Raw genomic sequence first — 70,328 nt, 5'->3', positions numbered from 1 at the left:
TCAGATATACTCTAGTGAAACTGAATACATCAAAAATAAGGACAAATCTTAAAGCTTTCAGAAAAAAAGGGTTAACAATAAATGATTGACAGTCAGCTTCCTCAGATTACTCATCATGAGGGTCAACAGCAAAGGACAGTGTGGTGTATCTACAGACAGCTACAGAAAAAAATGCTTACTTAGAAGTTTTAATTTAGTCACACTGTCATTTAGAAAAGAAAAAAATAGACATTTAAGACAAAGGCAGAGAGGGCATTTACTTCTCACAGATTCCCATTGAAGTAGCCACTGAAGAACCTACTCCAGGGAAAAGAAAATGGAAGACAGAAGATTATGATACCAGAAGGAACTCAGTTATTAATAACATATATCTGAAAGTGTAATTAGCTATTGATTTACAAAAGTTAAACAAAATTTTGAGTTTAAGAAAGCATAAAACAGAATCCCCAAACAGTAGCAATTCCTGGCACAGTCAAGAAGATGAAAAATGCTGATTGAAGTCAAAAGTCGTACATGCTCTTGGTTCCCCACCCCTAGGCTCTGGACCACCGTGGCTCTGCTGCACAACACATTTCACTACAAATGCCCATGCCTCTCTACCTCAGTGTTTTCTCTGGCAGGGGTGTGGGCTCATCCTCATGCTGGGAAGGCCAGGGTGCTGGGCAGCTGATGCCCTCAAGAGCAGCCTTCAACCCCTCTACCTGAAAATCAGTGGAGAGATGCCCCAACTCCTCGCCCCTTGGGTTGGTGTCTGTGAATAACTTACTAGCATGCTCTGCACTTTCCCTGAGGTCCCTGCAGGACTGGGCCCCAGCTTCTGTCAGCCTCTTCCCTTCCCCTGTAACTTCCTCACCTTCTTCCAGGTGCTTTCTGGGATCACCTCCCAAAATGCTAGTTGCCTCTCATATTACTCCCAAGCCTGCCATCTTAAAATAAATGGTAATGGTTGGGATGTGTAGGACTGTCTTCCCTTCTATTGATCTCAGTAACCTAGTAAATATTAAAAGAATTTGGAAAGAAAAGTACAAATAATAAAAAAAACTAAAAATGAAAAAAATTAATTTCAAAAAAAGGGAGGGGGCCTTTTTCATAGCAAATGGAGAGAGAAAAAGCAGAAATGCATGTCTTATATAAATCTTTGTACTTCCCTGGATGCAAATGATATAAGAGATAACAGGGTTGCGAAGGAACAACCAATGAATGCTGGCATTTTATATCTTGACTCCCACAGGCCAGCTGAATCCTACCAAATCCCCCAAGTTCAAGATAAGGCTTCAGGTGTCTAGGCCCCACTGCAGGTGAGCCTGGAATGTTTTCCACCTTCTTTGTTTAGATTTTACCTATGAGTTAGTTGATCCATCAGATGGACTTGATGTTGAATGAGACAATCCTTTTTGAGCTGGATCCTCATCCACTGGAATTAGAAATGAGCAGAGAAGGCAACATAACCATTGAATTATACATGTCAACTTGAGACCTTGGAGCAGGGCAAGACACTTGAGAAGCTATTTGCTCATTTCCTAAGGAATGTGGGTAAAGTGGACAGTCCATCAGGGAGATTCTTCTCAAGCAGGAGTTCTGAGGAAATGGTACCCACTATGGTAGGCTAAATAACAGTCCCAGGAGATACCCACATTCTAATCCCCAGAATCTATGAATGTTACTTTATATGATATTATAGGTATAACTATGTGCCTTCCAAAAAGGTATGTTGCACTCCCCTAAAATCTGTGAGTGTGACCTCATTTGGAAATAATGCCTTTGTAAATAAATGATCAATTTAAGATGAGGTCATTAACAAAATAGACTTAAAGCCAGAAATGTTAAGAAGAGACAAAGGTCATTACTTAATGATAAAGGGGTCAACCCTAAAGAAGATATAACAATCATAAATGTATATGCACCCGATGACATGATATTATACATAGAAAACCCTAAAAACTCCACCAAAAAACTTATCAAACTAATAACTGAATTCAGCAATGTTTCAGAATACAAAATTAATACACAGAAATCTGCTGCATTCCTATATATTAACAATGAACTAATAGAAAGAGAAATCAGGAAAGCAATTCCACTTACAATTGCATCAAAAAGAATAAAATACCTAGGAATAAACCTAACCAAAGAGGTGAAAGACCTGTACTCTGAAAACTGTAAGACACTCATGACAGAAATTAAAGAAGACACAAGTCAATGGAAATCTATCCCATGCTCATGGATAGGTAGAATTAATATTGTCAAAATAGCCATCCTGCCCAAAGCAATTTACAGATTCAATGTAATCCCTATCAAAATACCAACAGCATTCTTCAATGAACTAGAACAAATCATTCTAAAATTCATATGGAACTACTAAAGATCCTGAATAGCCAAAGCAATCCTGAGAAGGAAGAATAAAGCAAGGGGGAATTATGCTCCCTGACCTCAAGCTCTTCTACAAAGCCACAGTAATCAAAACAATTTGGTACTGGCACAAGAACATACCCATAGATCAATGGAACAGAATAGAGAGCACAGCTATAAACACAAGCATATATGGTCAATTGATATATGATAAAGGAACCATGAATATGCAGTGGGGAAAAGACAGCCTCTTCAACAACTGGTGTTGGAAAAACTGAACAACTACATGTAAGAGAATGAAACTGGATTATTGTCTAACTCCATACACAAAAGTAAGTTTGAAATGGATCAAAGACCTGAATATAAGTCATGAAACCATAGAAATCTTAGAAGAAAACATAGGCAAAAATCTCTTGAATATAAACATGAGCAACTTTTTCTGGGACACATCTCAGGCAAGGGAAATAAAATAAAAAATGAACAAGTGAGACTACATTGGTATTTTGATAGGGATTGCATTGAATCTGGTAATTGCTTTGGGCAGGATGGCCATTTTGACAGTATAAATTCTTCCTATCCATGAGCACGGGATAGATTTCCATGGATTTGTGTCTTCTTCAATTTCTGTCATGAGTGTCTTATAGTTTTCAGAGTACAGGTCTTTCACCTCCTTGGTAAGGTTTATTCCTAGGTATTTTATTCTTTTTGATGCAATTGTAAATGGAGTTGTTTTTCTAATTTCTTTTCCTGCTAATTCATTGTTAGTATATAGGAATGCAACAAGTTTCTGTGTATTCATTTTGTATCCCACAACTTTGTTGAATTCAGTTATTAGTACTAGTAGGTTTTTGGTGGAGTTTTTAGGGTTTTCTATGTATAATACCACGTCATCTACAAACAGTGAGAGTTTAACTTCTTCCTTACCAATTTGGATGCCTTTTATCTCTTTGTGTTATATGATTGTTGTGGCTAGGACTCCAGGGCTCTGTTGAATAAAAGTGAGGGTAAACAGCCTTGTATTGTTCCTGATCTTAGAGGAAAAGCTTTCAGATTTTCACCATTGAGTATAATGTTGGCTGTGGGTTTATCATATATGGCCTTTATTATGTTGAGACACGTACCCTCTATACCCATTTTGTTGAGAGTTTTTATCATGAATGGATGTTGATTTTTGTCAGACTTTCTCAGCATCTATTGAGATGACCATGTGGTTTTTATGTTTCTTTTGTTAGTGTGGTAATGATATTGATTGATCTACTAATATACTATCCTTGCATCCCTGGAATAAATCTCACTTGGTTATGATAGATGACCTTTTGATGTATTTTTGAATTTGGTTTGCTAGTATTTTGTGGAAGATTTTGCTTCTATGTTTATAAGGGATATTGGTCTGTAATTTTCTTTTTTGTGGTATCTTTGTCTAGTTTTGATATTAGAGTGATGTTGGCCTCATAGAATGTATTTGGGATTTTCTGTTCTAATCTTCATCCACTGAAATGAATATAGTTTTACTGCTGCAGAATTTGAAGCACTGAAGTGAATCCCATTGCTACAACAAATTTGGCATGTGTATAGTGTTTCTAAAATTCCTATGTATATTACCTCACTTGGTGCTTTGTTCCTGCATCTGTTCAATAATGTTTATTGACTAGCTGCTTTTTATAAGGCACAGGGTCAGACATTCATAATACACAAATAAATGAAACATTACTCATGTGGTAATAACTTTGAAATGGCAGGGATATATTTTTATTTCTTAAAGAAGGCTTTGTAAAACCTTTATTGGAATATGGGAGAAGGCTAAGACTTACCCAAGAAGAATTATAAAGACTCAGCTTCTACCACCTAGAAAGTTCTCACTTAAGATATCTATATTTACCACGCTGAATCATCAATTAAGTAACATAGAAGCTATGTAAAGGGCATAGGACAGTGCTCAGCACTTAGCAAACCCTCAATAAAACACAGTTTTAACCAAGAAGAATTAAGAAATAGAGTGAATTTACTTCAAGGTCTTTATAAATAATAATTAATGACAATAATAGCAATGTACTGTTTCTTCATAGGGGTTTAGATTTACATGTAGTGATCCTGGTGAGGTAGGGTCAGTCACACGATACTCATTTATTGATGAGGAGACAGACACTCACAAAGGGTGACTTACCAATGTTATATGAACAAAAGATGGCAGAGCCAGTCACCAGTTGCCCACACCCTTCAGTGCTGGCTGCCAATCCTGTAGAGGTCCAGCCCCTTCCTCAGGGCTCCCATCACCTCCCGGTTCCTCAAGCTGTAAATGAGGGGGTTGAGCATAGGGGTAAGGACTGTGTAGAAGACAGAGACCACCTTGTCATGGCCTGGGGCCCGGTAGCGCCTGGGCCTCAGGTAGATGAACATGGCTGCCCCGTAGAAGAGACAGACGGCTGTCAGGTGGGAGGAACAGGTGGCCAGAGCCTTTTTACGGGTCTGAGCAAAACGCATACGAAGCACAGCTCCCAGGATGCGAGCATAGGAGGACACGATGATGGAGAAGGGCAGAAGCAGCATGAAGACACAGCAAGCAAAAAGCAGGCTGTCAAAAAGGGAAGTGTCTGCACACGCTAGTTTCAGTAAAGCTGGCACCTCACAGAAGAAGTGGTCCACACTCCTTGAGCCACAGTAGGGCAAGCTCATGGCCGCCACCATCTGGATCATCCCATCTAGGATCCCAAATGACCAGGAACTACCAGCAATCTGGAGACAGACCCTCGGGCTCATGAGGATGGGATAGTGAAGTGGGCGGCTGATGGCCACATAGCGGTCATAAGCCATGAGTCCCAGCAGGAGCCCCTCAGATCCCACAAGAGAGACAAAAAATCCAATTTGTACGCCACAGCCCACAAAGGAGATGGACTTCGTCCCAGACAGGAAGTTGGCCGCCATCTTTGGCACAATGTTACAAACCAGCATGAGGTCCATGAGGGAGAGCTGGCTGAGGAAGAAGTACATGGGGGTGTGAAGGCGAGGGTCTGTGTAGATGAGGACGATGAGGAGCACATTCCCACAGAGGGCCACTGTGGAGACCACCATAACCACAGAGAAGAGGACAAGGTGAGCCTGGCTATGAGAAAAGATGCCCAACAGGATGAAGCCATCTATGGATGATTGGTTCAACCATATACCCATGGCTCAGTTGTTCACGATCACCTGAGAATATGGACAGAGAAATTCTGGGATTGAGTGACATGTCTTTATCACTGAATTATTCTTCTTCAGTCAGCTATAGCTTTTGTAATTCATGAAAACTCAACAATATATGCTTAGGGATATGATGATGCTCTTCATATTCTCATGACACAGACGGTTGGATTTTTTCCAACTCATACAATTGGACCACAGATATATATCTGTATGTATCCAATTATTTTATGTGTCATGGACTATTGTACAATCCTTCGTCAGGTAAAATATTGGCTTTTCCATATGACACTGGCTGTTTTTCACTGGGATTACATGGACTCAGTAAATGATCTCTAACAGGACTTGGACCATTTCATGCCCACAAGATAATTTATGTGTTACAATAAGGGCAGCCAATAGAGACTTGAGATATTCTTTATTTTGCTCAGGCCAAATATCTTGAAATCATTTCTAACTGTCTTTCGGTTAATGTCTTTCATTCTCCAGATCTACACTTTAGATTAGAAAAGCCTCTTGATTCTACGTTCAGAGCATTTCAGAATCCAGGGAACTCTTATCATCTTCCTGCAGCTGCCCTGGTTCAAGCCACCATCCTCTCCAATGGATTATTACAGGTCCCCACCCAGTATTTGGGGTCTCTCCTTGACTCTATTCTCATAGGAGTTCAAATGATTCTGCTAAAATATGAGCCATATGATGTAACTATGCTGAAAGTATGTCAATGACTTCACAAATTACTCCAAATAAGGCCTAAATCCTTTTAGTGGCAGACAAAGTCTTATGTGACACACACACAACACACACACACACACACACACAAATGCCAGTTTCTCTGACATCGTTTCCTACCATGCTCCCCTGGATCACTCTGCTTCTTTGAATTTTCATGAACAAACAGACACACTTCCACCTTTAGGTCTTTGCATTTTCTTCTCTTTAGAATGCTCTTTCCCCAAATTTCCATCTCTTACCTGCTTCATTTCTTTACTCAAATGCCAACCTCTTTAGAGTTGTGTTCTGTGAAAGTCGTTAAAACCACAAATGTCTTGCCCTCTCAGCCCCATCTCTGATCTTTTTTCCACACAATACTTATACTGATTAACAAACACATGCTTACATTTGTTTACTTTTATTGTCTGTCTCATCCCACCAGAACGTAAATACCATTTATTGTTCTCCATTCATTGGCAGACCTTAGAATGGCTGCCTGACATTGTATGACCTTAATATACGTGTGTTACTGAATAAAATAATACACAGTAAAGTGGTCTATGGTGCAACTTCAATTTCTGAAAGCAGAAAGGCTGCCCCTTCGATTGCAGAAAACCCTGTTCCGAACCTGAATAAACTAATCCACTGTTGAATGTTTTCTCTGAGAGACAATGAGTGATATACTAAGAAATATCCTCAGGTATTTACAAATGACAAGAATGTTCTCCACAAATGGAAGATAGTGATATGTATGAGGCATTTTTGTGGAGTGTATTCATGTCTACCTTATCGCCCTGCAAAGAGAAAATGAGGTGACCTCAGAGGACATGCTCTCTGTGTGAAGACTCAGGGTGATTTCCTGAACTAGGATGGGTCAGATCCACCATCAGGGAGGTGGACCATGCCAGCTGGATCCTTACAGGAGGGAGAATATCCTGACTTGTGCCCAAGAATATGTGCCCAAGTGACCGGATACCAACACCAGGTGTGATGTGGGACAGTGTGTGTCTTGCGTGAGTAAATCACTATTCCTACAGCCTTCAAATACCATCTTGGCCATATTAGCTCCAGACTGAACCAACCAGCTGATCAAGCCAGGTAACAGACCTCATTACATGTCCCCCTGTGCTGAGGACGCCCAGCCTCCCAACTGTGCACAGAGGCCCTTGGCCACATGCATGTTCAAGGAGGTGCACTCCACACCCTCCCTTTCCCCCCAATCCCTTATACTACAATACTATATGGTACTCTAATGACATTTCTCTCCTGATCCTGGACAGCCCTGAACTCTGATCCTTATAGCCACTGTGTACTCAACACCTCCTCTTGGATGTCCAGTGGATTTGTCCTTCTTAAAGTGGCCAGACAGAGCCCTTGATATCGCTGAAGAAACACCCTTTCTCCCCTCTTCCCAGCTCAGTTAATGGCGGGTCTGTCCAGCTGCCCTGGACAGAACACATGCTATATTCTTGACTCCTCGTCCCACACACATCCCGTCAGATACTCCTGCTCCCTCTTCCTCCAAAAAGCATCTGCCCCTGACCACTTCTCACCCCTGCCCATCCCACAGTTGTACCGTCATCACTGCTCCCCTGGATGATGACAGTGGCCCCTGAGTGGACTGGCTTCCCCATCCGACCTTACCCCAACCCCAGTCTATTTGCACATAGCACTGGATCTCCATAAAAATAAAAGACAAATGCTTCAAGAATAAATGAAGACTTTCATCTGGCTGGCCCTCTATCACCATCCAATACCCCTTTTCTTCCACTTTCCTCAGAATTCCTTTGACTCTGGTCTCAGTTACCTTCCTGTGCTTCCTCTCACACAGCAGGCAGATGCCAGCCTTGTTGTTTGCTTTCACCTCTTCGCAGAAGGCTCTACCCAGCTGTGTCCCACATTGTTCCCTCACCAGGAAATATTCTTGAATGATTAATCATAATATGCAAACAACTCAAGAAATGATCCTAGCATCTCATATGTACCTTTCCTGCTCTCTAAATTCATTCCCTTCTTTGGGTGTTTAGTTCATGTCTTCATTAACTTCCTAAGCACAACTGTAAAAGAAGCCACCTTGTCTCTACAACATTCTTTTGGGGACAGGGTGACTCCATGCCCCAAATCAGCCCTCTCCTTCCTGCCCTGCACCTGCGCTTTCCCCACTTCATCTTCCTGCATAGACCTCCCTTCAACCCCAGAACCCACCCAGACAGGGCAAAGGCAAGGGAAGGTTTCTTTTAAGACATGAAGGAAAAAAAAAGTAGTAGATAGAAGGCAGAGGACAAGAAGAAAGAGTAAGGAGAGATATGACACAGATGGTATATGCCCACCCCACCCCACCCCCAAAAAAGGAAAAAACTGAGAAAGGAAAACAATAGGAGGAAGAGGAAATGCTGATAAACATTAGAAATGGAGAGATGAATCAGCACTGTAAAAGGACTACAAGGAAGAGAGAAAGTGTCAGGACAAAGGCCCTCACTCACCTTTGTGTGGGTTCCCTGGAGGTAAATAGATTCAACATGTACCCTGTGTAGGAGTTTCTAGCCTCAGAATCATTTCATTATCCTTACTGGGTTGCACTTAGTGGCTCACGGGGTCAGGGAGGAGCCCCCAGATCCGATCTCCTTCCTCAGCCCCCAACAACTTCTCAGCCAGGCTGTGGGTGTCCAAGTCACCTTCAGCTCCCTGTGACTCTCTAGCTCAGACAGACAAGAGCTTCTGCTGAGGAACAGGGGAGAGGGAGAAAGGGGACTTAGTCAAGGGGATGGTGGTGGGCAGATGGGGTCAGAACCAGGCCCCATGTGTCCACACCACCCACTGAAGCCCGTCCACCTTCCATGAGCTGCCTGTCGGCCCAGGTTGCAGAATTGTGTCCCACTGTCCACACTGGTACTTAACACTGAGACTGAGTGAGGAAGGTGAAGTTGTTGAATCCTAAGGGAGCCCACAGCCTCCAGCCCTGGAGCAGGAGCTCCCCAGCTGACAATTAAAGATGCTCAAACTGGGAGCCTGGGGAAAGAACTAGAAGAAAGGCCAGTGGAGACAGTGTGCGGAAAGCTGGTAGAGCAGGGTTACAGGGCAGCCAGGGCACAGGAAGGGGGCAAGTTTCTTAGTGTGACACATAGGATCTCCACCAGTGTCTGCCCTGGTGGGCTCTCCCTGCACCCTGCCATCCACACCTATCCTCTACCTGCCCTGTGAAATCAGCCTTCATCTCCTGAGGGCCAGTGACGTGCAGAGTTCTGGGTGACATGTACTTAAGTCAAAGGTGGGGACTGAACACAACATTAGGCTTATCCCTTAATATATGATGAATTTTAAACATTCATTAAGGATAATTTCAAATGTATTGAAATGAAAAAACAGTGATAGATAGAAATATTTTACTATCTCTAGCTTGCTATGAGTGATCATAAATGGTTGAGTTTCACTGAAATTTCTGTGGCTCTTGAAATGATCATATTTTCCCCTTTTATATTAGTTATGTTGTTTAGTGTCTTAATAATGCCTCTTTATTTTTCATATTTTTGATGCTTTGATATCCTGGGGTCTTGCTGACCTTGGAGGGACTACCCCTGCTAGAGCTGGCTAACTCCTAGAGATAATGAAGGACTCTCCTGAAAGCAGAGAAAGCACTGCCTACTGTTCATACGCAAACCAACCAATCCAGAGTTCATCTCCAACTGCCTCCTCTCATAGGTCTGTCATACTTGAGGGCTATCCACCTACTCTAATCACCAGAGCCAGTTACCAAATGACTAAGGACAGCCTCTAAACACCAGATCCCACTGAAATTATTCACACTAGCCAATCCAAACCTATTTACGTGGATTTGCCAACTCCTTCCTGCAGAAACCACAATTAAAACTCTTGTCCATATTTTTCCCTTGCTCCCTCTGACTCTTCTATATTTTCAAATACATTTGTACTGCTTTTCAGAGTATCTCTATTATATTTTAATGTCCTTAGTATCCTTTGTGATGTCTCATTTTCTTTCCAGATATTTATTAATTTTGGCCTCTTCTTTGTTTATTGATTTATTCTTTCCAAGGGTTAGTTAATTTCAGTAATATTCCCAAAGAACCAAGTTTTGGTTTACTGATTTTCTCTCTCATATGTTTGTTTTTTACTTCACAAACCTCTGTTCTCCCCACTCCAGTTTTATTGAGATATATTGACATATAACATTGTGTAAGTTTAAGGTGTACAACATGATGACTTGGTATATGTATATGTTGCTAAATGATTGCAGTAGGGTTAGTAAATACCTCCATCACCTCACAGAATCACAATTTTTTTTGTGTGTGGTGAGAACACTTAAGATTTACTTTTTAAGCAACTTTCAAGTATATAATATGGAACTGTTTTGTTATTTTTATGTTTTTATTGAAGTATAGTTTATGCACAATATATTGTATTGGTTTCAGGTGTACAGCACAGTGATTTGACAATTTTTTCTCTGTGTTTATGAGTATATTTCTATTTTTTATTGTTTTATTTATTAAGTTCCACACGTAAGTGAAATCAAATGGTATTTGTCTTTCTCTGTCTTACTTCACTTAGCATAATATCCTTTATGTCTATTATGTTGCAAATAGCAATATTTCATTATTTTTTATGGCTGAGTAATATTCCATTGCATATATGTACCACTTCTTTTTTATCCCTTCATTTATTCATTGACACTTAGGTTGCTGCCATACCTTGGCTATTGTAAATAATGTGACAATAAACATAGGGGTGCATATATCTTTTTGAATTAGGGATTTTGTCTCCTTCAGGTAAATTCTTAGAAGTAGAATTACTGAATCAATGATATTTCTGTTTTTAATTTTTTGAGGAACCTCCATACTGCTTTCCACAGTTGGCTACACCAACTGACATTCCCACCAACATTATAGGAAGATTCCCATTTCTCCACATCCTTGCCGACACTTTCTATAACTCTTCTGCAGAGGTAACCACTGTTATCATGTTCTGTGTCCCTCAGTACAGTGTACTTCTTCACATCCTTTCCTGGCCACACTTAATATAGCCACATTTTATGCCACATTGGTAATTTTTTACCTGTTTTTATTTGAATTTCTCTAGTTACTGGTGAAATAAGGCAGTCTTTTAAAATGTCTATTTGCATTTTCTTTCACAGAAGGGAGTGGCATGAAATATTTATTATATTGAAAGAGAAAAACCTACAACCAAGAATCCTCTCCCCAGCAAGGTTATCTATTCAGAATTGAAGGGGTGATTCAAAGTTTTCCAGATAAATGAAGGTTAAAAGAATTCACCACCATTAAACTGGCATACCAGAAAATGTTAAAGGGGATACTGTAGACAGTGTTCATGTTAAGCCTACATATTTTCATCAGTGAAAATAAACCTACAGTTAAGGCATTAGGCCAATTTCTCATTAAGAAAGTATGAAGTTAAAAAAAAGTAGTAAAATTAATTACAGACAGAATCAGTCAAGGGGTAAGCAAAACATACAGATTATGACATACATAAAGTGTGGAGGAGGAAGAATAAAAAAGTAGTGCTTTTTTGTATATGAAATAGAGCAACCATCAAATTAATATAGATTGTTGTATATTTAAGAAACTATCTATGAGCCTTATGGTAACCACAAAACTAAAGCCCATAACAGATATACAAAAAATTTTGAATAAAGAAATCCAAGCATAACACTAAAGAAAACCAATGGGAGAAAAACTTGAGCAACAGTGTGGAGGTGGGAAAACTTCGGGCGCCTGTGGGGAGCCAGTGACCAGCGACTGTGGAGGGTGAGCAGAGGGCCAGGCTGGAACCGGGGTGTGCGGGGGCTGCAGGGAGTTTCTCCATGAGCCAGCTGCTGCACCTGGAACCAATGTGGTGGCAGGAGTGCCCTCCTGCGTCCCTCCACTGCCACCTCCCTGCATCTTCCCACTTCTCCCTTCAAGCCCCGTCTCTCAACCTGTGATATAACATCTCTCCTCCATCTGTCAGCCTCCAACTACGCCCTCGAGGGCAGGTTTCTTGATACTCTACCACCACACACACATAGACCTCCCTTTCTTTAAGTGGCAGGTAAAACATATTTCATTGCTGTTGCAAAAATAAAATGATTACCGATCAAATAATCTAAAGAGTTAAAAGGGAAATTGGTGACTTGGCCATTTGCTTTCCAATGAATTGGCCATTTTGAAAGCTAACCTGCTTTCTCATGGGACATAAAGCCAAAAGTAGAGTGCCATAAAATTCATGATGTAGCCTGGGACACGCGTGAGAGTGAAAGGGAGTGCTGCCCATGCTCACACAGGGAAGATGGGCAGGATCACTAAACCATAGGACTGTCCACGGCAAACAGTGAGGGGCGCTGCACTTACAGGAACGTCTGACAGTGCTCGGGGTGACCTGCAGCTCCCATGCCACCATTTGACTCTCCTGGGTGTGGGTGCCCTTCTTTCCCTCCCACTGGCTTATGGTCAGTCCCCGCCTTGGATTCAAGCATATGTCACCCAGAGCTCTTCATACCGTGGGCCCTCAGGAGCTGTAGGCTGATTTCACGGGCTGGTAGGGGACAGGTGTGGATGGCAGGGTGCAGGGAGAACCCACCGGGGCTGACATGGGTGGAGAGCCCCTGAGGGGCTGGGGGTCACTGGGGGTGTGTGAAATGTGTGTGGTGAGGGGCAGAGCACCAAGAAACAGCCCCCCTTCCTGTGCCTTGGCTGCCCTGTAACCCTCCCCTACCAGGTTTCCTCACACTGTCCCCACTGGCTCTGCTTCTGGTTATGTCTCAGGCTCCCTCCTCAGGTCTCTTTAATTGTGAACTTGGGAGCTCCTGTCTAAGTCTTGAGTTTGTGGGCTCCCCTAGGGTTCTGCCTTCATCTTCCACCCTCAAGCTCAGTGTTAAGTACCTGCATGGACATGGGGGCACAATTCTGCAACCTGGGCTGACAGGCAGCCCATGGAAGGTGGACGGGCATCAGTGGGTGGTGTGGATACATGGGGCCTGGTTCTGACCCCATATGCCCACCACCATCCCCTTGACTAAGTCCCCATTCATCCTGTCCCCTTTCGCTGAGAGGGGAGTGTTGTCTATCTGAGCCCCACTGTCTGAACCACAGTCCACAGCCTGCCTGCAAGCTTGGTGGGGGCTGAGGAAGGAGGCCATGGCGGGGGTTTCCCCCTCTTCCATCTGAGCCAGGAAATGCAAACTCAGGAGAGAGAAGATGAAATGGTTTTGACAATAGAAACTTATCCACAGGGTACCTGCCCAATCTGCTTACCTGCAGGGAGCCCATGCAAAGGTGAGTGAGGACCTTTTTCCTGTCACCTCTCTTCCTTGTAGCCCTGTTACATAGCTGGTTCATCTCTCCATTTCTAGGATTTATCTACCAGCATTTCCTCTTGCTCCTATTGTCTCCCTTTCTCAGTTTTTTTTTTTTTCGCCCTTCTTGAGGGGTGGGCATATATCTTCTGTGTCATGTGTCTCCTCACTCTTTCTTCTTGTGTTCTGCCTTTCATCGACTCCTCCCTTCTTTCCTTAATGTCTTAAAAGAAACCTTCCCTTGCCTTTGCCCTGTCTGGATTGGGGGATCAATGATGGGTTCTGGGGTTGAAGGGATGTCCAAAGCAGGAAGATGAAGGATGAGTGGAGAGAGGCGCAGGTGCAGGGCAGGAAGGAGAGGGCTGATTTGGGACATGGAATCACCCTGTCCCTGAAAGAATGTTGTAGAGACAAGGTGGCTTCTTGTACAGGGTTGTTTTAGGAAGAAAATGAAGCCATTAACTAAACACTCAGAGAAAGCAATGAATTTAGAGAGCAGGAAAGGAGCATGTGAGATGCTAGAATCATTTCTTGAGTTTGCATATTGTGATTAATCATTCAACAGTATTTACTGAGAATATGACATATGCCAGGCATTGTCCTAGGAGCCAGAGATCCTGCCATGAGCAGAAATGGCATCAGGGAACTCAGGTACTCGTTGGGAAAGAGGAAAAATCAAATAAATCCATATTTATAAAATGTAGCGTGTCCACTGGGGTTGGGGCAAGGGTGGGATGAGGAGGTAAGGTAGTTGGAGGCCAGTGCCACCATCCAGGGGAGCAGTGATGATGTGGGCAGGTGGTATGAGCAGGAGGAGAAGTGTTGGGGTGAATATATGTGGGATGAAGCATGTGCAGGAGTTTCAGTGGGAGGATATGTAATAGAGAAGATCAAAGACACACCATGCACTGTTTCCTGGGCCACCTGATATACCAGCCATCGGTGATTGGAAGGGGGTGAGGAGAGCATTTATCCATTGAGATCAAAGCTGCATTTGGCCACATTAAGTGGAACAGGTCTGTTGGACATCCAAGTTGATATGCTGAACACATAGTGGGTACAGGAATCATGGTTCCATTGATGGATGAATGGATAGAGTCGTGGTATATACATTGACAATGGCATATTTTTCAGCCATGAAAAAAATGAGGAAATCCTACTATTTACAACAACATAGACCTTGAAGGCATCTTGTGAAGTGAAATATGTTAAAGACAAATATTATATAATATCACTTATATGTAGAATATTTTTTCAGTGTAGAATATGTAGAATATTTTTCACATGGAAAAAAGATCAGACTAGTGGTCACAGAGGGAAAGAATGAGGGAAGGGGAATCGGAGGTAGGTGGTCAAAATACAAACTTCCAGTTATAATTAAATAAATACTAGGGGTGTAATTAATGTACATCATGGTGACTATAGCTAACACTGCTGTGCGATATATAGGGAAGTTGTTAGAGTAAATCCTGAGCTCCCATCACAAGAAGAAGCTTTTTATTCGTTTTTTTCTTTCTTTTCTTTTTATTGTACCTATGTGAGGTGATGGATGTTAGCTGAACCTTGTAGTAATCATTTCACATCTATGTAAGTCTAACCATTGTGCTGTGCACCTTAAACTTATGCAATTATTTCTAACAACTGTTCTTAGTGAAACCAGGAGGCAAAGAGAATCAGAGTTCAAGGGAGCTGTCCAGGTTGGGGAGAGAAATGTCATTAGTGATCCACATTAATGCATTTGCAAAATTCTTTCCTGGAAGGCTCCAGATAAACTCTCTCACTGAGGCTCACAGGGAAGCTGTGATGAATGAGGCATGATTACCCATCTCTATAAAATGCCCCAGGGCTATACCAGGTCCTGAGTGAGCTGTGACAGAGCTGGATCTTGGACTCAGGGTTCCAATGTCCTTTCTGGCTTTCTGCTGTCATAGTGGCTGTTTGTCAGGGATGGGGTGGCTTTTCTAAGAAGATACACTCTGGCAAAAAAGTGCTATGAGTGTTTCTGATGACATAAACAAGTGTGAAAATTGTCAGAGGAAATGAGAGAGCAAGAGAGCGAGGGACTGAGAGAGCGAAATGCACGTGGCCAAGGGCCTCCGCATGCAGCTGGGAGGCTGGGTGTCCTCAGCACAAGAGAAGGAAGTTTTGTTATGGGGTCCAGGATCTGGTTTCTTCAGTTGTTTGGTTCCATCTGTGGCTGAGATGGCCAAGGTGATATTGGAAGTCTGTAGCAACAGTGATTTGCTCCTGTAGGACCTCCACTCTGGTCCCCACCACATCACACCTGGGTGCAGTTGGGATCAACACACCTGAGTCATCTTCCTGGACATGAGTCAGGATGCTGCCTCCCACAGGGACTCGGCCCACCTCCCTGGTCATCGATCTGGGCAGGACGGTCCCAGTTCAGCAGATCACCCTGAGTCTTCACACAGAGAGTGAGTCTCTGGGGTCCCCTCCTTTCCTCTGTGCAGGGAGGTAAGGTAGATCTAGATGTGACCATCAATTTGTGGAGAACATCCATGCCATTTTTAAATACCTGGGGATATTTCTCTGGTTATCACTCATTGTCCCTCATAGGAAGGAATCCAGCAGGGAACTCCTAGTACTTTTGGGCAGAAGCAAGGGCTCCTGCAATGAAAGGTCCAGCATCTCTGCTCTCAGAAATTGGAGGTTGCAGTTCTATTGTTGACAGATAGTAACCACACAAGTTGGGGTGAGCATTTAATAATGTCAATAACTGTCAAATCACTTTGTCATACACTTGAAACCAACACAATCTTGTATATCAACTATATTTCAATTTAAAAAAAAGAGTAAGAGAAGAAGAAAGAAAAAAGAAGCTGGAGGTTGCATCTGCAGGTCACTTACTCACATCATGTCCATTCAGTCAGTAAACCACATACAGGAGTGTGGGGCGCTTTGCACAGTTCTCGAGGACATCTGTTGAAGTGAGGGTGAGCCAGAAGGATAACTGGGGGGCGGGGGATGCTACATGGAGGGGGAAGGGGAGGGGTCCTAAGCTAGGAGAGTGTCTGGGTTGCTCCAGGAAAAAATCAAGAGGTTCCTGTAAAGAAGCACCCTGAGTAAGGGGAGAAGGTTAAGTCCAGGTTGGAGCACTGAGTGTGGGGAGGGAGCCACAAGGGTGGGCTTTGTAGGGCTTGGGGGCCTGGCGAGTGTTGGCCTTCTCCAACTGCACTGGGAGCCAATGGCACATCTTGAGCACAAGAGTGACATCCTCTGGCTTGAGTTTTAGTTGATGGCTTAACCCTCCACCTGCTGGGTGGAGATGCAGAGATGCCAGTCAGGAGGCTGCTGTGAACAACAACTACAGCCCAAGGAAGACATTCTGGACCCAAACAAACATGATGTGGGAGACCACAGGTGAAAGCATCACCAGGGGTGGGGTCAGGTGGGGCCTCTTCAGCAGCAGAAGCAGGTCTGAGCTGAGCTCTGGAAGACAACAGCATTTGACAACAGGAGCTCGGAGGCAGACAAGTCACAGGAAAGAAAAACACGGGCAAAACTGAAAGAGGTAAAGCAGAAGTCATCCGTGGCAAGCTGCCGGTGTCAGCTCAGATGGAATAAAGGGCTCAAAAGAGGGAGCTAGGGACAAAAGCTGCAAAGGGAGAGCAGAGCTGCATGGAGAATTCAGTTGGTGGGCGTGTAGCTCTGCTCACAGCCTTGAGCATGAAAGGGCCCCCACAGAGCTGCTCTGGGAGGTACCTGCACAAGGAGGGGCTGAGGCCAGGGCTCTGCATGATTGCAGGCAAAATGGCGATGCTCTGAATACAGTGGTGACATGTGGGACAAAACAGAGGGCCAGTTGTATTAAGGGCAAATCAACAGGGCCCAGAGAGTGATTCAACACGGAGCCCATGAGGCACCGGATGGGTCATTTTCAGCTTCAATAATTGGACAGTGGGTATCATTTTAAATAAATGGAATAAGAAGAGGAGCTATTGATTTTCTGGGGCATGCATGTGAGAATTAATGCTTCATTGTTTTCTGTTTGAGGTGTGAGCAAGAAATTCAGGGAATTGGAAGTTCGCACCTCCAACTAGGGCTGGACTTGGGATGGGTGTCTGGGGCCCATTTGCAGAGACAGGCGGCAGTGGGTTCTCTGGCTCCTACCCCTCAGTCTCACGGTCATCACCCCAGGTCCTTTCTTGAGTTTTGCAGGGTCACAAAAGCAACTGTAATTTTCATGTGGGTTTAGGGAATTCCATTCATAGTAAACAACACATAACACAGGAACTTAGCTGTAAGAGATCAGACATTCATCTTTGATAAGAGCCATATCTGTCAGGAAACCAGAGCTTCTTTTTAGCAGATGATCTCCAAATTTTAAGAGTCCAGGTTATGGGTCAGAAGGCTGCTGGGTAAGCCAAAAATTACAGAGATGGAGTTGGATGTTCCTAACTGAGAATCTCTCAAAGGTAACTTAGCTTGCCCTCCTAAAGATATTTCTGCCCAGACACAGCCTGACAGGGTGTAAAATACCCTGTTTGGGGGTCTCAGGTCCCCTTCTCAAGTCTTGGTCCTCCATTTACTCATCATGTAACCATTGGCAATCCAGTCAAACTCCTCAGAATCTCCTCATTTGTAAAAGAGGGTTAATTTTAACAATCTCACTGTACCTTCACCAAAAATGACTATGAGTTCAAAAAAATGCTGTAGGATTCAAGAGATGAATCTTCCTGACTGTGTACTGACTGGCACTAGAACCAGGCAGAGCTCGGCCTCATCCTAGCAGGTGAGACAGACACTGACAAACTCAGTATCTTTCGTTCATCGTTCCTAAGCAACTTGCAAATCACTGTTCTTGTTATCTGACAAGATGATGTGTTAAAATCATGAGACCAGTTTATCTATATCAGTAACAGGATTTGAGATAGAACATGAAAGCTCTGGCAGACAGCTCCTACGATGGTCCCCGATTCCTGGTGGTCACGCCCTCGTGTGCTCCCCTCCTAGTGAGCATGGGCTGGGTCTGCCAACTCACTTCTAAAGAACAGAATTCAGAGGAGCTCATGGTGTCACTTAGGCTGGAGGGCTGCAGCTCCTGGCACTCTCCCTCCCTCTAGCCCCACATGCTCTGGGAGACGCCTGTGGCTGTGCAGTGAAGCAGCCCCGTGAAGGAGGAGCAAGACCCGCAAACAGCCACATGAGTGATCTTGAGATGGGCTCTCCTCCAGACAAGCCTTGAGAGGACTGCAGCCAGGCCGACAGGTTCACGGCGACCTCCAGGGAGACCCTGTGCCCCAGGTACCCAGCTACACCACACCCCCGTCCCTGGCCCACAGAAACTGCGAGGTGACTGATGTTTCCTATTTAATCTCAAGGTGCTAAATTTGGGAGCTATTTGTTACATGGCACCAGATAGCTCATAAGAATTCAAGGAAAAAAGACTGCACTGCTGGGCTCCTTAGAGAACCATGCACGTGCCAGGTGCTGCAGCCCTGGGAGGATAAAGAGAAGATGACATAGGAAGGAGGCTGTTGAGAGAAGGAAGAGGGAGAAGCTTACAAATTGGGAAAGCCTTTGAAAGTGAGGGCAAGGCTCAGCTGGGTGACAGTGTGAGGACATAAATAAAGACTTGTGGTCAGATAATGGGAATGTTTTCCACTGTGTTGTTTATAATTATTTATTCTTTCATTTTTCTTGGGTTCAGATATTGTGATGATCATCAGGGGAGTGTTGTCATTTTGAATATGCATGATGTTAATTCATGGATATTTATGTGTCCTATGGCCTTTCTGTAAGTGATGTTTTGGCCTTATCACATGATGCTGAGTCTTTTCTGATATCACACAGACTTGGTAAACTATTTCCAATAGAGACAGACCATTTAAATCCATGGTCCATTGAGTATACATGGAAAATCAGGCCATGTTTCTAGTTCCCTTCCATACATCATATTTAGAAAGAAGACTTAACCAAAGATCTTGAGAAATTCCTTTCCACTGACATTCTCCAAGTAACCTAATTGGAACATTTATAAGACAGTGAGCAAATGGATCAGAAAGCTAGGTGTAAGAGATTAGCTAGAAAGATTTAATATAGAATGCTCTTTAACTTCCACTAAAGATACTTTTTATCAGTCAGTTTCTACTGAGGACTTGATCCTGTGTCAGCACAACTGAAGATGTCATTGTACTTAAGAGGTTTGGGCACCAAATCTCCACAGTGGCCATGTGACTTTCCTGTCAACCCCAATATAATTGACAGCAGTGGCACCCAATTATACTCTTCCTTCTCATGTGAGGTGCTAGCAAGCACTTCCGTTAACTATAGCATAGATATACCAGGGTGGCTGGCATGATAACACTCCCAGAACATAAAGATACACAGACTAAAAAGCAATTCTTACTTCCTACCCTCCCCTTTTGACTGCACATATAAATGGGCTCTTGAATGGAAATGGTCCAGCCCTGTTAGAAATAGTTTACAAAGTCTCTGTGATATGACCAAAGACTCAATATCGTATGATAAAGCCAAGACTTCACTTGCAGAGAGGCCCTGTGACATATAGAATAACTCAGTTTCTACACATTTTGATTACTATATACACCAATACAGAAACATGGTCCTATTCTATGAGCTCAGAGGGCTCCTCTTGCTGTGTTTGGCACATGAAGTAGTGCCCCTTTCTATGTCCCAAAGCTTTTCTGTGCAGGTCTTGTGAGTTACAGACCAGCTGGCTGAAGATGTGCACTGCAGAAGTCTATAAAGAAATGTCAGTCAATACAGTACTTTTGTCCGTGTTCTCAGGTGACCAAGGACATTGCTGAGCCATGGAGATACAGTGGAACCAATCATCCACATACGACTTTGTCCTCCTGGGCATCTTTTCTCACAGTCCAGCTGACCTTGTCCTCTTCTCTGTGGTTATGGTGGTCTCCACAGTGGCCCTCTGTGGGAATGTGCTCCTCATCGTCCTCATCTACACAGACCCTCGCCTTCACACCCCCATGTACTTCTTCCTCAGCCAGCTCTCCCTCATGGACCTCATGCTGGTTTGTAACATTGTGCCAAAGATGGCGGCCAACTTCCTGTCTGGGACGAAGTCCATCTCCTTTGTGGGCTGTGGCGTACAAATTGGATTTTTTGTCTCTCTTGTGGGATCTGAGGGGCTCCTGCTGGGACTCATAGCTTATGACCGCTATGTGGCCATCAGCCGCCCACTTCACTATCCCATCCTCATGAGCCCGAGGGTCTGTCTCCAGATTGCTGGTAGTTCCTGGTCATTTGGGATCCTAGATGGGATGATCCAGATGGTGGCGGCCATGAGCTTGCCCTACTGTGGCTCAAGGAGTGTGGACCACTTCTTCTGTGAGGTGTCAGCTTTACTGAAACTAGCGTGTGCAGACACTTCCCTTTTTGACAGCCTGCTTTTTGCTTGCTGTGTCTTCATGCTGCTTCTGCCCTTCTCCATCATCGTGTCCTCCTATGCTCGCATCCTGGGAGCTGTGCTTCGTATGCGTTTTGCTCAGACCCGTAAAAAGGCTCTGGCCACCTGTTCCTCCCACCTGACAGCCGTCTGTCTCTTCTACGGGGCAGCCATGTTCATCTACCTGAGGCCCAGGCGCTACCGGGCCCCAGGCCATGACAAGGTGGTCTCTGTCTTCTACACAGTCCTTACCCCTATGCTCAACCCCCTCATTTACAGCTTGAGGAACCGGGAGGTGATGGGAGCCCTGAGGAAGGGGCTGGACCTCTGCAGGATTGGCAGCCAGCACTGAATCCCAGGGCCTCTGGTTCCTGGTGATGGCCCCTGCTTGCTTTTGATGTCAGGCAAATTATCCACTGTGTCTCTGTATCATTGTTAATAATGAGGTTCTGTGGTGTGAGGAATGGATGAAATAGATGAAGGAGATAAACAGGCACAGAATTGCAATTATAAGTAGTCATGGGGATGAACATACAGCATTGGGAATATAGTCAATAATATTGTAATATCTTTGTATATTGACAGATAATAACTCACTTATTGTGAGCAATTAATAATGTAGATGACTATCAAATCACTTTGTTGGACACCTGAAACCAATATAAAATTGTATATTCTCTATACTTCAACTTAAATAAGTGAAATTTTTTAACATTAAATAAATAATAATAATAAAGATCATGACACCAGGAGACTCAGGGATGTCTTCTCAAACCCTGAATCAATATTCTCCATACCTGATGAAAACCAGCATCCCCCACCCCAATATTCTGTGGACTAATTCATTTGTAAAATATACTAAAATGGAGTGTAGGCCTTGGAAATTCAAGAACTGTGCAGAAGTAACTACTTGGATATTATCACTTATCAATAAAAATGGGAATTACTTGTACTATCACAGGATGCTCTGAGCTTCATTTACTAAGTCCTATTGCTGACGTCAACCATTAATTCAGAGCCTACTATGTGCCAGGCACCAGGCTGTATTCCTTATGTGTACATAGGATATCACTTGTCTTCTATTGATATAAGGTTTCACACTACTGTCTTAGATAAAAAGCTTCCAGTTGCCAAAACAAGGTTAAAAAATTCTCTTTAGAGAGTGCTCACTCTTTGCCCTGTGTAACTGGGAAGGTTATAAGGACTTCTGGAAGTTTTATATTCTTCTAAGAGTCAAGTGCAGAGTCTTTGCGATTCATAAGGAGAGGGGTAAAGACTTGTTTAGTGGTACATTAACAGTGTCTGGTAAATAAGAAATATACATTAAAGTGCTGTATATATACAATTCTCAACAAAATTGGCCACTTTTTATCACTTTGGTTTCTGTAATAGGAAAATTGACTATACTGTTTCCTCTTGGGGGACTAAGTTTGGAACACAAATGGAAGAATATGCTCTGTTATTTGAAAACTTATTTTCAAATATTTGTATTTAAACTATTGGTATTATTTGTATCCATCCATCCAAGCTCTGTACCACCTTATGTACACATGTGCAATAAAAGTATCATTTCTTGGGAGAAAATAATCTTGGTTGCATGCTGAAAGAACAGAGAGAACAGCACCAGATTCTGGGAGCTGGACTGAACTATGGAAGGCATTTGCTCCATTCTGAGGCTTGGGGAGAATCAGGGCAGTGGCACAAACAGTAACCAGGATAACCAGGATCCTTAGGGCCTACCATGGGGAGATGACTTCAGGTCGTTCATTAAATTTAATTTCACTGCCGACATTCTGTGCTGAATGTCATTATTACCCTAGTTGGAGGAGAGCTGTCTTGCCTGAGGGTTTCAAACCCAGGCAAGTTCGCTCTTGATTTGGTGAGACCATAAAATGACAATGGAACATTCTTGGGGTGAAAGATTTTACACCCAATTTTATCCCCACAGTGGTGTTGGGGAGAGAGGTCAGTTTGGAGATGCAGGGAGGTCAGAGTAGAGTACCAGGTAAGGAAGGAATTCATTAAAGCAAGAGTGACAGGGAATGACAGATTAGAACAGTAAAGGAAGGTCATTGAACTGCAACTCAGCATGGGACACATCCCCTGCCAACTACTTAAGCCAGGGTCACATGGCATCCAGTGTCTGCTTGGATCTGCATGGTGTGGGAACTGAGTCACTACCACCCCAGGATTTGGGGGAGCTACAGAGCACTGGGTGGAGTGAGATTATGTTCTGAGAACTTCCCAAAGGCAAAGAAAAGTGATTTTCTGACAGGTTACCAAAGAGCATGATTGTACAGCTGCAGTCCTGTCTGGGCCACCCAGATGACAGGAACTTTCAAGCCCAAGTCAGAGCTCTCAGTAGCCCCTCCTGACTTAGCTGGAGTAGAACAGAGAGAGCAAAGACTTGTGCTTAAGTCTAGGAAATAGAATGAAATAGCAAGGAAACAAAGACACCACTGGAAGAGCACAGGGACAAAGTGCAGTAAGCTGAGCATTGGGAAGGCTTTCTTTAAAAAGCACACACTTGAAGGAAGGGGAGTGTGGGCAACCTCAGAGAGGAGGCACATATAAGGGCTTAGGATTCTGGTTTTTAAGGCTTTCAAGAATGGGGCAAAGGGTGGGGATGGGAGTTGTTGGGTGTAGGCTTGACTGTGGTGTCATGATGTCTCTCTCTGACGACACAGTCAGTCCTCTGGATAATTCTGTAGGATATACTTCCTGTTCTTCTCCAAGATAGTGGTTTCCCTCAAGCACTGGGAATGTATATCAGTTAGGACTGCTTGTCCTGACTTAAGATAGGGTGGGTTATTGTCTGATTACCAAAGAATATGTTAAGAATCTTAGATCCTAACTCCCTAGTTTTTAAAATGAAATCCTAGCCTTAAGATGGAGTCCTTCCTGTTCTTATTATACTGTTTACATCTTGACATTTTTCATCATAGGCAGGAAAAGTTCATTACCATGCTTGTCCCATGTCCCTGCCCTACTTCACTACAGGGTAATTAATTAAATCCCCAGGGTTATTTTTCCCATCAGGCAGAAATATACAAGTTAATGGAATAACTTCACAGTGTGTGAGCTCTAATCAAATAGTAAATAACAAAGCCAAACATTGGTGTACTCTCCTAAAGTATTTATAATCCTTAGATTATCATGTGAAATAATGACACTGAGAAGGTGTACATTCATCCCCCAGCTTTATTTACAAATTTGGGGTACTTGTTCTTAACTCAGAGTATAGGTGATATTTAATGCACAAGACAGGATGAGATAGCTCATGAGACTTGCATTGCCTGAAAACAGGAAAAGTTAGAAATACTCCCATCCTTTTGTGTTCCTAGAAATGGCAAAGGGGCTAACCACAGAAGATCACACTGTTCTGGAACAGTCTAAGATTAAGACCTGCTCCACCCTTCCTCAATGACTCCTTTGTTTATAACACCCCAAGACTCCCTTCTCTTCTTTGAGATTCTTATTACAATAATGTCTCCTTACTACAATAGCCTGAATAAAATCATCTCTTTAACTGTCTGGTGCATTTTATCTTTGACAATCATGTAGGAAATAGTTGTAGGGAAATAAAAGTATTTGCTTTGTCTATGAAACACTCCATTCTTTGCCTTCATTGCTCCAAAATAATTACTAATATCAGTCAATGTACATATCTTTAATGTAGAAAAGGATATTTAGAGAAAAGTACACCTCCTTTTCAACTGCTCCACCTCCTGCTATCTAGTCCACCTCTGAACGCAACCACTATCACAAGTTTCCCTCATTCTTTTCAAGAACTGCAGTGTTTTCCATTGTGTGGATGGACCATAATTTATTTTACTGACCCCTTACGGACAGCCACTTAGATAGTGTCCAATCTATCAAATTAATTTTAAGCTATATAATATCACATCTCTTTCTAGATATCCTCCTCATTCTCATCCCCTCTTTTGGCCTTGCCCAAATTTCACTTTGGTCCAAAGTCACCTCTTCCAGGAAGCATTCCCTAATTAAACCCATGTCTGTTTAGATATCTTCAGGATTTTGCACCCCTTCAATCCACAACTATCTTGATGTGTCAACCAGAACTGTTCATCTATAACCACTGAACCATTGAACTGGAAGAAAATTCACAGGAAATGTAATCCAGCCAAATTCCAGGGGGAGGCAGGAATTTGCATAACAATCACTCAAACACAGGTTTTACCAGTCTTTGCCTTAACTAACCCAGTGATGGGGGGAATTCCTGTTTCATTTTATCTGCATAGACTTTGTATTCTTAGTTCGTTTCCTTGGACAAGGACCAGGTTCTCAATAGACAAATATCTACTGATCACCTCCTAGTACCCAGAAATGTAGTAAGTGCTAAGTCAAAAAGACTCCCACAAACTTGCCATAATGCCCAGGCACACAATTCAGTTAACTAATGGACACTCCTTTATGAAACAAGAGTTGTAATAATCTTATAACTTGTCTAATCGTGCACAACTCCAAACTTAGAAATTTGTTAAAATAAGGAAATGAGAGACAGAGAGGGAAGACATGAGAGAGTAAGAAAATAGAGAAAATAAGAATCTGGCTAAGGAGGGCAGACATGGGAGTTTCAAATACTTGCCTAACTTTCTCCTTTTCCACCAAATTTCCAGTTCAGCTCATTGAAGGATTTCTGTGTACACCCATAGCAATTCTCCATTGTAATCAGGAAGGTCGATTTTTTTTAAATATAAAAAATTGCTTTAAGCTTGCAGTTGCAAAGACTATTCGTGTTTGTGTGGTTTCTTACCGTGGTTTATTAAAGAACAAGGACTGTATGTGCATATTCACACTGTATTCCACCGCACTCTGAAAGCCAGTGTCTGCCCTTTTGAATGATCGCAGTTGGATTACCCTCCCCCACCAGGAAAACATACCGCCTCTGGAGGGCAGCAGGGAGCCAAAAGCCCTTGCTGGTCCGCAGTGCTGGGTTCAGGTTTGTGTCTATATTTTTCGTGAAGAAACTCAACTCATGGCCCATTTCCTTAAAAGGTGAGGGTAAGATTAGACACAGGAAATAGGTAGTGGGGTTTAAGCTGTTATTATTAAAATACAACATTATGTTTAACTAGCCATTCATCACATTGGTCTGAACTATCCGGGGAAGATTTCATAATGATTTGAGCTGGGCCTGGAAAAACAGATCTAATGTTTGGTGGAACAGAGAGGAGAAGGGAGTCCAGACCTTCCCAGCCCTCCTATCTGCTGCCCTTGGCAAGTGCCCAGGGCTCCGTGCCTCGGAGTCCCTCATCTGTGAAATGGGGACAGTGGTACCTTCAGAGGTTCACTGCAGCAGTGAAATGAGTAATGTCTGTGGAGGCAAGCACAGGCCTGACTTGCAGGAAGACTTGGTACACATTCTTACTTATTATTAATCTTATATGCTGGCGAGCATGGGTGTGGTGGAACTGGTGGAGCTACTTTGGACGGTAGGCACGTGCAGGCAGAGAGGAAGGCCATGACTGTGGGTATCTCGGGAGCCAGTCCGAGAAGCCTGGCCAGGGGAAGCTGCAACAGGGAAGCTGCCAAAGGCTGCTGAGGATTCCCAATGGACTGAGGCTCTCCTTTCCCCACCCAACCACAACCAGCATTCCCGAGGTTCCTGGGACTGTGGGATGGCCACTACCTCCTGAGACCCACCGTGGCAGCTGTCAGAGGTCTGCAGGACCAGGACCTACCCTCAGGCCCACTTGGCAGGACATTTCTGGGCCCCTCCATGGAGCAGGCAGAGTCACCACCAGCAGCCCCCACCTCCAGGACCATCTAGAAAAATCCCATTTATTTAGTTCTTTCTGTGGTGGTCCTGAGCTAGCCCATGAGGGTTGCACACAATCCCTCATATACATAAAACAAGATGAAATATGTATCCCCTTTGCCATTGTTGGGGGGTTGGGTTTGTTCTCCTGCGTTTTTGTCCCACCGCAGCAAACAACTGAAGAGCAGAGACAAAGCAGTGAAGCAAATGGAAGTTTTATTTGAATACACTCCAAGGGAGGAGCAGGCCAGAGTCAAGGTAGACAAAGGCAGGTTTATCTGAATAAAGTAGAGAGGAAGGAAAAAGAGAGGGAGGGAAGAGAAGCTCACTGAACTCCTGCTTCACATGGGTCAAATCCCTTACCAACTCCTAAAGCCAGTGTCACATGGCATCCAGTATCTGCTTGAATCTGCACCATGTGGGAACTGAGTCCCTCCCACCCCAGGGATTTGGGGGAGCTGCAGGGCACTGGATGGAGTGAGATTATGTTCTGAGAACTTCCCAAAGGCAAAGAAAGGCGATTTTCGGACAGATTAGTAAAGAGTTGCAGTCCTGTTGGAATCACCCAGGTGATGGGAACTTGCAAGCCCAAATCAGAGCTCCCAGCAGCCCCTCCCTGCGTATCTGAAATAGGACAGAGAGAGTGAAACACTTAAAGAAAGGTGAGTGTGGGCAACCTCAGAGAGGAGGAGGCACATCAGAAAGTTGGGATTCTGTCTTATAAGGAGTTTCAAGAATGGGATAAAGATTAAGGGTTGGGGGTGTAGGCTTGTCAGGTGGTCTCAGATGTCTATCTCTGGTGAGAGATAATATGTAATTGTTTATAGCCAGTCCTCTAGGTAATTCCGTAGGACAAACTTTTTGTTCCTCTCCAGGATAGTGGCCACTCCCAAATATTGGGAACACATCAGTTAAAACTGCTTGCCCTGCCTTAGGACAAGTGGTTAGCAATTACCAAAGCATATGTTAGGGAATCTAACCCTCTCGACTCTCTGCTCTTAAAATGGAATCTTATCCTCAAGATAAGTCCCTCCTATTCCCGCTATGCTAGTCACATCTCAGCATTTTTCATCATAGGCGGGAAAATTTCATCATGATGCTTGTCCCAGGTCTCTGCCCTCTCTCACCTGCATCAGCTGGAGCAGGTCTCAAGGTCAGCCCAGATTCAGAGCCTGTAGATTGAACTCACTCTGCAAAGGGCGCTGACTCTGTGAGTCCTTTCTGGCTCTCTGGCTTTAGCTGATTAACAGCCTGAGTGCTTGGTGGGCCTCCCCCTCTTTTCATCCTGCTCATATCTGTCTTTCTCCCTAACACCATGACAGCTCGTACCTGCCACTCTGAAGACAGATCTGCAGGGGGAAGATGTGTGAGGGAGCCCACAAAGGCTTGGCCTTTGAGTCCCTGGACTCAGAAGGGTGTAGCATCTTTGTCCAAACCCACATGGGGGATGGAGGGGCAAGCCATTCTACAAGGTAGGGGATGTGGTCAGAGGATGGTGAGGCCAGCAGCCTGTTGGCTGAGGTTCCACATGTGTGGGGAAGCCCAGCCAGCTCAGGTCTGTGGGCTGGAACCAGGTGCCATGAAGTCAGATGTAGAGAAATGAGCCCCAGCTAGGACTCATAGTAGGCAGTGAAGAGGGCACCAAGACCCTGCAAGTGCCGTCCTGGATACACGACCCCAAGAAATCCTCCAGGGTGGGAAGGGGTCCAGGATGTTCAGCGTCATTGGGGGTGGACAGCCCAGCACCGTGGATGGGCTGAAACACAGACAAGGGAAAAGGGAAGCCTCCCTGGAGCTGTCGTCAAGAACACCTGGCTGTGGGCCAGCCGGCGCGCGGAGCTCCCCACCGGGGGCGGCCGGCGAGCCCAGGGTGACAGCGGGGCTCCCTCTGGCGGACCTGCAGGCTTGGACCCGGGGACCTGCTAGAGCTCCCGAGGGTTGCCGCCTCCCGGGCAGCTCGTTCGTTAGAAACTTTCACGCTAACGAGCCCTAGAGGGACCCTCGCTCGGGCGCGAGCCTCTGGTCCCCAAGCAGGTGCGCCTAAGGCCTGAGGAGCAGGTTCCAGGGAACCCGGGTGTCCTCCTCGCCCTGCCGCGTCCCACTGGGGAGCCCCTAAAAGAACTTCTCGCGGGGCCAGGTCCGCCTCCTGCTTCCCACATGCTCTATCAGTGACCGCGAAAACAGCTGCGGGAGATGGGCCGCCTTCCAACACTGTTTTCTCCTTACTATCGTTACTGATAAAACACCACACCTCGGCCCAGCCTCCCCGCTGGGCGCGCCCCCCAGCACGCACGCCCGCTGTCTCCGCGGTCCCGAGCGCCCGCGCTGCTCCGCCCACACCCGCCTGTCCTCCCGCCCCGCTGGCGCTGCGCTCTCCCCGGCTGGTGGGTCTGCAATCGCGTCTCCCCTGGTTGCTCCGCGCCCACCACTCCCGGACTGGGAGCGCTGGGGGCGTGGTCCTTGCGCCCCCTTTCCTTGCTGCTGGACCCGCTGGGCCCAAAGCAGCGGCCAGGCAGCCCGCCGACCGAGTACTGCCACAGCCCTAACCTGTGCTGTGCACACCTATCCCTTTGACCCGCCTCGCCACCGCATGAGGAAGGCGCAGGGACTGCCAGACGAGGCCTGACTTGCCCTGAGAGTGAGGGGTCACACACACTCTTAATACAACTGTTCTGCAACCCTGAATGCTCATTTTAAAAAAGCTTTTTTAGAAAATGTATTAAAAACACAGATATAAGAAAAAAAGCCGAAAGCCCACCCCACATCCCATGCAGACACATCAGAGGATGGACATGTGTATTGTCACGGTAAAATTGGATCATTTTATGCATCATTTCATTTCTGTGACATACACTTTTCATTTTTTAAACTTATGGCAAATTCTCCATTTTGGCAATTTTGGGTGGGATGACTTCCATCACTCCCATTCAACTACTCCTGTCTTGAAATAGCCACTTACCTCCTTCATTTAATTGGCATTTCTTTAAATTTACTTTATTGCATCTTTATTATTTATATAACTCCTTTAGCTTCTTCACAGGCAATACTATCAAGTTCAGTTTCCAAGGTGCAAGTTACTTGTCTTCTAAGCTACATTAAAGCTTTTGGTTTTTTGTTTTAGCATTTTATAGCAGGTTTATTGAGGTGTAATTTACATGCAATAAAATTCACTCATTGTAAGTCTATAGTTCAATGATTTAGTTAATGTACAAAATTCTGCAGCCATCACCTACTCCACTTTAAGAACAGTTCCATTCCTATAAAAATTTCTTCATGTCTATTTGCAGTCAATCCTGGCTTCCTCACTCAGCTCAAGCAACCACTGATCAGCTTTTTGTCTCTATGGATATGCCTTTTCTAGAAATTTTACATAAATAAATGGCAGGAGTGGAATTGCCAGGTTGTAAGTTTAACTTTGCTGTACCAAAAAGTCAAACATAGAGTTGCTGCACTATACCATACTATACCCAGCAACTCCACTCTTAGGTATATATCCAAAGGAATAGAAAACATACATATTCAAAAACTTGTATACACAATATTCATAGTAGTATTTTTCAATGGAAACAACCCAAATGTCCATCAACTGGTGAGTGGATAAACAGAATGTAGTGTATCCATACAATGTAATATTATTCAGTCATGGAAAGGAATGAAGTGGATGTCGGCCTCCTCCCCGTCTCCGACCCGCAGGTAAAGGAGGCGATGCAATGAGTTATCGAAGACCTGAGTGGGCCAGCCAGGGGACTCAAGGCATACCAGCTCAAGAGTGGTGCTGGAAAGGCACCTCTCATATTTATTGATCAGGCATCACATTCTTGAGTGGGTTAACAAGTTTCTAGACACAAAGATTAACATGCTTTACTCCAGGAATATAATTGCCCCCAGGTCGCTGGGGCAAGTCCTCCCTGTTGCCAGGCAATAAGGGGGTACAAATAACAAGAAACAGATCTCGGTTTAGATTTAGTGAGCTGCAGCATGCACCACAGATAACAAGGAAGGCAAACAACTCCCATAGAAACAGAATGATCTATGGATGGCAACCTACATTTCCCCTGTTTTTAAATTAAAAAGGAAGAGAAGTCAGTTATTCCACCGCAGCTTGGTAAAGAAAAGGGGCGACAAGAAATGCCTCGTCAGGGGGGCGAGGTGCTAAGCCACGCCTCAGTTGACCCCCTCATCTCTCGACCTGTTGGCTCCCGCGACTGTGCCTGTCTTAGGTTGTTCCTCCCATGAGGAATCTTATCCATCTCTGGCTAGCCAGTCATCTCTTGGGGCCGTACAGGGAGTAAATGCGATAGAGCAAAGAGGCGTACGAAAGATTTTTGCAAACACTTCGTCATCCCCTTAATTGCTGCGGAATTAAAAAATATATGTGATCTGTCACATGGACTCTCAATAAGATAACATGCAATTATTAATTTTTTGCCATGACTTCTTGAAATATAGCATATGCATGAATGGGCTTTGTTAAGCCAGCAATCAGATGGTGCACCCATGTTACTAAAACGGGAAGGCAAATGCATAAAAGAAGGAGGCCCACAAGTATTGGCCATAGCCAGTGACACCAACAGAACAGATCAGGTAATCCAAGTAATTGTGAAAACTTATCAATAATATGGTGAATATCATCCAACTGATTTTGAATTGTCTGTGAAAAATCAGATATATTGAAACAACACATTCCAGGAAATTGTTCATAGCCCAAATGTTCTTTCAGCAACAAATAGTCCATGGTAGCACTATTCTGAAGCACTGCCACTCGAACTTCTCCAAGTTCCTGATTAACTTCTGACAGTATGGAAGCAGTCAGATCTGCAGTCTTGCTGTAGGCACAGGCCAGCTTAGATATTTCCTTCTGCATTCCTACAACGAGTCCTGGTACAGGCAATACAAACACAGATGCGACTGCAACAGCAACGGGGTCCAACAATTTCAAGTTGTCGTCACAATCTGGAGGCAGGGCTCGGGTCACTCTTCGGTGTTTAAATCCAGGATGATCTATAAGGGCTGGGAGAATACATCCTACACCACAGATGCCTTGATAATGTGAGGAAAAGGCTTGATAGGTTTTGTTATCACACAGAAACACCCAGCCATTTGGGAGTCTATATCCATATGGCCATTTTACATGAATAGTAGAATTACAGTAAGAAGGTATATTAGTACAATTGATACATATACAACTAGAAACTATAGTGGCGCTAACTGGAAAATTCAATTGAATTTCTCGAGTAATAACCTTGGGGGCTAAAGTACTATTTATTCCAGAAATATTAGTAAACACTGAAAAAGGGAGTCCTATGCCTATCAAATTCTTCCTTAAGATTCCACTAATAGAGGAATCACCTGCTATACAAAAAGATGTCTTATTAAGCCCTTGATTAGCCAACTGCAACCACATATTGGGTGAAGAATACTCATTCCTTGGGGTTAGTGAAATATTCAAATAAATATAACTACTTTTATATATTTGATCAGGGCTTCCCTTCTGGAATTTTTCACGAGAATAATTGCCAATATCATTCCGGGTTAAAACTGTTTTATAAATATCATAGCGGGTATTGTCTCTTTTAGACTGATCAGTAGCATTATCTCAACCAAGTTTTCCTCCATCTTTCTGTCTATATATTTCATTACCATCCTTTTTCCAAATCCGGGCCTACAGGAGTTGAACAAGTGGAGATACAGTGAAGTACTACTCCCCGGCCGAAGTACGGAGGACTGCTAATACTAGCAGTAATAGTACAGGCCTGGGCTTTGTGTATGTGTATAGAGATTAGAATCAAAAACTTCATTATCATGTAGGGATCCTCACTCCAGTGACAGAACCGGTTGAGGGACATTGCCTGGGACAGCCATCTCAGATGGCGATGTTGCTGGGAGTTCCTCTTTATAGCGTATCTTGATCCGCTTTCTAGGCAGCCAGATCAAGCGTTGGTCCTCTGTAATCACACAAACAAACCCTTTGCCCCACACCTTAATATGACCTTTATGCCATTGTGAAGAACCTATTGGAGACCACCATACAGGAACTGCTGTTGTTTTAGAAAAAGAAATATTGTCAGAAAAATGCACTTCCATAGCTGATTGTCTGTCACCCTTTAAAAGACCAAAATTAAGGATATGTAAAGCATGTATTAATCATTGATTTGCAGTTAATTTTATCATATCGGGCAGTAATCCCCCTTTTTTGTTTTAGTAAATATTGCTTAAGAGTAAGATGGCAATGTTCAATTAGAGCTTGGCCTGTAGAATTATATGAAATGCCTGTTTTATGAGTGATATTATATAGCTGAAAAAAAATTTTTTAGCGTAGAGGAGAGGTAAACTGGAGCATTGTCAGTCAGCCTAAGAGAAAAAGTTTAAAATATTTTGTCAGCAACATTTGAAACAAAAAGCTACAAAATCATCTTCTCTAATTTACTTAATCCTATGTAACCAATACTTGTTCTACTGAAATCTAGTTCCTTACTAGTTTAGGAGTAATAAAACAGTGACTTTAAAGGACAAAAGACTTACAAATGACAATGGTTAAAGATTTGATGAGAGCTTACATAAGATAGTTGACATAAGAAAATTTGGATATTTCTGTAACACAAAACATTCAGTAACAAAGTTTAGCATCATTCCTTTTGACAGTGCTTTCTAGGTAAATATATATCAGATAAACAAGCTAAATTAGCCAATTTTTCCCGATAAGGAGAAAAAATTCTTCTGACATGTTCCAGGGGCCCTCTGGAAAATATCAGAGTTAACTAGAGGTAAAAGCACCTTTTTGAATTTGGTTCTGGAAAGTTGTCAAAAGAAAGTTTCTTTGGCATTTGCTTAAATAAGATTGTAGGTTGCCATGAAGCAATACTTACCTATTTAACTAGAATGACAACAAAATACTTCAAAGGCAGATACAGAAGTTTACACAGTTGTTAGCAAAGTTTAACTTTTAGTCTTTTAATATTAAGATCTCATTTTCTTAAATACTCAAACAATTCATTGAGACTTTAAGCATGAGAAACTGTTTTGATAAAACAATTAGAAAACCTTTTGCAATCTTTCAACATTAAGAGCAGACTAACAGTTAAAGAAAACTTTGTCTTTTTAACTGAAAACAAAATTCTAATTTTGCTGTGTACTTGATATCAAAACTCACTTGCTTTAATTTCACATAGCATGACTATATCAATTTTTCTACAACTTTCTTTTTACATTCAGTGTTCTCCCCCTTTAAGTAAATAGCTGTACTTTAGAACAATTACCTTCTTTTACCCTCAACAAAACGAATTTCCATTCTTTATACTTTCTCTTATTAAAACACACATCTTTAGCATACTGAAATATTTTCCTTATTATATTAAGTAGTTTTCATTAGAACTTAAAACCACTTGATGCTTTAACTTTCCAGTGAACACTGAAAAATAGGCCACTGTAAACTGTTACACTAGCATTCTTCAGATTGATACATCTATGAACATATATTACCATTTTTGGAAATGTGCTTTACAGCACAATTTCTCATTAGGCACAAAATATGTCTATATAACTTAGCAAACTTTAAGAATTTTGGTTACCACAAAAATTCTCAGGCTGTTTGCATATATATACACTTATACGTTATTACAGTATTATTATTAAGATGTTTATTTGCTACATTTGTTTACTTATTTTTAGCAACCATGCTAGATTACTTACAAAACTTTTACCAAACATTAGACAAAGTCAAGCTTTTCTTTAAGCATCTTCTTGAAATGTTTAACAGGTAACATAAACTTAAATGACTTAAGTAAACTTTGGCAGCTGATAACTATAAGGATATGTCTATTTCAGTTAAACTTAAATTAGCATTAATGCTTAATATTTTTTATTAGATTTTCTGGATATTTTAGAATGCCCAATTTTCAAAGCGCTTGTTTTTAAATCGATTTTTATTAATACCATCTGGAGGTAGGAAAATATTTTTCATTTACACACTTAGAGACGCAAACATACAAATTGAGATGTAATGACTACAGTTAGCAACACTTTTCATATAAAAACATATACACAGACAGACAAAATGATATAAAGATTTGAGTTACTGATATTTAATTAGTTTCTTTCTTTTTAGTTTACTTGATTGAAAGTACTTCAGCTTTCAAGAATACACTCTAAGGGCAAGCAGTTTACATAACTGGGTTAAGGTTTAGATGGCCCCAGACTAACAGGGCCGATGAAGGCTCTGAACTGATGATAGGGACTGTGTGTGTGAAATGAAATGCAAGTACAATTCTAGCTCCAGTCATTTAAAGCCAGGCTGTATTGCAGAAGATAAATTTCTTCTAGCTCAGGGAGTTTAGCTTAAGACTTCTCAATTTTCAAAGATAATGATGAACCCAATAAGTAAAATAAATGTTCACTAAGAGAATTTAGAAAACCAGCTCCATATTGTAGTAGTTCATGGAACTTTTGACTATTTTCTTCCCTTGTGGCAAAATATATTCAGCTGCATAACTTTATATTGCATACTTCTTTCAGGGTCCAAGCCTCTCTAATCAGAGAGTTTGTACTGGGGACAGGTTTGTGTGCAGAAGATACTTCTTTTTTAGAGTTTAGGGATTAAATTGCTCCCAGTTAGTTTTCCTAGTTTTTTCTGCCTGAGCTTTAGTCATTCCTCGAGAGGCCCCTGCCTGTCTGATAAATGCAGGGACTGTGTGACTGACTTTTTGCTACTAGAGCCTTGATCTGAATCACAAGCTTGTTTTGTTTCCCTGGGGCTGCAGACAAGGAAATGCTTAGCTCCAGGACAACTGCCTCTAAGGAAAGCAGTTAATAGAATAGAGCTATTTACATGTTGATCTGAGGGTTCAGCTTGATTACTTTACAGGCTTTACTTACATTACACAGGAGAAAGTAACGCAGGCCTAAGAGGACTGCTTTGAATGGGGAGCAAGGTTAAAAAGCAATCTTTAAGGTCAATGATAGCCATATTCCAGTCTTTTGGAATCATAGCCGGAAAAGGGAGGCCTTGTTGTAAAGGTCCCATGTTTAAGAACCGCATTAATTTGCCTTAAGTCATGTAAGAGTCTCTAATTTCCTGATTTCTTTTTTATAACAAATACAGGGGAATTCCACGGGCTTGAAAATTCTAATCTGTCTAGCTGAAGCTGTTCTTTAACTTGTGTAGGAATACCACTTTTTCTTTATTAAGGGGTTATTGATCCACCCAAACAGGCACAGGGATAATGTTCCCCCGTCTGTGAGCCTCTTTGAAATCTCTTAATGCATTACTCCCATCAGCTTGTCTGAGGGTTCCCTGTGGAGGCAACTGATAACAATACTTTTTAATATATTTATCAGGTTGAGCAAAGTTCTTTTTAGAAGTTTTCACTCCTGGTGTTTTCAGAGGGGCACGGAGTAATTTTAAGTAATCCTCCAGTTTATCTGCTTTAGTTTCATGTTGGCCCATTATAGTGTCCCTGACGTCTCGATCCTGTTCCCTACGCACCCTTTCCCGGGAATCTTACCGGATCAACGATCTTCGGAGCTTTTTCCCGCCCTTGAATTGCAAGTGCCTCTGATCAGAGGCTCTCTGCCCCGAGTTTTGACCATCTTTCAGGTCCCTGTTCGGGCGCCACTTGTCGGCTTCCTCCCCGCCTCCGGCCTGCAGATATAGGAGGCGACGCGATGAGATATCGAAGACCTGAGTAGGCCAGCCAGGGGACTCAAGGCATACCAGCTCAAGAGTGGTGCTGGAAAGGCACCTCTCATACTTATTGATCAGGCATAATCTTGAGTGGGTTAACAAGTTTCTAGACACAATGATTAACATGCTTTACTCCAGGAATGCAATTGCCCCCAGGTCACTGGGGCAAGTTATCCCTGTCGCCAGGCAATGAGGGGGTACAGATAACAAGAAACAGATCTCGGTTTAGATTTAGTGAGCTGCGGCATGCACCACAGATAACAAGGAAGGCAAACAACTCCCACGAAACAGAATGATCTATGGATGGCAACCTACAGTGGAGACATATAGTACAATACAACTGAACCTCAAAAACATTATGCCAAATAAAAGAAGCTAGACACAAAGGCCACATATTGTATGATTCTGCTTATGTGAAATATCCAGAATAGGCAAATCCACAGAAACAGAAAGCATGCCAGGGACTGCGGGCATGCAGGGAATGCAAAGTGCTAAGGGCAGGGCATCTTTTTGGTGTTGAGTGTTCTGGAATTTGATAGTAGTGATGGTTGTTCAACATTATGAGTGTACCCGAAACAACTGAATTAATCACTTGTAAGGGGTGAATTTTATGATGCATGAATTTTATCTTAATAAAAAAATAATATTCGGCAAAGACATAGTACTGTGTGTAACAACATGAATAAGTCTCAGTAATATACTATTAAGGGAAATGATCCAGACACCAAAGTACACATACTGGATGATATTTATGTAAAGCTCAGCAACTAATCCAGGTGTTAGAAGTCAAGATTGTGACGACATTAGAGGAGAGGGGTACTGACAGTGGGAAAATAGGGAGATTCCAGAGGGCTGGTGATGCTCTATTTGTTGATCTAGGTGGTGGTTACATGGCTGTGGTCATGGTATGTTATACTTCAATAAAAAGCATATTGAAGATCTCAAGAAAAAGTCAATTGACCATACATATAAGGTCTGTTTCTGCCCTTCCAATGATGTCCCATTGATTTATATGTCTATCTTCATGCCAGTACCACCCGTCTTTATTTCTGTGGCTTTATGAAAAATGTTGAAATCAGGTAGCCCTCAAATTTTGTCCTTTTTCAAAATTGTCTTGGCTAATCTAGGTCCATGGCATTTTTACATCAATTTTCAAATGAGCTGGTCAATTTCTTTCTTTTTTTTTTTGGTCAGTTTCTACTGGGATTTTGTTAGGGGTTGTGATGAATCTCTAGGACAGTTCAGGCAGAACTGCCATCGTAAAAATATGGACTCTTCCGTTCCATGAACACAGACCGTCTCTCCGTCACATAGATCTTCATCTCAACAGTGTCTTATAGTTTTCAGAGCACATGGCTTACACTTCTTTTTTTATATTTACTAAGTATTCCTTTCTTTTGATGCTGAGACAGGGATGGTAGATGTAGTCAGAGTAAGGTGAGGGCCTCCAGAAGGGGCAGGGCAGGATACTTGCAGTCAGAGCAATGTAACTACATGCAAGGAAACCCCCTACTAAAACTCTATGTTAAACATTGAGCTCTAGAATCTTTCTTCAGTGACATCTGTTAATGTTCCCAAGATAAAGAAGAGTAGCACATGTTTTATTATGCTAATCATTTGTAACCATGTGTAAGATTTACTTTAGCATGCTAAAAGGCCCAGGCCTATGTGCTGTCTTTCCTCCTTCAGATCTGACAAGGTGATTTTGCAAACTGAGCAACTAAGTTAGCATGCAGACCCAGCTGTAGACAGCATGGTTAAAGGCAGGAAGAATTCCACCTTAAATATAAGATTGCATTTTAACACCCAGGAAGTTCAAAAGGCAAGATTCTTTAGCAAGTAGACAATACCTCAGCCCACCTTGGGGGCTGGGCAGGCAGCCTTTTGATTTGCTCCCAGACCAAGGCTCTGGTGTCCCAGAGAGAAATCAAGGCAGGAAATTCCTTACAGTTTAGTTAATTTTTAATATTCAGGAACCACTTAACAAGTCCCCACCCCTAAGTTTTTTCATGTTCTTGAAAAATCCTCAACTGCCTATAAACCCCCCTAGACAACGCACTAATGATGGACTCTCTTGTCCTCTCCTGGCGTGAGCCAGGAGCTGGGTCCCTTCACTTTATCTCTAAATAAAAGCCTGTACCTTGCACCTTGCTCTCCTACCTTGACTGTTTGTGAAGCTCATTCTTTGGCTCTGCAAACAAGAACCCCGGCATCAATGCTATTGTGAAATTGTTTCCCTAAGTTAATTCTTGAATTGTTTATTGCTAATACGGAGAAATACAATATAGTTAGCATATTGATCTTATATCCTGCATCCCTGCTAAACTCATTTATTATTTCAAGTACAGGGGTGTTTTGTGGTTTTGTTTTTTTTTTAGTTTTTATTTTGGTATCATTAATCTACAATTACATGAAGGACATTATGTTTACTAGGCTCCCCCCTTCACCAAGTCCCCCCCACATACCCATTCACAGTCACTGTCCATCAACATAGTATAATGCTGTAAAATCACTACTTGTCTTCTCTGTGTTGCACAGCCCTCCCCGCGCCCCTCCCACACTATACATGCTAATCGTAATGCCCACTTTCTTTTTTCCCCGCCCTTATCCCTCCCTTCCCACCCATCCTCCCCAGTCCCTTTCCCTTTGGTAACTGTTAGTCCATTCTTGGGTTCTGTGCTTCTGCTGCTGTGTTGTTCTTTCAGTTTTCTTTTGTTCTTATACTCCACATATGAGTGAAATCATTTGGTACTTGTCTTTCTCCACCTGGCTTATTTCACTGAGCATAATACCCTCTAGCTCCATCCATGTTGTTGCAAATGGTAGGATCTGTTTTTTTCTTTTCTTATAGCTGAGTAATATTCCATTGTGTATATGTACCACATCTTCTTTATCCATTCATCTACTGATGGACATTTAGGTTGCTTCCATATCTGGCTATTGTAAATAGTGCAGCGATAAACATAGGGGTGCATCTGTCTTTTTTAAACTGGGGTGCTACATTCTTGGGGTAAATTCCTAGAAGTGGAATTCCTGGGTCAAATGGTATTTCTATTTTTTTTTTTTTTTGAGAGGGCATCTCTAATATTTATTGATCAAATGGTTGTTAACAACAATAAAATTCTGTATAGGGGACTCAATGCACAGTCATTAATGAACCCCAAGCCTATATCTCAACAGTCTCCAATCTTCTGAAGCATAACAAACAAGTTCTTACATGGTGAACAAGGCCTTACATAGTGAATAAGTTCTTACATGGTGAACAGTGCAAGGGCACTCATATCACAGAAACTTTTGGGTTTTGATCACGCATCATGAACTATAAACAATCAAGTCAGATATGATTATTCATTTGATTTTTATACTTGATTTATATGTGAATCCCACATTTCTCCCTTATTATTATTATTATTATTTTAAATAAAATGCTGAAGTGGTAGGTAGATGCAAGATAAAGGTAGAAAACATAATTTAGTGCTGTAAGAGGGCAAATGTAGATGATCAGGTCTGTGCCTATAGACTAAGTATTAATACAAGCTAGACAAGGGCAACAAAACATCCATGGATGCAGAAGATTTCTCTCAAAACAGGGGGGGTTAGGTTCTAAGCCTCCCCTCTGTTGATCCCCAATTTCTCTCCTGATGGCCCCCCTGCGACTGTGCCTGTCTTAGGTTGTTCCTCCCTTGAGGAATCTTACCCATCTCTGGCTAACCAGTCATCTTCTGGGGCCATACAGGGAAATGTAAAGTTGGTAAGTGAGAGAGAAGCAATATTCCTTGAAAAGGTTAGCTTTTTACTTCTTTGCAGATTTATGCCCTGTGGCTTCTACGCCCAGCATTTGTCTTGAGGTATCTTTACCACTTGGAAGAATTATGATACTCGTTAATTTTTGATATGAGGCACAAATTCTACTAAAGGGTTGTAATTAGGAAGGAAGAAGAAAAGCTATAGAAGTAGCAGACGGAAGAAAACATGGGAAGACTGATTATTTCTTTGACATATCTTCTTGTAGAGTAACTTCAGCATGTATAGGTTTTAAACTACTAATTAAATTGCGCACATACATTAACATAATAGGAATACAGCTACATAACAAAAGCAGACCTACAATTACCAGCTATATCCAGTGAAACCAGGAAAACCAGTTAGGTACCCTAGGCATTTGTGAAAACTTATCAATGATATGATGGATATCGTCTAACTGAATTTGAAAAGTTCGAGAAAAATCAGACAAATTAAAACAACACATTCCTGGGAACTGTTCACATCCCACGTGTTCTTTTAACAGTAGATAGTCTATAGTCGCACGATTTTGGAGAGCTGCAACTTGCACTTCTCCTAATTCTTGGTTGAGTTCCAACAGTAGAGATCCAGTCAAATTTGTTGTTTTACTGTAAGCACAGGCCACCTTAGATATCTCCTTCTTCATTCCAATGGTAAGTCCAGGAACCTGTGAGATGAATGCAGCTACAACTGCAGTAGCGCCAGGATCTTTGTTGAAGTTTTTTGATGTTCATCTTCTGGAATGACTCTTCCGGAGGATGTTTTGTGTTTTAAAAGAAAGATTCCTTAGGATTTTCTACCTACAGGATCATGCTGTCTGGTAATAAAGACTATTTTACTTCTTCCTTCCCAGGCTGAGGCTCTCAACTGCTTTTTCTCACTTCCAGTACTATGATGAAGGGACATGGCAAGAGTGAATATCCTCATCTTGTTCCAAAACTTGAGGGACCATTCAGTCATTACCACAAGCATGATGTTTGCTGTAGGTATTTCATAGGTGTGCTTTGTCATACTGAGGAATTTCCCTTGTTTCTAGTGTGTTGAGGGCTCTCGCAGGCAGGAGCAGATATGGCTGAACAGAACTGAGTCTTGGGGTGGAGGGTGGTGAGATGAGCAGGTGGCACAATAGGACAACTGACAAGGGGATGTCCTGCTGCTCAGTTAGTTCTGGGGAAGGGCCACTAAGGGACACTGTCCTCAGTCCCAGAGTTTTCTCAAGCCTGGCCACGGTCCTGTGGCAAGGGGAGAAGCCTGACTGAAGTTGGGTCAGCTCGAGTCAACAGGCATTTGTCCAGCTCAGTCAGTGTGAACACCCGGGGGAGCTAGTCATTTAGGAGTCACTGACTGGGACTCAAGAGGGTCCGGGTCTAGCCTGTCACAGGTAAACAAAGAGGTCACCTTCAAGTCACAGGGACGGCTGGTTCTTTGCAGTGAGTTGCTTTCTGGAACACAGAGGAGCAGGAGGATTTCTTAACCACTGCTGTTTTCCAGGAACCCTGGAGTCAGGTAAAATTCCATGTCAGGAGACACCAGAAACCCTCCCTTCTCAGCCTCCTGCCACCAGCCAGGCCTGCAGCACTAGGCACCCTCCCTTCAACACAAAATACATCCAAGGACTCTTTCCCTATCTCCCTGAGCCATCATTCTGTTTACCCCTACTTTCTCCTAGAAATTCTTCCCAATGTCCAGCCCTCTGGTCTCACCTCAGTTGACAGCTCAATTCCTTGCTGCGGGAGGGTCACCCAGATCACCAGTTTTTGTGCCCTCCTTCCTGAGGTATAAGTTCAAGTCCCTACAGGGCATTCAGAACTGTGCAGCAACAAGGTGAAAATCCAGCCACTGTGTTGGCACATCTCACCCTGCCCCATCCTGCTCAGGCAATGCTGTTCTCCTATTAGACATAGACAATTAAACAAAATACCAAGACAAGGTTACCCACAAAAGACAAACTATCCCCTCCCTTGGCCAAAGTGAGTGACTGCCGCTTCTTTCTGTGCCTTCACTCAAGTCTGTCCTCTCTCTAGATAAGATTTACTGGGATATTGTAGAGAAAGTGTAAGTCCCATAGCCAGGATCCTCACTGGATCCTAATCTAATCTACCCATTACTGCCAGTAGTGATACAAGAAGAGTTCTGCCCCATGGTAGGGGCAGAGGGAAGCAAGAGAGACGGGAGCAGAGGCTGAGCCAGGGTCAGAGACAAGGCAGATGGGATTCCAGCACTTAATCTACCACCATGAAAATAAAGCTTGGTATGAGCCCTCTTTTACCCTCAATGTTCTGTTGTCATTATTCGGTCTCAGCGAATCCATAGAGAACTTGCCCAGAGCTGAGAACTCCCTCTGCCCAAAGCTACATTTTGGTGTAGTTGGTAGGATTTGTTGAGACTGGAAACAATAAATCTGTACTCATGGGAGGGATACTTCAGCGGGCTGCCCCTATGAATGGGGAGACACCCAGGTATCCCCAAATGGGCATATGGTTCAAGGTAGATTGCCTCCTAGAGAAGTGAGACCATCCCCCATGACTGGGGGAAGGTGCAGGTGACACCTGAGGCAGTAGAGGAGGCCCTCTGCACAATAATTCCTTAAAGAAACAGAGTGCCCATGAGGTGGAAGAAACCATGGGTTGGCTGTTTCTCACAGTATTGAAAAAGGCCACAGATGAGAGGGACGTACTCTTGTGAGAGGCACGAGAGGTAGAAGCATGGGAACATGAGCTTCCCATGTGCTGTAGGGGCAGAAAGAGAGTTGTGGAAGATTGAGATAGCATTGCTATGAGTGGCAGCTGAGCAGGCTCGGTGCATGGGTCCACAGTGGCTCCGGGTAGGCCCATGGCGGACCAGCCCCTCTCCTCTTCCACCTGCTGTGGCAACTGTAATTGGGCAGAAGATGGCATTGGGCAGATGCAAATCCTAATGACAGTCTCCAAATACACCTCCATATGTACCATGGGCATATGACTTGTCATTAGAGAAAGAGATTGGTACAGAACAGTTTCCAGTCAATGAGCATTATTTTGGATTAGTCAATTTTGGGAATACCTGCTACTGAAATTCAGTTATTCAAGCACTTTATTTTTGTCGTCCATTGCAGGAAAAAGTTCTAGCGTACAAGAGTCAGCCTAGGAAGAAGGAGAACCTTCTCGCATGCCTAGTAGATCTCCTCCATACACAGCCACTAGAAGAAAAGTTTGGGGTAATACCCCCTAAGAAGTTCATAACAAGACTATGGAAAGAAAATGAGCTTTTTGACAACTACATGCAGCAAGATGCCTATAAATTCTTAAATTATCTCCCAAATACAACTGCTGATATTTTAAAAGAAGAGAGAAAGCAGGAAAAGCAAAGTGGCCACCTGCACAATGTTAACACTGACAGTGAAAATAACAACAGCGCTCCAGACCCAACATGAGTCGTGAGATTTTTCAGGGAACATTAACTAATGAAACCAGACGTCTTCCTTGTGCAACGATAAGCAGCAAAGATGAAGATTTTTTTAGACCTTTTACTTGACGTGGCACAAAACATCAATCACTGCTTAAGGGGTTTCAGTGACACAGAAACGCTGGGCAGTGAGTACAAACATTACTGTGAAGAATGTCGCAGCGAACAGGAAGTGCACAAGCCGATGAAAAGTTAAAAACTGCCCACGATTCTAGCTCTACATCTGAAGAGATTTAAATATATGGATCAACTTCATCGATACATAAAACTTTCTCACCACGTAGTTTTTCCTTTAGAACTTTATCTGTTGAACACTTCAGGCGATGTAACCCAACCTCACAGCATGGGCGACCTTGATGCCACTGTGGTTCACGTGGACGTGGTCCCGGTCGAGGCCGTTATGTTGCAACAGTTAAGAATCATGATTTTGGGTGGTTGTTTGATGACGATACTGTAGAAAAAATAGAAGCACAAGCTATTGAATAATTCTTCGGGCTGACGTCCTATATCTCAAAGAACTCTGAGTCTGGTTACATCCTTTCCTATTAATCTTGGGACTGAGGGGAACTGTGATGAAGAAATACTTTCTGCCTAATTTCTTCTTTGGTTATTATGGAAAGGATTGAGCACTGATTTCCCCAAGAAAAGAGAAATACAGGAAGCTCAGGAGTCAGTAGCGTGCTTTGTACACAATACAGCAAAGACTGAATTAACAAGCTCCTCCTACCATGGTAGTTGATTTATTTGCTCAGGTATCATGCTGTTTGTTGTGCACTTCCATAAAAGGAATATCAGGGATATCAGTTTCTCTTGTAAAACAGCCTTCCAGTAATTGATATGCATTTTCTTTTTATTAATTGCACCAATCATGTTCTGAACTCCTTCAGGTGCAGTAGAAAGAATAGTAATCTCTGCTAGGTTGTATTGATATTTTAAGGAGATAATATCAAACACACTGTGTAAGTCTGCCTGTGTTGAATATGTATAGAAAGAATATCTGGTGGTCTTTTCAAGCATAAACCAGAAATACATTTGGGCCCAACACTTGCAGTTGCCTTCCTGATGTAAAAAAAACCCTAACATATAACTAGTATCCAGTGTCAGGAAGACAAATAGGTTTTGCTTCTCTGAAAAAGCTTATAATAATATACAGTATATGTATATGTAGGGAACAACTGTGGCTTTTTGTTTCCCTAAAAGGAATGACAGGTTTTATAATTATAATTTTTTTCTTTATTTATTTTACTTAAAACTGGTAGAGTCTAAGTATTGTAAGAAGTACCCATGATTCTGTCAGTAAATTTGAGCATATTTTTATTAGTTTTTGTCTGTTTAACTAGTCCTTTTGTTCGTTTCCATTTTTAAGGTTATTTTTAACTCTGTTTTAAATCATAAGATATTTTAAGAAAAATTGCAATGAGAGGAGGTAAATATTCTTTTTCAAAAGCAACTGATATCTCTGGCTAAATATTTGTCCTTTGTTATAGTTTATAAGTCAGTTATTCAGCTTTAATTTCAATAAAGTAAAATACTATAAAAAAAGTTCACTATCATTGTTGGAATGGTGAAAGGTTTCAGTGCAGTGGTGGTATACCAGTTTGTAGAATTCTTAAATACTCTAGTGTTTCAAGTTGAGACCATGTTTGGGAAATTCATGTCATAGCAGTTAAGTTATTTTCAAATGTCATTCTTTACCCTGGAAAGAAGTATTCCATCATAACCCCAGCAGTGTGTGTAGCTAGCTATAAAAAACAAAAAAAAGAAACTTTGAAGATTAAATTTTAATGAAGTAGACCAGGAATACACGAAGCAGGTCCTTGCATTTTCCCTTTACAAATCTTACTGGAAGTGTGTTCAGAAATTAAACTCTGTGTTCGGTCAGACTTCCTTCTCTTGGGAGTTTTCAGAAGTAATGTATGTAATGGAAAAAGTCTGTAAACCATTGCAGCTGACACTTTTCCATGCATCAGTAAGTTGTCTGACAGTGGCTGAATGTAAACTTGCAGAAAAGAATTGAATATGTGTTCAAAATAATAGCAAAAAAAAAAAAAAAAAAGCATTGCTGTGAACCACCAAAGAGAAGGTGATGTAATGGCAGCACGGGGAGAAGCAGTATGAGAAAGCAGGCTGCAAGGTGATGTGGGGGAGGTGAAAGGTGCAGTGGGGCCGAACAGCTCCGTTAATGGTGAAAGATAATCAGATGAAGACAAGGGAATGGAGGCGATTCTGGAGAAATCAACCCTTCCTTTATTGAGATCCTGCCTAGTTGTAGTTAAGAAAATAAAGATGTAGCAACCACGGGTTCCTCAGGGAGAGGTGCAGCCACCTCCCCAGCTCGTGGAGCCCACATGCTCTGCCCGATAATCCAGGCTGAGCTGGTGGATTTGGCCTCCTGGATTTGGCAGGAGCCCTGAGTCCATGACAGCCTGGCTTCTGTGCCTTTGGGATGTAGGGTTGGACGGGATTATTATGTCCTGGTTAGAAACAGGGAAGCTGGCTTACGTGACAACTCATCTTGCCATGAGGCAGCGACTACAAAATGCATACCAGACCCCTGGCAACCAGTTCCTTCCCGAGGGGCTTTTGGCCGCAATTTGCACTGGATGGCCTAATCGGGATGTCTTCCCATCTTTCCCCACTAGATGGCAGACGTAGGCCGAGCTCCGACAGGCGCGCCGGGAGTTGGGCATCGAAGATGTCATTTCTAACCCAGGACATCATGGCCTGGATGACAAGTTGTTCGCCATGAAGATGAGGGGAACGGTGCTTCAAACGGCTCTCCTGTCCCTCTTTGGGTCCTTAATGGCCATTCTTGCCCTTCACTTAGGGCAGCCCGAAAATGAGTTACCTGTACTGTGGCAGATCCGAGGAGGCTGAAGCCCTGTGGGCACAGAAGCAAGTGCTGTCCGCTGCTGAGAGGAAGGGCTTAAAGGGCCGCGTGGAGGTCAGAGGACCCACTGTGGGTTGATTTGATAAAGGCAGAAGCAGATAAACAGAAATTGGATGGTAGGTCAAATAAAATCTCACTGGAGGTGTGGCAACAACTGAAGCTGGAGCAGCGGTTTTAGCCACTGGCCAAGGCAAGGACCAAGAAGTGGAAGCTGGAGACCAAGCTACAAGTCCAGCCCGTGTGCCTGCGGGGCTTCCTCCTGGAGAGTGAGACGATCCCACCTGTACCCTCACAGGAAGACGGCTGGGCATTGCGGTTTGACTGCGGGGTGGGGGGTGTCAAGGCCTTGGGGGACTGGGTGGGGACCAGAGGCCACATGTTGAAATATCAATTCATTGGTCCCTAGTGAATGTGCAATGTGTCCTGGTGCTGGTGGACCCAGGAGCTGAGTGCTCAATGATTTATAGCAACCCTGAGCGGTTTCCTGGGGCCCCTGCTATTACAGATGGATACGAGGGTAAGGCTACCAGAGTGAAACAAGCCCCAATCCCATTGGGAATAGGGCATCTACCCCCAAAGGAGTATACCGTGTATCTCTCTCCCATCCCCAAATATATTTTGGGGATAGAATCCTTCAGGGCCTATGGTTACAGACCACTGCAGGTGAGTTCAGACTGAGGGTACATGTGGTAAAGGCAGTTCTGAGGGGACATGTAAGCACCCATCTGTAGCTCTGCCTGTACCTTGGTGGGGTGACAAATACAAAGCAATACAAATTGTCTGGGGGGCAGAAAGAAATTGGAGAAACCCTCCAGGAACCAGAAAAGTTAGGTATTATAAAGCCCACCTATAGTCCTTTCAATTCCCCAGTGTGGCCAGTAAAAAAGCCAGACAACTCCTGGCGTATAACTATGGATTACAGAGAATTGAATAAAGTCACACCCCCTTTGCATGCTGCTGTCCCCTCTATAGCAGACATTCTGGACACCCTCAGCCATGAACTGGGAATGTATCCTTATGTAGTAGACCTTGCTAATGCTTTCTTCTCTATTGATATAGCACAGGAAAGTCAGGAGCAGTTTGCCTTCACATGGAAAGGCCAGTAGTGGACATTCACTGGCCTTCCACAGGGATACCTCCACAGTCCCACCATTTGTCATGGACTTGTAGCCCAGGACTTGGCCACATGGAAGAAACTGTAAACAGTGAGGCTGTGTCACTACACTGATGATATCATGCTCACGTCGGATTCTCTTTCAGATTTAGAAGGGGCAGCTCCTAGACTGCTGCAACATCTACAGGAGAAAGGATAGGCTGTGAACTGCACCAAGGTTCAGGGATCTGGTTTGTCTGTAAAGTTCTTGTGGGTTGTCTGGCAAGGTAAGACTAAAGTCCCAGAAACAGTCATAGAAAAAGTTCAGGCCTTTCCTATCTTTACAACTGTGGCATTATTACAAAAGTTTTTGGATCTTCTGGGTTACTGGAGAGTGTTTATCCCCCACTTGGCACAAACTCCAAAGCTCTTACACTATTTGGTATGAAAGGGCATCAGGTGGGACTGAAATGAGACACATGCACCTGCCTTTACTACAGCAAAATGGGCAAAGTCGTGCGGGCCTTGAGTGTAATGGACTCGTCAAGGCCCTGTAAGCTAGATGTCCATGTAACCATAGATGGTTATTGGCTGTGCTCTCTGTCAATGGCTTGAACAAACACGCCCACCTATTGAATTCTGGTCACAACTATGGGAAGGAGCAGAGTTCTGGTACACCTTATAGAGAAGCAGCTGGCTGGTATGTACCACTCCTTGCTGGCTATGGAGCCCATTGCCAGAACAGCTCTGACCCAGGTAATAACCACTTATCCCATCGTGGGGTGGATGTGAGGCTGGACCCAAAGGCCATGGAGTGGCATGGCACAGACGCCTATACTGGCCAAATGGGGCACATATTTACAGCAGTGTAGCACATTAAGTCTCTTAAGTGGAGAACTCCAGTGCTTATTGGATCCAGTGACATACACCAGTGAAAGGCAGGAAGAACTTGCTTTGGAGCCACTAGTAACAGAAAGCCCTTATTGGGAGGGAACAGCCCCTATTCCTGAAGGTGCTTGGTATACAGATGGCTTCAGTCGTGGGCAGCCCCTGAAGTGCAGGGCTGTGGCTTTCCATCCTAAGACTGAGGCCATATGGATGGAGGATGGAGAGGAGAAGAGCAGCCAAGGGGCTGAGCTGCGGGCAGTGTGGCTCGTGATCACCCAGGAGCCTTTCCCCATTGTTGTCTGCACTGCCAGCTGGGCCGTCTATCGGGGCTTGACCCTGTGGCTACCGATATGGTACCATGCCAACTGGATGGTTGGTCACCAGCCCCTTTGGGGGCAAGAGCTGTGGCAAGACCTATGGGCCTCTACCCATGGGTCTCTGGTCAGACTAAGGCAGTTACCGTATATCATGTGACTGGCCATTCGCCTTTGGCATCCCCAGGGAATGATGAAGCAGATACATTGGCCCAGGTGCGCTGGCTACAAGGAAAGCCTGCCTCTGATGTACCCCAATGGTTACATCAGCATCTGTTGCACGTGGGGCAAAAGACGATGTGGGATATAGCCCTTCAGTGGAGCTTGTCTTTGACCTTTGAAGAAGTCAGCAGAGCCCAGAGGGAGTGCCTTGTGTGCGCTCTAAGAGGGACTTACACTGAGTCCTGCAGCAACATGGGACAATAGTAAAGGGGTCAATACCGCTTGTTGGTGGCAGACAGACTCTACTGGGCCTCTGCCCATATCAGAAGGATATCAGTATGCCATGACTTGTGAGGACACAGCTACTGGACTGTTGGTTAATTTTCCTGCACATCATGCAGATCAGCAAAACCCCAAAAGGGGCCTAGAGCATCTCTGCATGTGCAAAGATCTTAAGTACACAACAAAGTGAATGCACACACACGTGCACACATGTGAGTCTGTCACCCAGATCAAAACAGAACATTCCAGCACACGAAAAAGTTTCCTCCTGTCCCCTTGTAGTCAGTACCTGCACTTTGTTCCTCCAGAAAACAGGACTTTCAGCTCCTATCCCCATAGATTACTTCACTCATGCTTGAATGTCATATGTATGGAATCAACAAAATATAGACTCTTGTGTCTGACTCCTTCTGCTTAGTATTCATAACAGTGAAATCCATCTGTGCTGTTCACAGAAGTAAGTTCGTCAGTCTATTCTGGCTGCTGTAACAAAATACTATGCACTGGGTAGCTTACAAACAACAGAAATTTGTCTCTCATAGTTCTGGAGGCTGCAAGTTCAAGACCAGAGGGCCAGCATAGTCCACCTGGACTGGTGGGAGCCTCTTTTCAGGCTGCAGACTGCCTACTTCTCTCCATGTCCTCACATGGCAGAAGGGGCACAGGAGCTTCCTTGGGCCTCTTGCATATAGGTATTAGTCTCAGTTATGACATCACACTGGGAGTTAGGATACCAACAAGTGAATTTGGGAGAGACACAAATATTCAGACCGTTATGTTGTCATTGTTACATTTATTCCACATATGACTATATAAGATTTTATTTGCCCAGTGTAAAGATGGTGGACATTTGGACTTTTTCCAGCTCTGATTATAAGTAAAGCTGCCCGGAACATTTCTGCACATACCCAATTTTACTCTTCTCATTTCTGCTCTCCTGTCTGTGGAATTGCTGTCACAGGGCAGGATATAACTTTCAGTAAGTCTAAGATTTGGCACACCAACCCTCTGTTTTTCCCTTATATAAACTTGAGGGTAGAAACTGGGGAGGGAGGAAGTTAGAGCCTCTTCAGTAGGTTTTTAAGCTCTGACACGCAAGTAGACAGGAGGCTCTTTCAGGCATCTGGAAGGCCAGGTTGAAGACTGCTGTTTTTGCAAAACTATCCATGATTATCTAGGCTTTTTGCCTTTATTTTAAATTCTTTTTATCCTCTTAACAGAGTCTTTCACAGAGAAGTTTTAAATGGTGTTGTGGTCCAATTTATCAATTTTTCCTCTTTGGTATCAAGTCCAAGAACTCTTCCCCCATCTCTAGGTCCCAAAGATTTCTATTTTTTTTCTGAAAGTTTTATAGTTTCACATTTTACATTTAAGCCTGTGATCTCTTTTAAGTAATTTTTTGTATAAACAGGGAGGTTTGTGCTGAAGTTCATCCTTTTGCCTGTGCTCCAGCAACCTTTGTTGAAAAGGCTATCCTCTCTCAGAGAAATTAAATTGCTTCTGCACATTTGTCAAAAATTAGTTGGGGAGAAATATTTTCAAACGGTATATTCAACAAAGGACTTGTAGCTGAAGTATATAAAAGAACTATCAAAACTCAAAATTAAAAATAATCTGCCACATTAGCAGAATGGGGGCAGGAAAATGATCATCTCAATTGATGCAGAAAAAGCATTTGGTAAAATTCAATACACTTTCATGATGAAAACACAAACAAGGAATTAAAGGAAATAGATGAATGGCTAAACAAACTGTGGTACATTTATATCATGGAATACTACTCAGCAATAAAAAGTGAACTATTGATACAACTGGACTGGATCCAGAGGGAATTAGGCTGAGTAAAAAAAAGCCAATCTATACAGGCTAAATACTGCCTTGTTCCATTTCCATAGCACTTTTTAAGTAACAGAGACACAGAACAGATCAGTCATTGACAGAGGTTAGGAGTGGAGGACACGGAAGATTAGAGGCAACATGTGGTTACAAAAAAGGTAGACCAAAGGAGACTTGTGGTGATGGAACAGTTGTGTCTTGCCTGTGATGAGAGTTACAGGTGGCTACACATGTGATAAAAATTGCTATGTGGAGAACAGGAGACGTCTGAATGATGGGCTTGTACCAATGTCAATTTACTATTTTATTACTACACTATACTTATGCAGGATGCCAGCACCTGGGGTGAGCAGGTAAAGGGTGCATGGGACCTCCCTGTACATTGAAACTTTCTGTGAATCTATAATTATTTAAAAACAGTGTTTAAAGATCCCAGATTCCAAATCAGCATTCTCTTGTGAGAACTCAATGCTCTCAGGTTGGTGGGATGTTTGGACTGTAAGAACCTTGCTAATATCAGCGGCTGTGGTCAAGTGCTGATTCCAAAGCATGGATGGAGGCCTCTGAGATCGCTGCAAACATGGCCACTGAAGAGCCACTCTTGAATGTGTCCATACTAATGTCAAAAAAAGCGTTATGTGGTTAAAAAATATATATTGTTAGAGGGGGGTGCAGAGTTTCTCCCTCCTTTTGTTACGGGCTGAGATGCTGTTTATCCCAGGACTGTGTCTGGGGGGACAACAGGTGAATGAAGCCAGCAGACTACAGTAAGGAGCAACCATCAAACTCTTCTGAATGAAAAGAAAATCCTTCTGCTATTCACGCGGGGATCCAAGGGTGGATGCTTTCAGGGCTGTAGAGTCAGAGGTTTATAGTGCTTCCTGAGAGGAGGAAGTCCTACCCTCTCCCGGCCTAATAGAAAGCTGAGCTAATGATATCATAACCCTCTCTTGATTGGCTGAAAGTACAATACTTCATTTGCATAGGGGAAACTAATAAGAGCTGAAGTCTATGTAAGTGTACTTTTGAATGGCTGAGTTGGAGCTTTGTTTATTTATTGAAATTTGCAAAGGTCTTGAAACTTACAGGGTCCCTGAAGTCTACCTACCTTTCCTTTATAACCTGCCTCACTGAAAAAAAATTTTTTTTAAATATTTTTTTAAAATAATACATGCTCCAAGTTCAACGCCAACAAAAACAAAGAGGCGGGAGTGTAGCGGCTTGCCCTGCATCCACACATATTCCCCAGGGGTGAAGAGAGAAGTGACTTACACAATGTCCTTCCCCAAACCCGGGCGCAGGGCAGGACGTCCCTCAGAGAGCCGGCGACGCCCGGATGCCAGCACCGCCTCGGTGTGAGGCCCCTGGAGCGTTATCCACATTGGAAAAAGACCCCCCCACTCCCGACAAACTGGACGAGCGAAATTATGTGCCGAGCGATCTAAGTAGATTAAGGCTCCCGTCTCTCCGGGAACGTGAGTTGGATATCCCACCACTACCAAGCTGTCGGCGGACTCTTTCTCTTTTCCCCTTCGGGTCACGCAGGAAGGACTCTGCGGAACTAGACGCTCTCCGCCGGCCGAGCGCTCAGCGTCTGGACTCGGTTTCGCGCGCTACAGCCGCGGAGCAGTCCGGCCCAGCGCGGTGTCGCTGTGCACTAATGTTCTTGGCGGCAAGTAGGCGGGGTCAGGTCCCTAATTTACAGGCCCCCGCGGCCGCGCGAGAAACCAGCGCAGCAGATACCTTTTTTTCCACCATGGAAAGCCACGCATTTCTGTAACCACGGTGGCCTGAGCTACGGCGAAGTTTGCCTCACAGTTCCAATTTTACCTAACTGTATTAAATTTTCAAAAAGCTCATGAATGGCGACCAACAGCTTGTTTCCGCTCGGTTTCGAACCGAGGACCTTTCGCGTGTTAGGCGAACGTGATAACCACTACACTACGGAAACTCGCAAGAAAGTTCCTTGCTTTAGGATTATTCATTGGTAGGAAGGTTTCTCTGGGTGCAGCTAACATATTTTTATGGCTTTCAGAGAACTAACTCCGACCCGAACCAGTGGAAAGCACCCGTACGCGGCTCTGCGCCAAATCCCTACCGGCGACCATTCGCTTCAGGCGGCTCGCTCACTCTCCTAGCTGACCTCCTTTCCACTCCCCAGGCTTCCCAGAAAGCTTGGTAATCGCCACCGCCCACCCAAAACCAACATTCATGTGCCAAGAAATTGAATTAACACGTGGAAGAAAAATTACGGGCTCGTCCGGGATTTGAACCCGGGACCTCTCGCACCCAAAGCGAGAATCATACCCCTAGACCAACGAGCCACTCTTCTTAAGCAGCTCTGGCTCACTCCTTTACCTCGGTCATCCTGCCACAGACAAAGTGAATTTTTCTTTCTAATCTGAATTTCAGTCACCGGTCTTCAACTTGTTCTTTTTCCGCCATGGGTAGGCCGCGCAGCATCAGCGGTCTGGATCCTTACGCCCTTCTGAGATCTCCAGGAATCCAACTGAGCGCCCCGCAGTCTAGGGCTCCTCCGGCGGCCAGCAAAGGCTGGCCTCCGCTTTTAGAGACTGGGAGCCCCCTCCCGAGGGAGCCCAAACACGTCTCAAGTCTGGAGGCGCCGCTGAGGGGCGCAGAGGCCAAGAGACCCCGAGTGAACGAGGCGCCGGGCTTGGCGGGGACGCGGGATACATGGGTCCTGAGCCGCGACAGGCGACACGAAACCTGGGTGGTCCCTTCGGGTGGGGCGCCTGGTAAGGGGGCAAGGACTTCTCTTCATCGTTTCACTATTAAAAGCAACACATACTTACTTGCAAAAGGTTAAGAAAATGTAGGGAAGTGTAAAGCAAAAGTGAGGCGCGCAGGAACTCGGCTCGCTCAAGGGCGATAGGCTCGCACCAGCACACGCCCGCCCTGCGCTCCGGCTGGGTGCCGGCTCGCCTCGTTCTCCTGGGGCGGCCCGGAGCGGCCACCAGCATCCGGCGAACCCGGCGCCCCGTCTCGGACCTGCTCTCTCCCAGAGGGCTTTAGTCACACTGGGTTATTCAGTAGTAAAAAAGCAGTGATTCTGATTCTTCAATGTAAAAGCACGAAAGGCCACTCACAGCTGGCCCAAAGGTTTACTTTTGTGCCACCAACAGAGATACTCCCTACATAGGGGCTGTTACAAAACAGCGTGGGAGAAAATGGTGGTTAGCCTACTCCGACGGAAAAGGTGCTCGTTTTCCCATTGCCTTTGTTAGGTTCCCGCTTGGTCCCCCGCGCTGCCTGCTCGGCTCGCGGTCCCTGCGCTTGGCCTCCTCGAAGAGACCGCGATGCTGAGGCACCCCTGACGCGCCGGGCTTCGCCTTCTCCCTCGTGGTCGGCGCCGGGTGGGCCCCGCTCTGCTCTGCGACCGCGCGTCCTCGGCCTCCCGGTCACCACCGCCTCCTTGGTGTATTTGCCTCTCTTCTGTATGGAATTACATAAAGGCTCCAACAAACGTCCACACCCGTGACACCAGGCCAAAACACTGTAACTCACATTCGCTTCCAGTCCTTTTTTCATCAGTGTTTCTTTTAAACAAAATACACAACTAGTATATGCTGATCTGACTTTATGCTGTTAACGTAAGTCAAGTGCAGAAAATGAACAGTGGGGGCGCTGCCCCAGGCGCAGAGCCAGACCTGCCGGGGGTCTCGGCGTCCTCCCGCCGCGGCCCCGGCGCGCCGCCCCAGAGCGCAGGAGCCCTCTCCGCAGCCTACGGAACCTTCGGAGGGCCCTGCGCCAGGTGCCGCTGCGCGTGAGGACGCGGCCGACTCCCGGCGGCGCACAAACGCCGCTCAAGGTTTCAAAACAGAGCCCCCGCCCCCTGCACCAAGGGAGGAAACTGGGCAGACGCCGGAGAAGGGGCGTATGGGACGGGTGGGGTGCGTGGCGGCGGGAGGCCCGCTTCTACCCAGAGAGGCAAGACTTCGCACCAACACGACCAGAACGGACTCGCCCCCAGCTGGCGCGCCCCGGATTCGCGGGGACCGGCAGCCCCAGGCGCCCGCCCCAACGTAAGGCCACCGCACAGCAGGCTCCGGACGGCGGCCCCAGCGCAACGGCGAGCGTGCCGGGTTTCACACCGCTCCCGACCACAGCAGCGGGTCCCCGGGTGCGTGGGAACGGAGGGCGTTCGCAGGTGGTCTCCACACGACTGAAGACAGAGGAGGGCGAGTCCCGACCGAGTGCGGCGACGGGGGGAGCGGAAGGACGGCCACGAACTCGCCGAGCGCGCGCAGAAGGAAGCGAGCGCCGCACCGCGAAGAAGGCGGCGGGGCTGGGGACGCCTGTGCTTGAAGGCCGACCACGCAGCGGGACAGGCAATTCGAGGAACAAGACAACGGCAGGGAGGGGCCGTTGGGCGGCGGGGCCCGTGAGGGACACGAACAGGGAAATCCGCGGGTTCTGGCTTAGCAGGGAGGAGGAAATTCGTTTTGGCTTGCGTATCTTCCGCTTTTCTACCTATCATAAAACAGTGAAAAGAGTGGGAAAACTACGGTAGGCCCCAGCGAGATTTGAACTCGCGACCCCTGGTTTACAAGACCAGTGCTCTAACCCCTGAGCTATGGAGCCAGCCACAGTAGTGCTTTCTGTGCCCGAGGAGTTGGCCCCGCCATCGTCGACGCGCAGCCGCAGAGAGCTATACGGAAGATCTAATCGACGGGAGACGCATCTGGCGTCCCTCGGCCCTTGACGGCCTCCTCCGGCCTCCGTCGCCTCACTTGCGACGTAAGTGTCGGTGCCACGAGCCCGGCCGCTAATCCCAGGAGAGAGCCCCGCCCAGATGGCAGGCCTCACGCTCGAGCCAGGCCTGTACGGCGCAAGGGCGGAGCTCCGGGGCGGAGAGCGAGGAGCCTCGGCTTCTTCCGCGGGCTGGGGTCCTGGCGCGGTCCGCCCTTTACGCGGGTATACGGGGGTGAGGTCAGAGGTCATGCCGGGGCTGGGCGGTGCCGGAGCCACGGGAACCGGAGGCGGGGCTGGGACGGGGAGAATCAGAAGCTGGGCTCCGGGGTGGTGCTGGGCCGAGGACTTGCCGCTCCACTAGGCCCGTTAGGAAAAGGCAGTCCCTCGGGCCCACCTTACTCCCTGGAAGCTACCCCGGCTGGGCCCTTCAAGGCCCACCGCGGGTACTGGGCAGGAAGTGAGGGTAAGTGTCCAGGTGAGGGGCAGGAGCCCTACCCCAGCAAAGGTCAGAGAGCAGCGGCTATAGGTGGTGGCCCGTGGCCTGGCGGCCCCGGCTGCCCTGTGGTTCCTGCAAGGCCAGGTGACAAGGCCAGGCCACAGACGGGTCCCTGGGTGCCCTCCAGTCTGGATGCTGAGGAGCCCGTGTCAGGGTCTGGTGCAAGGAGCTGATCCTCATGGCTCTGGCTCACAAGGATCTGGGACTAATAGGTGGGGTCAGAAGGACCCTTGTTAGGCCAGTTGTTGCTCCCAGAGGCCCAGAGATCTCACGATGCCCAAAGAATGGAAGAGCAAAATACACACATACTCTCATACCAGCATTATGACAGCCGAAGTCGCCTCTCTGCCCAAGAGGCACAGTTGTTATGTAACTGTCCTCATGTCTCTTCCGATATATATATTTCTGCAGTTATTTTGTAAACTCTGATAGACACACAATCACATTCACAAACACAAAGCTGAAAAATGTACCCCCGGACAGCCACCCCCTCAATCCCCAGAACCTCCACCTTCCGTGACCTGTAATATGTGTTGTAATACTTCAGGATATTTATGTTAGGCGGAAAGGTAGAGACATACGCGGATGGAGGAAGAATAAAGTCGGTAAAGCCCACTGAAAGAGACTCAAAGAGTTAACCAGATAAAACCAGAGGGCCAGAAAAGACTCACAGACATAATTAGCTGAAGTTTAAAGGACTGGGAGTTACTTGGAATGTCCAAACATCCAGACGAAAGAAACAACATACCCAGATGAGAAGTCTTTAAACACAGACTCTCCCCAGATAAGAGGGAAAAAAAACATCAGAAGACTAGCGCAGTAACAGTCAGAGAGCAGTCCCTGTTTTCTTTTTTTTTACCTATTAGACCAGGCCTCCAAGGCCAGAGATAGTCAATCAAGGACTTCTCTGTCCTGCCAAAATCCTTACACAGAGAAGCCTCACAGTAAGCAGCCTGCCTTGGTCCCCCTTGACAATGGCCAGCTACTCTCTTGGAGTGTATTCAAATAAAACTTTCATTCTGGTTCGCTACTATGTGTCTTCCTTTGTTGCATCGGGGACAAGAACTCAGCAGAACGAACTCAACCCCCAATAGTCAGAGGATACAAAGGGTTAATTGTGATACTCAGTCCAAAGCCATGCAACCCAGATAACATTAGGGCTTGATGATAACATTAGGCAATTTAATTAGCAGATGAATGGTGGAAAGGGGTTTCTCTTGTGGAAATCAAACGTATTCAAATACATGGATTGGCTACAACATTCTAGAGACACTTTCCATGTATGAACGCAACATTGGATTCACCCTCTGAAACGCTGCTGTAGGCTGGATCTTAAATCGTCTTGTCCCCAACTCATAGAACATACTGGATTCTGATTGCCTGGTGGTATGTGCCTGGCTCTGTCTGTACAACAGCATCATGCCCTACTAGACCCTTGTATGGAAAGTGTGCTTGAAGCATCTCAGACACAGAACATGGAAACTCATGATGCTTACAGAACAGAGTATTTGATTGCCACTCTCCTGCCTGCCAACATATCTGTCTAAACAACCCATACAGGACAAAATTAGGTCCAAGGCTGACTTTCATCTAGCAGGGAAGCCTACAGCCCTCACCTAAATATGGGTGGCTAACATTTAACCACAAATCAATAACAGGGTATGACAAAATTGACCAAATCTGTTTGACTGCTAAACCCTATTCACATGCTCATAAATGCCCTCTCCGAAATCCACAGGCCCCCTGCCCCTGCAAGCTGAGAGAATCTCATGTGCAATGTGCCTCACACACGTAAGCACACACATGCTCACCCAATCTAGCAGAAACCCTGGCCCATACCTGTGCTCTTTCACTCAGACTCGGGAAGTTGAGAATGAACCAAGACACTGTAGAAATGAGCTGACAGTTTGTATTTCCATCTCCCCACTCCCATTTCCTGGGGAGCGCTAAGCAAGGGACAGTCTGCCACCACTTTCTGGAAGCCCAACCATACAGAAGCTGGAGAACAATTAGCCAAGGGATAACCCATGGGGCACAGGCTGAGCAGGCCTTGGCACCAGGGTCCTCTGCTGTTGGCACACATTTGGCACGTTCCAGAAAAGTCTGTCAGATGCATGTTTGTACTCTGTGCATTTCCATGCTGGTGGCAGTTGCATCTGTAAAATTGTTTGGTGTTTCAGAATTCCAGAACCTTTGGTCTCCTTGCCCAAGGAAGACTGTCCTTTGGCATGTGAAAGGGATTTAGGCATTGTGAGAATATGTGGCTGTCACTGTGGCCAAGGAGGTACAAATGACTCTGTATCATCACGTGGAGGGGTGCTGGAGGGCAGCCATGCCTACACACTGTGTCCTGGACCTTTCTCTCATGTACAGGTCAAAGGTCTTCGAGTTCTGGCCCAGACTCTCTGAGCTGGGAGTAAAGCTTGAGGAGATGACCTCCTCAGGCCAGCTGGATCCATGGCTATGAAGGCAGAGTGGGCAGCTGACAAGAAGGCAGGAAAGAACCTAGTGGCCAGGCCTGAACCTGCGCCCTTGCCAGTGACGACAGCCCAGCACCAGGGCTTGGTGTTGCTCCAGGGAACCAGAAGCCCTGCAGAGTTGGGGCCACAGCCCCAGGGATAGAAAGCAATTCTGCCAACAGCTGAGATGGGTCCTCATCTGCCACTACCTCCTCACACCTCAGGCCAAGCCCACATGTCAACAACAGGCAGGGGACAGGCCTGAGGGTCCAAGGCATCTCTTCCCCTGCTCAGTTAACCACAGAGCCCTTTCTCCCAACTGCCCACTCTCAAGCTTCCAATGGTGTAGTCTGCAGAAGCCCCTTGGGGGCAGCATGGGGCAGAAGAGTGGAGACCAGACCCAAAGTGCCCAGGAGGCCCTGTCGGAGGGTGACATTCCTTCCCAGGGCAGCCAGGACAAGGAGTCGCCGCTGACTGGTGCCCTATAGGAGGCCCGGCAATGCCTCTCAAGGCCAGATTCGCAAGTAGGTGCCAGTAGAGCAGACGGAGAAAAGCGGGAACACGCGCTCGTGGAAATTGACGCGGAAGGTGTAGAGGTGGCGCATATCCTCCACGGCGTAGAAGGACACGGCCCCCACCTCCAGGTCCAGGGCCACCCGCACGCGGGACAGGTGCCCGCAGCTGAGCGGCGTTCGTTCAGGGCTGGTCACTGCCCAGTACTGCCCGCTGTTGAGCTGCAGCGCCCAGACACCCTCGTCGGGGGTGAAGGGCGTGAGGCCCTTGCGGCGCACGCTCTCACCGGCCACTCCGAAGGCCCAGCCGTCCTTGGAGCCCACTTCCACCTCCCAGTGGTGCCGCCCCGAGGAGAAGCCGCAGGACGCCAGGACCCGCGTGTTGGTATCGAAGCGGCGCGGGTGGCTGGGCAGTTCCTGGGGGCGCTGTCCAAGGCGCACGCTCTTAAGATCCAGAGAGAGGATGAGCCGGGGGTTGGCTGTGTCGGGGTCCAAGGTCAGCTCCACTGCGGAGAGACAGGGACGTCCAGTGCCGGCCCTCGCACACTTTCCTCCCGGTCCTTTCCCCCCACCTCACTCAACAAGTATGTTTGAATTCAAACAAATGCAGTGTATGAACTTGATATTGGACCCTAATTTAAACAGATCAACAAATCCAGTTTAAAAAACAATTGGGGAACTTCAGACACTAGATATTGGAAACACTCATTAATTTTTCTAGTTGTGATGGTTTTGTGGTTTTCTTGAAAGTATATCTCTAGAGATGATATACTGAGATATTGATGGAAATATGTTCCTATCTGTGATTTGCTTCAAAATAATTCAGGGGGAAGAAGTAGGTGGGGATGTTTATGAAAAAATATTAGCTAAAGGTGTATGATGTGCACATAATATTGTTTAGGCTCTTCTACTTTTGTGTATGTTTGAAATTTTCCATAATAAGAAGTTAAAACACGCATATGTTGAAAGTACTACTATGTTCTGGCCTTTTGGAGGCCCTGGGAATCCCTCAGTCCAGTACCCCTGCCCTCCTGTAGCTTCCTTTCTGGGAGGAAGAGAAGGAGAGACAATAAATGATAAACATACAGGGATCAGAAGAGCAGGCTATAGTTTCAGGAAGAGCCAGGCAAGGCCTCCCTGAAAATGTGCATTTGAGCAGCGACATACAGGAAGTGAGGAAGTCAGAGATGCAGCTGTCTATGGGAAGCTCCTTCCAGGCCCACCATGGCTAGTATGAGAGCCGTGGGGTGGGTGCCCACTTGGTGGCCTCCAGGAGCAGCAAGGGGTGTGTGACTGCCCAGGATGAGCCAGGGGGTGGGAGTGCAGGGGACTCTGGAAGGCCACGGTGACCACTAGACCAAATGATGGGCTGCTGCTGGGTGCTGCTGAGCAGTTGGTTTAGATCCATGGTCTGGCTTAGAAGGCTTAGATTCTGCCCAGGTAAACTGAGGCTTAGCTGGATTGGTGGCCAGTATGAGGAGCATGTGCCCTGCCCTCTCCATGGGGCTGGCCCACTCACCTGAGCGCTGTGCGGGAGCAGAAACCACCTTCCTTCCCACCATCAGTCTCCTCCCACTTCCCCTGAGCCCTGCACACAGCCAGACTCCAGGAGGGATCTCCATCTTCTAGGAGGGGAACAGGGTGGAGAGGCTCCTCCTAGCAACTGACCCACAGTTTATAGGTCTACAGGGCTCGCTGTGGCCTGAGGAAGCCAGGACTGGGAAGCAAGGATGAGGGGACAGGGGAATGGAGAACAGTGTCAAGGCCAGAAGGAACCAGCCATGCACCAAGCCCAGGGACACAGACTCTAGTGGGGTAACAGGCACTCACTGTCACAGCCATCCTACCTTTCTCCTCTTTCTCCAGCTCTCCCAGAAGATCCTCTGAAGAGAAACAAAGCAGGGTGTGCCTAATGACCGGGCAATGACCGTGACACCACCCCCTGCTGTTCACAGCCCCACTGGCTCACTCACTGCCCAGGTAACCCAGAGGGAGAGAGAGCTGACACTCGGTCATTCGGTGGGGTCGGGGAGGGGGCCACTGTTCTGGCTCTGCCTCTCCCACTTACACTCTTTGGCCTGGAGCTGCTCTGAGCTGAGCCCTCCCTCCTCATCCCTCTTTCTGGCACTGCCACTCCTCTGGCCCAGCTGTCCCTGGGGGAAGCTTTGTGCCCTAGGGGCCTGGAGAGACTGCCATCACTGCCTGCACCAATCTGGCTTGGACATACTCCACCTCATGCCTTCTCATAGCTTCTGGAAAGGCACATCCTTGGGGGCCCCAAACACAGCTCTGCAGCCAGCACTGCATGGCCCAGCCCCACACTCGGGCCCCTACCTTTGAACTTCTTGAGCAATCCCTTTAAGACAAAGGTCTTGAGGGAAACATTCCAGACTTTATTTTTCATCTCAGAAGAGACTGTGGTTGGCTTGGGGCCAGGCACGTTGCTGCACCTGCAGGACAAGGACCCTGAGGGAGGCCCACAAACACTGTCCCACTCCCACTGGGCTGTGACAGGATGGCAGGGTCATCTCGGAGGGGAGCGGTGGCTAACAGAGAGGCCAACCTCAAGCTGGAATACCCACGGCTAGGCAGGCAAGCATGCAAGCATGGGCACACCTTCTGTTTGCCTTGGAAAGCACACAGGTAAGGCAGTAGGGCCTGGGGGGAGGCTGGGAACTGAGAGGTCATGAATGAAGAGAGAGAGCTCAGTGGAAAAAAGAGAGCTAGCTCGGAGAAGCCCAAGGAACTCTTGGGTCCACTCACCTGCTTAGTGTGTTTTTGAAATCCTGGAAACAAAGTTGAAAGAAAACCAAATCAGCTTCAGGTGACCTCCATCACGTTTGAGAAAACAGAACTGAGGCTTATTCAGGCAGTAAGCACCACCTGCCTGGGCCCGGGGACAATGGTTTCCCCTGTGGCTGGCCGCTGGTGTTTCATCAGTGCAGTGACCCTCCACCCTGCCCCCAGCTCTGCAAATGCTCCCTTCATTACCAGAGCCATGCACTGGGACCTCTGCTCCTGACCCCACCCAAGAGAAGCACAGCCCTTCTGTCTTTTAAATGAAATGACTGCTCTTGACCATTTGTGACCTGAGAAGTTTACTTAGTGGGCTGTGACTATTTATTTTAAAAGGAAATAACAATAGAAAACATCAAAGTACCTCATACATAGTAAAGGTAAGTGCTTTTCTCTGAGACTTGTCCAGTGTGTATAAACTGGAGTATGATGTAGGATATATTGCTGTGGCTCATGGTCAAGGAAGCTTTATCACATCCCTTTAGGCTTCTAAGCCCAGGAGCATCAGGGCAACTCCCTCCATCCAGTCCAGCCCAGCTCCAAAGTATGTGATTCTGCTAAACTCATAGGCTCTGACTATGTTCTCAGTGGTCCAAGATACATTAAGATAAATGACTCATACCCCTGGCAGAGACATGTTCACCTGGAGAAAGTCGAGGTCAGGCTTGCAAGCTGTCTCCTGAATCTGGCTGCTGAGCTTGGAGAGCTGGGCGATCTCTCCCCCGATCTGGGCCAGGTTATCATTCTGCTTCTGTGTCACCTCCCGGGAAAGCTCCTCCAGGCGGCCCAGGAGCCGACCCTCCTGCTCTACCAGGAAGGCCCTCAGTGCCTGGAATTCCGCACACACCTTCTCTCGCTCGGCTGCCATCTGTTTCTGTCCCAGGAGAGGAGAAGTAGCAGAAGTGAAGGGATGCAGGCATCAATACATGGCATTTGGACAGGAGCCTCTGAGGTGTGCCACAGGGCAGTGTTCCATTCCCCTCACTGCTCAGGGATCAGAGGTCCACCCATACATGCCTGCCCTGCACATCCTCTAGTTTAAATATCCCATATCTGAGCATGTACAGGCCTTAACACCTGCTCTCACTTCCTCTGTCAAAGATGTGTCCCACCAACCTAGGGCAATTTCAAATGCACCCTGGAATCACCCAAGTGGGAGACATAAATTAGTGCCTCCTGGAGCCACCATAAAGATTAAACTGAGGTCACTTTTTCTTCCCCAAATACATTTATTTCAAGACAACAGGCCCCAAATGGAATTGTTTATGCTGAGCCCCTCCTCACCACACTGAAACTTGATTACAGTTTCAGCTCCCCCAGAGATGGAATCTTAAACCAGCCAAACAGGAATCACCTGACAGCAATAGGTAACCCGTTATAAACTCCTGCCGACCCCTACAGGGGAGGTAACCTTGCAATAACCAACCCACTTTCTGCCTAGGGTAACCTCCTTGTTCCTGCCCCCTCCTGCGATACCTTTGGAGCTCCTTTCTATCTGCTAGAAGGGATGCTGCCTGACTCGTGAATCACTGAATAAAGCTAATAAGATCTTTAAATTTTACTTGGTTGAATTTCTTTAACATTCATCACCCTGCAACTCTCACTCTTCACTTCACTTTTGTAAAGAGCACTCATTATTATAAAGAGAACACATGCTCATAATACAGAAGCTGGGAAATGCAGGGAAGTAGATGAGGCAGCATCATTGTCAGTGACCCGCAGTAGCAGTGCTCCCATGCCCACCTGCGTGGGAGTATGCCATGTGCAAGCCTCACGTCTAGTCTTTCCATTACCATCATCCCCAGGAGCTTTCGCTGGGGGTTTTCCCACACAGACTCACACTCCTGAGCCTCTTGATTCTTTACCTGAACAGCTGAGAAGGACTCCACATGATACAAGTGTGCCTGGTCATGGCCATGTACAGGTGAGAAAGATTCTGTCCTTCCAGGATAAATTCAACTGTCAAAGTTCCTCTTCCCTGAAATTCTAGGGGAGGCAGGATGGCTGGATGAGGAGACTGAGTGGGTTTTGAAGTCAGGAGACCTGGGTTCAGCCACTGTTCCCTAGGACCTTCATCTCTGGGGTGCTGGGCAAGCAGGCAGCAGTATGGGGCTCTTTGTAGATGTTAACACCAGCAATACTGACCACCCCCAATGACTGAGCACACTCTCATCCCATTTAAAAATGAGGAGACAGAGATGCACATCACCAGTGAGTAGGGAGCCAGGATTCTGACCCCGGGAGTCTGACCCCAAAGTCTGAACTTCCTGCAACTATATCATAAGCCCCCCAAGCAAATAACATGAGTGGAACAAAGTGTGACAAAATACTCTAAATCAGGGTTTCCCAACCCTGGTGCTATGGACACTTGGGGTGACATAATTCTTCACTGTGGAGGGCTATCCTGCACATTGCAGGATGTTTAAGCAGCACCCTGGCTTCTACCAGTAAATACCAATAGCATCCCTTCCCTACTGTTGAATCCAAAAATATCTCCAGACCTTGCCCAATGTCCCCTGGGGACCAAAGCTGGTTCCTTTTGAGAGCCCCTCCTGAAACTGGTAAGAGCATTTTCAAATAAAAATACTTATTCTCTTTACTATCTTGCAACAGTAGTTGTCCTCTGCCTCTTGTTTCATTAAGCAAGCACTGTGTAATTATAAAGAATATGTGGGCCAGAGTGTGGGTGGGTGGGTCTTGTCAGAGGACAGAGTTGAAGGTCCTAAGCAGTGTCATGGGGAGTGGAGTCCATGAAGCTGTCCACGCTGTGGAAGGCCCTCTGGGTGGTTGTACAACTGTAAGAGCCACCAATGCTTACTTCTTTCCCCAGCAGAGGAAGATGGAGGTCTGGAGGGGCGAGGGTAGTCTCCTATAGAGGCCGGCGAATGATCAGACGGGACGGCTGGGATGTGCTTTGGATGCGGGCGTACCAGCTGCAGCTGAGGGTCAGGAAAAGACCCCGGGGCTTCTGAACTCAGGACCCTCCCCTTCCGCCCACCCCTCCCCACCTCAGGGTAGAAGGGTCCTCAAGTTCCTCTTCCTCCATCTTCGAACTCCAGAACTGAATGGCCCTGTCCTACCAGGCCCTGCTGGGTCCTTGCATTCTCTTAACACCTATTTATTCAGCTAGTTACTGGATTTTCGATATAGAAAATGACAGTCCGTGACCCACATTTGCCCACCTTAACCAGAAAGCTCCACTTCCGTGTTCATCGGAAGGAAGACCAGATATCCCCCATCCCACCAGGGGGCAATGCGCACAGTGGGCTGCGCAGCAGCGACTGCTGGGAACCCAAGTCCCCACAGCGGGGCTCTGCAGGGGCTGGAGCAGCTCTGACAGCCCCTTTCATTCCCCCTTAGCCTCAATTTCAAAGACCCTAAACATGAAAAAAAACAAAAAGAGAAGACTTTACATAAGTCTTTTTGGGGAAAAACATGCCCTAAACTGACCAAAGGCTATTTATTGTACTTTTGCTCCTACTTCGTAAGAATGTAACATGTTTCTCTGCGGAGACATTAATGCTTCCAGTTACAAGACGCTGCACAGGCCCTGACTGGAGTGTCTTGTAACCTTAGGGTGATTACACATCCTGAGTCACTGACAGTTCCAGCTGAAGCCAGCTGTGGAATAGTTATGTTGGCACGACTTTTCATTCTCAAAAGCTCTAGTTATGCAATAAATTATGTAGCCACACTTTATAATACGCATCCTATCGTCCTTCTAAAATCCACCTCTGCTGTCCCACAGGCACACACCATAACACCATACACACAGAGCCAGGGTGGCAGGCGGCTCTCTGTTGTCACCCGGGGCTCTGCCTGACCGGTGCCCGGCTCACCAGGAGCTCCTTGCTCTCCCTCTCTTCAGTGGAACGAAACACCTCATAGTCCTCTAGATCCTTCTTCAAGACCTCCAGCCTGGACTCCAGGAGCTCCTGCGGGAGGGTGAGAGGTGGAACGCTGTGGGGAGAGGATTCTGCAAAGCCCCGCTTGTGCCTTCCAGAGCCAGCCAGAGAAAGGGAAGGCCCTGCTGCTCGAGGACGTGGCAGGAGTGTGGTCATCCCTGGACGTCGGGGTGCGTAGAGCATGCGCAGGCTGCTCAAAGGGATACAGGGCAACTGCAGGGAGACCTCCAAGGCCCCAGGGTCTCACTTTCGAAGACCATCTAGGTTGAGGCGCAACCCCACTACCACCACCATCACAAACGTAGCCCAGCATGCCTTGTTCTTTTCTTCCACCATCAGAAAACTCTGTGGGTGGGAGAGCTGGAGCGGAGTAGGAAGCAAAGGAAGACGGGACTGTGCGCCTGAGGCCTTCGCGCTCAGCCCTCAAGGCAGGAAAGGGAGGCGCCCAGAATCGACAGTTTCAACACCGCCCAGATGGCTCTGGGCTTTCTGCGCTCTACTCAACTCAGGAGCTCCCCACACCCCCGCTCTATACCCCGACCTCTTGGGAAGGTCGCCCCCCTCGGCGCCAGGAGGTAGGGACGGTGAACAGAGCCACGCCAAGGGAACGGCTCGGGTCGGGGGGCAGGGACGTGCAGCGGATGTGTGGATGTGACGGAGACTCCGCGGGAAGCCAGGGTACCGCAGAAAGAAAAGCGCCAAGTCTGTGGGGCATCGCGCAGGGACTCCAGCAGGGGCCCAGAGGGAAATGCGAGGCGGGTGGGGGGTGGTATTGGTGGTGTGGGAGTGACAGAGGCAGAGCTGCGTCCAGTTCCAGAGCCTGTGCTGGGCACCCTGGGACGCGAGGAGGAGGCAGGGGCTCACCGGGGCGCCTGCCTGCCTGTCGTCTGTATTGCGTGCGTCGCAAGGCGGGGCCGGAACTGGGGTACCCGGGGACCGGCGGAGGTGGTGCCGGCGCTCACCTTGGCCTCCTGCACCGCCTCGTCGAGCGGCAACACTGCGTGCGCGCGGTGCTCGCGGGCGCGGTCGCACACCACGCAAATGGCGCGTCCGTCGTCCTGGCAGTAGAGCTTGAGCGGTTCGCCGTGCAGTGCGCATCCTGCCGCCGCCCGCGTAGGCTCGCGCTGCCCTAGTGCGCCCGCGGGGAGGCTGAAGCGCCGCAGCAGAGCGGCCACCGCTGCCAGCTGCCGGTTGGGTCGCAGCTGGCTGGGGCGCGCGGGCTCGCGGCACTGCGGGCAGGGCAGCGGGCAGGGCAACGCGCGGGGAGCAGCGGGGGCCGCCACGCCGGGGCGCTCCCAGCAGCGCGCGATGCAGGCACGGCAGAAGCTGTGGCCGCACTCGACGGACACGGGCTCGCGGAAGAGCTCCAGGCAGATGGAGCACGTCGCCTCCCCCTGCAGCTCTGCCGCCAGTGCCAACGCGTCGGCCCCGGCGCCAGGGCCGGTCCGCGGCCCCACCGCTGCCATGTGCGCCCTCAATGCACCCAAGTCGGGTGGCGCCGGAGAGGCCAGGGGCCCGGACAGTAGGCGGCTCGGAGCGCGGCGGCCGGAGCTGGCCTCGGAACGCCCACTGGGGTGGCAAGGGCGGGGCGGACGCGGGGCTGGCCAAGGCTTGAGCGGAGGGCGCGCCCAGCTGGGAAACGCGACGGAGAGTGCGCGCTGACGGCGGGCGGGGCGCACAGCGCGAGGGGATCCACACCCGGGCCAGCGCCCTGCACCCCCGCTCAGGGCGCGTCAATCCTCGGTCCTGGCTCGCGGCCCCTCTGTCCCGCTGCGCCTTCTCCCCGTCGCCGCCCTCGCTCAGGCTCTAAGCCTCCCCAGCCCGGCCCAGTCAGCTGTGGGAAACGCGCCGAAACAGGTGGGCGCACACGCCCAGCTGGGCACCCCTCCCGGGTGCGGCCCGAGGCCGCCCCAGCACGGCCGAGGCAAGGACCTGGCGCCCGGGCCACAGTGTCAGGTTCCCGGAGCGCAGGTTTGTCCCGGCCCTGTGCTGAGCTAAATTTAGAGTCTGGGACTTGCTCTTGCCCCCCACCCCCAAACGTGGCCTTGTATCCACTACCTTTCCCGCGATTGACCTCTCCCTCGTCTATTCTGTTTGTTCTTTAACAATACATTTACAATCAATTTCCCCACTTAATTCGGTGTTATCCTCCTTTCCCAAACAACCCCAGTCTAACGTCTCTCCAATTGGTCTCCACAACCCCTTCCGGAGCCGCCAGCATTATTTGCTTCCACACCCTCTCTCCTCATTCCCTCCTCCGGAGGCCATTCGGGGCAGGCTTTTGCCCCCACTCTCCTTAGAAACCTCCCTTGTCATGGTCACCAGTGACCTTAGTGGTCCCAACCCAAAGGCGAAGGCCCCTTCTCAGGCTTCCCCTCACCTGGTTCTTTGATGCGACCTCCTTGCTGACACCCTTTCTCAGCGCCTTCCAGGACTGCACTTCCAGGCTCCCCTCCCACCTCCATTGCCTCCTACCTCCTCGGCTTCCTCTGGGCCTCCTCTTCCTCTCCCTGCCCTGGCTCAGTACTTGAACCTCTGTCTATACTCACTCCCTTGTGATTTCTTCCACTAATTTTTGCTTGAAACCCCTCTCTCTGCTGAGGTCACGGTACACATCCCCAGCCCAGGCTGTAGGATGCCTGGCTCCCACATCCAACTCTGTACAGCGTCCCCACTTGCTGTGTGCTGAGGGGCTTCACCAGCTCCCCACCCAACTATCCTTCCGCTCCGCACCTCCAGCTGCTCCTCCCTCAGCCTTCCCCACCGAATCCCATTTCACAGCAACCCCAGCCCTCCGGATGCTCAGGCCAAAACCAGGGAGTCCTCTGTGGCTCCCAGAGGAAAAATCTGTGCATACGCCACCCCCAGTCCTCAGTATGTCCTCACTCTTCCATGCCCTCCACTGCGTCATCTCCAGTGATCGGGTGATCACAACAGTTCTCTCCTCTTCTGTGCCATTCCTTTGCCCTTCTCCACCCAACTGGGAGAAATCTTAAAATGTTAAGTCAGATCGTGGCCCTGCTCTGCTCAAACCCTCGGTGGCTCCCACTGAGTATTCTCAGTGTAAAAGTCGAAGTCTTTGCAATCGTCCAAAGGCCCTACCCATACTTTGTCCCCATCCCCTGCGCCTTGCCTCCCTACTCTCATCTCCCATCACTCTCCCTTGTTGACTCGTGCCCTGCTACTTGGACTTCCTCGCTATTCTTGCAACACGACAGAAAGATGCTACTTCAGGGCCTTTGAACTGCTGCTCCCTTAGCTGGACCTATCTTTACCGGATACCTGCATGGCTCACTGCCCACATTATTTCAAAAGTCACCTCCATGAAGCCTGCCCCGGTCAGTTTAAAATCGCACCTTACCACACTCTCCCCCGACACTGGCTGGGTGTTCTCTCTAGCACTCCCTCTGCCCTGAAATGCGAGCTGTTAGAGGGGATGGACGGTGTCCGTTTGCTCACGGTTGGACTTCTAGTTTAATAGAGCAGTTCTTGGTACGTAGTAGGTGCTCCATAAGCTTTTCCTTAATTGTACTGATTTAAACGTGGTTCAAAACTCAGATACACAGAGCCATTCACAGTGAAAAGTTTGCGCGTGGTTTTCGCCCGTCTCCTCCCTACCCTAAGCAATCGACTTTGCAATTGTGAATTATTTTATACAAATGTCATATATTTTACAACGCTCTCCCCTCTTTTAGTTCAACAAACGTAGCATCCTGCACTGTCTTCCTTACTTTCTTTTTTCGGCTCACAGTTCATTTTGGGCATCGTGCCCGATCATTTCCCCGTCTTTTTCCACTTCTACCCCTAGGTGTTTATCCCGGCCCTGTCCTCTCACCTGGCCTCCTTTACAGTTTGCTCGCCCGGATGGGTTGAGAGCTCAAACTCCGCTCGGCTTGCAGCCTCAAACACCGTTCGTCTGCCCACGCCCTGCGCGGATGACCGAGTAGGGAAGCTTAGGGAAGCATCGCTGGGCGGAAGGGGATGTAGCTCAGTGGTAGAGCGCATGCTTTGCATGTATGAGGCCCCGGGTTCGATCCCCGGCATCTCCAGCGCAACAGTGCGCTAACTGTTTTTGCTCTCTTCCAAGTTCATATGTAGCTCGTATTTGCAGAGCCCTGGAGAAAACCCCGGACCGCGAAACGAGCTCAGGCTTGAGGCGTCGGCGCGACCACCACACACTCCTAGGTCCTTCCTGTCACTGCCTTTAAACCCCGGGTTGAAAGAAAGAAATCACAGGGTGAGCACGCCAGTGGCATCAGAATGCGCACATTTTGCGTTCTCCAAACTCTGCACTTTCAGGGGCTGGAAAAGGGCTAGATCTCTGACAGAGGATAGGAGGCAGAAAACCGACGGAGCGGCTGGGA

General features: G+C 46.4%; 4 protein-coding genes, 4 non-coding genes and 1 pseudogene across 15 annotated transcripts; 3 read left to right on the top strand and 6 right to left on the bottom strand.

Annotated features, from left to right (window-relative positions):
• Positions 1-4,563: 4,563 nt before the first annotated feature.
• Positions 4,564-5,511, bottom strand: LOC118923787 (olfactory receptor 56). The gene has a single exon (XM_036907972.2). The coding sequence runs from the start codon at positions 5,509-5,511 to the stop codon at positions 4,564-4,566; it is 948 nt and encodes a 315-aa protein (XP_036763867.2).
• A 14,823-nt stretch (positions 5,512-20,334) lies between these two features.
• On the top strand, positions 20,335-21,282 carry LOC118923788 (olfactory receptor 56-like). The gene has a single exon (XM_036907973.2). It carries the CDS (start codon positions 20,335-20,337, stop codon positions 21,280-21,282), a length of 948 nt encoding a protein of 315 aa, XP_036763868.2.
• Positions 21,283-29,792: 8,510 nt separating this feature from the next.
• LOC118923803 (uncharacterized) lies at positions 29,793-44,009 on the bottom strand. Its single transcript, XM_036907995.2, has 3 exons — positions 43,896-44,009; positions 36,213-36,349; positions 29,793-32,657 (listed from the first exon to the last, which is right to left on the bottom strand). The coding sequence occupies exon 3, from the start codon at positions 32,114-32,116 to the stop codon at positions 31,130-31,132; it is 987 nt and encodes a 328-aa protein (XP_036763890.2). The 5' UTR covers positions 32,117-32,657; positions 36,213-36,349; positions 43,896-44,009; the 3' UTR covers positions 29,793-31,129.
• Positions 42,195-44,319, top strand: LOC118923783 (ubiquitin carboxyl-terminal hydrolase 12-A-like; annotated as a pseudogene).
• Positions 44,320-52,961: 8,642 nt separating this feature from the next.
• On the bottom strand, positions 52,962-53,034 carry TRNAV-AAC (transfer RNA valine (anticodon AAC)). The gene has a single exon. It is a non-coding gene; the product is annotated as a tRNA-Val (tRNA).
• Positions 53,035-53,335: 301 nt separating this feature from the next.
• On the bottom strand, positions 53,336-53,407 carry TRNAP-UGG (transfer RNA proline (anticodon UGG)). The gene has a single exon. It is a non-coding gene; the product is annotated as a tRNA-Pro (tRNA).
• Positions 53,408-55,612: 2,205 nt separating this feature from the next.
• On the bottom strand, positions 55,613-55,685 carry TRNAT-UGU (transfer RNA threonine (anticodon UGU)). The gene has a single exon. It is a non-coding gene; the product is annotated as a tRNA-Thr (tRNA).
• A 2,501-nt stretch (positions 55,686-58,186) lies between these two features.
• Positions 58,187-68,100, bottom strand: TRIM7 (tripartite motif containing 7). Of its 8 annotated transcripts, none has more exons than XM_057490357.1 (7): positions 66,927-67,915; positions 65,899-65,994; positions 62,703-62,927; positions 62,027-62,049; positions 61,598-61,713; positions 61,111-61,146; positions 58,187-59,769 (listed from the first exon to the last, which is right to left on the bottom strand). In XM_057490357.1, the coding sequence occupies exons 1-7, from the start codon at positions 67,428-67,430 to the stop codon at positions 59,258-59,260; spliced, it is 1,512 nt and encodes a 503-aa protein (XP_057346340.1). In that variant the 5' UTR covers positions 67,431-67,915; the 3' UTR covers positions 58,187-59,257. The 8 variants fall into 8 exon arrangements, with proteins under 8 accessions (XP_057346340.1, XP_036763884.2, XP_057346342.1 ...); XM_036907989.2 differs by having other exon boundaries at positions 62,703-62,933; positions 66,927-67,905; XM_057490359.1 differs by having other exon boundaries at positions 66,829-66,969.
• Positions 68,101-69,941: 1,841 nt separating this feature from the next.
• TRNAA-UGC (transfer RNA alanine (anticodon UGC)) lies at positions 69,942-70,013 on the top strand. The gene has a single exon. It is a non-coding gene; the product is annotated as a tRNA-Ala (tRNA).
• Positions 70,014-70,328: the final 315 nt, after the last annotated feature.

Source organism: Manis pentadactyla, chromosome 13, assembly GCF_030020395.1.
Source record: "Manis pentadactyla isolate mManPen7 chromosome 13, mManPen7.hap1, whole genome shotgun sequence".
In the NCBI taxonomy this organism is placed as follows: domain Eukaryota; kingdom Metazoa; phylum Chordata; class Mammalia; order Pholidota; family Manidae; genus Manis; species Manis pentadactyla.
The sequence above is the reverse complement of the archived record's forward strand: the minus strand, read 5'-3'. Positions and strand labels throughout refer to the sequence as shown.

What these genes read in the sequence shown, in the direction of transcription:
- TRIM7 (XM_036907989.2), bottom strand. Translation starts at nt 67,430, where the DNA reads ATGGCAGCGGTGGGGCCGCGGACCGGCCCTGGCGCCGGGGCCGACGCG. An exon ending in TTCAAAAACACACTAAGCAG is followed by an intron (nt 61,714 to 62,026) that starts GTGAGTGGACCC and finishes CTTGTCCTGCAG; the next exon opens with GTGCAGCAACGTGCCTGGCC. An exon ending in ATTGCTCAAGAAGTTCAAAG is followed by an intron (nt 61,147 to 61,597) that starts GTAGGGGCCCGA and finishes GTTTCTCTTCAG; the next exon opens with AGGATCTTCTGGGAGAGCTG.
- LOC118923803 (XM_036907995.2), bottom strand. Translation starts at nt 32,116, where the DNA reads ATGTGGTTGCAGTTGGCTAATCAAGGGCTTAATAAGACATCTTTTTGT.
- LOC118923788 (XM_036907973.2), top strand. Translation starts at nt 20,335, where the DNA reads ATGGAGATACAGTGGAACCAATCATCCACATACGACTTTGTCCTCCTG.
- LOC118923787 (XM_036907972.2), bottom strand. Translation starts at nt 5,511, where the DNA reads ATGGGTATATGGTTGAACCAATCATCCATAGATGGCTTCATCCTGTTG.